Genomic DNA, 72089 nt, shown 5'->3' with positions numbered 1-72089 from the left:
CTGTAAAGAGACAAAATCAGAACAATGCCTTGGCTAAACACATTAATTGCAATAGTGAACGCAAGTTTAGCTTCATGGCTATAGATTCAGTACTTATACAGGATAACAAGCCATGGGGGCTACATTTAGAGATAAGAGAGCTCAGGTGGCAAATCCACTTACAGGCAGATAGTTGGCCAGGTCTGAATGAGTGCAGCTCATTAGCCTCTGTGTTGAAGTTAAATGCTCCTGAAAGGAAAAAAAGTGAGGGTAGTATCAACTAATTAAAACTTATTTAAATATATACGTTTCATTTTATACAAAGTTTTTTTATTTGATGGAAGTATATTTTACATATTTTCAAATATTTATTATATTTAACCTATTGTATTTGTATATATTTATAAAAGCTCACATGGCTTAGTGGTAACTTGCTGTGGCAATGGTGTGCAGGGCCCTGGGTTCAAGACTTGCAAAATAGGTGCAGTTAGTCATTTTTAAGCTATGCTCTCAAGAAATGTTAAGCTATTGGAATTACATGCAGTTTTTTTAACACCAAAACTCAGTTTATAAAAATGCTTATTAGAAAAAAGTTTTTAGCATTGGTTTTAGACTGTTTATATAAGATGTTAAATGAATTTTACTTTACAGTCACTCGTAGTTTGTTTATAAATTCAGTAATTATACGTAGTAGTAGGCAGATGCAGTTAGAATGAATAGGTGGTTGTGTTTCTATATATATGTAATGGATTTTTAAGTTCTATTAATATTAATGAGTTGTTTAACCAATCAACGCTAAAGGAAGTTTATAAAGGAAGTGAATGTGAAACTAACAGTTGACTGATGAAGTTTAACACTTTGTTTAAATGAAAGTGCTAACAGGATATCTCATTTTAAAGAATAAAGGATTTGTGTGATTTTCCAGCATTGTGGGCTTCTCTTTCATCTAAATTTGCTGCCAGTAGAATCCGTGAACTGCCATTTTTATTTTATTCAGTTTTCAGTGTTTTATCTGTTTCTTTTTAATAAATAGAGGTGCCTTACCTGCAACTTTTTTCAAATCATTATCTATTGTACCTCATTTCTTCTCTTTTAAAATTGAATGGCTCTTTCCTCTTTTTCCCTAGTAATAGTCAATACCTGTTCTCCCTCTTGTTCATAACATCTCTAATGGTCTCCACCACCATTTTTCAGGATATCCTCTGTCCTTAAACATCTCTTTCAATATATTAATTTCAACTTCTAAGTCCTGCATATTGGAGGTCATTCTGGCCACTCTTATGCATTGTCCCTTAAGTAAGTTATGTTTAAGTGTAAACAGATGTAAACTCTTAAAATGTAAATATGAATTACTAAAAGTCGGCATTCTATATATCTTAGATTTAAATCTGACCTCAGTATTCTCCACTTGAACATCCATATAATTAATTAATTTTTTATTAAAATTAAATGTGAATTTTAGAAAATGATTGGACTGATATAAAAAAATCAATAAATTCTTTGACTTTATATTCTGGTCCTGTTCATGGTATAAAAATAACATCTAAAATGTTAAATAAATCTTGATATATTTCATAAATTCTGAAGGTAATATCTTATTTTTTCCAAAGTTAGCAACACAATATTGGCATAAATGGGGCACAAGCTGCATGCATTGCTCACCTTTAATCTATTAAAAAATTTGGTTTACCATTGTTTATTTGAATGAAAAAAACATTTTCCACTCAAATAAATGAATGGTAATACTAAAAGTTAAAAAAAACTACCGTTCACAATGTCGAACCAAATGCTCAATGTATTTCACTTGACATTGTTGTCGAAACTACCACGTGATAGCCATATCGGAGCTGATGTAAATCAAACTCCTATACAGCTATCATGTTTTTTCAGGAGGGCAAGTCCCCCCTGCACCCCCCCACTTATATATTCTAACTCTAAGATCACACTACAGTAGGGATGTGGATGAATTTCCAATCCCCACTGTACCATGATCTCCGTGCAGATAGTTGATTTCCCCTTATGCGAATGCAGTTGTGCATTCACATAAGTGGAGTCAACTCTCTAGTGCAAAACTGCTTCTGTATTCGACATTCTGTTTTTCGGCACATTGCAGCCGATAGAACGTCGTTCGCACAAACAATAGTAAATTGAAAAATTTCTCTTCAAAGTATAAAAAGTTATTTCCTAAACAATGCTGACAAACTCTAAAAGCATTCTAATATCATCAGCAACTAAAATTTCACATTCTCTTAACATATCAAGAAACACAGTCATCCCTTGCTCCAAGGAAATAGAATTAAAAAGATCCACCAAGTCCACCGTTAAAAAAACCCACATGTTCCTTCCCAGACTTCTGAGGTAATTTTTTCCAAAATGTCCTATGAGTCTTTGAGTAAATGTCTTTCAAAATTATAAATATTTTAAATTTTTTATCAACAAATATTCCAAATGGCTGAGTTTTATCCCAAATATGGTGGGAACAATGGGCTTATTAATTTTCAAAAACAATATAATTTTAAGGAAATTATTTCATTTAACAATAATTCCCCTAAATAAAGATCTATCTCTCTATAAGCCACATTCACCTCATTTCTAGAACGTAAACAATAACATCCATCATTGTTTAAATTTTTTGTCATACTGGCCAAATAATCCATAGTATCACAAATCATTATACCCCCTACTTTGTCTGGTTTCATTAGGCTTGTTAGTTACTAAAATTTCCTTTTGTTACCAACCATTACATCATTATTAATATCAGCCAATAAAGGTAGATATTTCCCTTCTACTCTATTTTTAATAATAACTTCTTCCTTAATTTTTCCAAGCCAATTCTTTTGGGTATCCTCTTTGCCAAAACATTCCCTCTAAAGTATTACATTTATCAATAAAAGTATCCATTTCAAATACCATTCTGGCTAGTCTGACCAACTGACCTTTAACCACCATCTTCTTTTGATAAATAGGGTGCCAGCTGGAGAATTGCAAGTATGTATTTGCAAATGTTAATTTCCAATGAATATTAGATACATATTTTTCTTTACTGTAATCTTTCCTTAGTTCAACGTCTAAATAAACTATTTTCTCAAATGAGCAAGTATATACCAATTTCAAAAAAGTACTGTTTGATTAATGTATTCCATAAGTTTGAATCATCTTTCCATAGATGTATTCCATACAATAAATATGTCATCTAAAAATGAGTATAATATACCCAACAATTTTATAGGGACTACTGATGATACATTTATTTTCCCAGTTTGCTACAACTAGATTAGCAAAGGCAGGGGCACATGCTGACCATCCACCCCATAACCACTCCAGGATTTTGTTTGTAATACTGGCCTTCAAAATATATATAAGTATGTTTCAAAACAATTCCCATTAGGCTCAGCACCATATATAGTTGATCATTATCCAGTTCCTTTAACATATATAATTCATCTTCCAACCATAAGAGGCCAATGTCATGGGGGATAATGAATACAAATTTTGTACATCTATGGTAACAAAAATAAATCGTTCAACATACTTTAATCTCCCAATGCTCTGCAAAAATTTCCAATAATCTTTGCTAATATAAGTTAAATTTCTCATACTAATTTTTAATATTTCAACTAAAAATTTAGCTACAGAATAAGTTTTACTCCTCATCCCATCAACTATCAGTCTCATTGGGGGGTTGTTCATATTTTTATGTAGCTTGAGGATTCCAAAAATACTGTCGATTACTGGCTTATCATTGGATATATAATTAAATTCACCTTCACTAATCTGTCCATACAAGAATAAATAATTTATTTCAATATCTATTTTTCTATAATTAATATTAATCTTGTTTTTTGATATTTCAGCATATGTGTTATCGGAAAGTAAAATATTCATTCTATTACCAAAATCTATACTTACCCTTACTACCAATCCACCCCTTATCTGGTTTCATAATCTGCAATGATTTATTATACTTTAATTCCTCAAACATTTTTTTACTCTTTTAGTAATATTAGATATTTTGCACTTAGAATAATTATTTAAAATATACCTAAAATCAGTCTCACACAGTCTTTCATACAATAATACCAGCTAATTTAATGAGGGGTTAAAAATACTTGGTCTATGTAATGAATCACTAACATCATACGTATTGTTCTTGCGCAAAACACCAAGTTTAACTTGCATATATATATAATTTTAAGTCAATTAAACTGTCGGCAACATTAGTTCTTGCAATGGGCACAAACAAACCTTTAGAGAGAATATTTGCATGTTCAGCTTCTAATTCTTTAGATAAAAGTTATGAATTGTAAAATCATTGTCCTGATTGTTTACATATTTTACAGTACCTTGATTGGATAAAACGGCCAATTCAAAATTTTGACTTTCTTCTAATAATTCTGGTTCTTCTGTCTGTAGGAAAACTGTTTGGACTTGGCTCCCTTAGCCTGATAACTCCATTCATTCCCCTTGTCTGAGTTATTGAGTGTCTTCCCTTTGTTTAACAGTCTCTCGGACCTCTGAACCTTCTTATTCTCTAAAGGGGCTAATCCATGTCTAGAAGAATTTAAAGGTTCTGTTGATGTAATTGTCTTGGCTTCAGGAATTTGACTGTAATTTTGGACTCTGCCCCTATTACCATAGCCACTGGAAGTTTCCAGGTATACCTTGTGAGACCAAAAGTAAAGTAGACCACCCTGCAATTTCTATGATATCCTCTTAAATGGCCATCACATATTCGATCCACTTTTTTTAAAAATGTGATTCTAATCAACTATGTATTGGTCAAATACCAAATCACTGTGCAGGGACACATTCAACTCATCAAGTTCTCTAGACAGTCTCATTAAATCATATCTGGATATATTAAATAATGAAATACACTCTTTGTGGAATTCCAAACATCTTCTAACACTGGATATTTCCACATCCTTAGTCCCTTTGGTAGCACGTGACTGTTAAAGTTTTTAATCAAATATGAATTCTCCAACTGCAGTTTTTTTTTGATAACCAACATTTTTTTCCAAATTCTGTACTTGTTGAGGAACAGAACATTGTTCAATGTTAACATGGCATAAATTCAGTACTATATCATGATCAAAATCAAATTTATTGCTCTTCCATACCTGAAGCTTACATGGTGGATCAATTGTCCTTGGATTATTGCTCTGTGGAGTACACTGTGTTAGTGGTAAACACAAACTAGAACAGGATGATAAAATGTCCCCTCTCTGATATTCTTCCTCTCTAATTAATGTTAAATTACTCTCCAAACTACGATTAACTTGCTGTAACAGGAGATTGTGGTCCCCGATTGACTTACATGAATCTTGTTTTTGAATTGTCTGGTCCATTGCAGAAGTACAGGGAGATAAAGACATCATTTACAGGGAAAACAGCTGAAAAATGAAATAACCAAAAACACCTCTGTACTTCACAGACCTAATAGACTTGAAACTCATAGACTTAACACTCAAATTTAATAAAATAATCAAACAGTTAAGCACTTTCATTCCAACCACTGCAGAACTTATTCAGAACTGCACACCAAAATGATTACCATCTTTAAATACCTTATCAAATCAAATATGTGATGGTATCTTTAAGAGGAAATCAGAGAAATTTCAGAATGATCTACATAATTTTTGGTCCCACAAGGTATGTCTGGATCCTCCTAGTGGCTATGGCAATAGAGGTGGAGTCCAAAATAACAATCCAGTTCCAGAAGATGAGACAATTACATCAGCAGAACATTTAAAGTCTTCTAGAGATAGATCAGCCTGTTTAAAAAATGAAAACATTCAGAGGTCTGAAAGACTGTTAAACAAGGGGAAGACACTCAAGAACTTGGACAGCAGGAATCAACAGAGTTATCAGGCTGAGGGCGCCAGGCCCAAACAGTTTTCCTATTGACAGAAGAACCGGAATTATTAGAAGAAAGTCAAAGTTCTGAATTGGACATTTTATCCAATCAATGTACTGTAAAATATGTAAATAATCAGGACACTGATTTTACAATTCATAACTTTTCATCTAAAGAATTAGAAGTAGAAAATGCAAATGTTCTCTCTAAAGGTTTATCATTTGTGCTCATTAGAAGAGCTAATGTTGCTGACAGTTTGACTTAAAATTGTATACACACACATTAAGCTTGGCATTTTTCTTCGAGAACAATATGTACAATGTTAGCGGTTCTTTACATAGACTAAGTATTTTTAACCCCAATTAAATCAGCTGGTATCATTGTATGAAAGAATGTTTGAGACTGATTTTAGGTATATTTTAAATAATTATTTGATGTGCAAAATATCTAATATGACTGAAAGAGAAAAAAAGAGTGTTTGAGGAATTAATGTATGATAAATCGTTGCATACTATGAAACCAGATAAGGGGGTGAATTGGTAGTAATGTACAGTATAGATTATAGTAATAAAATTAATATTTTACTTTCAGATGACACATGCTGAAATATCTAAAACTGAAACTAACATTAATTACACAAAAATAGATATTGAAATAAATGACTTATTCTTGCATGGGTAGATTAGTGAAGTTGAACTCTAACAATAAGCCAGTAATAGCCAGTATTTTTTTGGAATCCCCAAGCTATATAAAAATTTGAACAACCCCCCCTCCCAATCAGAATGATAGTCAATGGGATGAGGAGTAAAACTTATTTTGAAGCTAAATTTTTAGATGAAATAATAAAAAGTGGTATGAGAAAGTTAACTTATATTTGCAAAGATTATTGGCAATTTTTGCAGAGTATTGGGAGATTGCCATATGTTGAAAAATTAATTTTTGTTACTGTAGATGTACAAAATTTGTATTCGGTAATCCCACATGAAATCAGCCTCTTTGGAAGAGGAATTATATATGTTAGGGGAACTGCATAATGACTGAATATATTTGGTAATGAGCCTAATGGAAATTGTTTTAAAACATAATTATTTATATTTTGAAGGCAAGTACTACAAACAAAATACTGGAGTGGTATGCAGGCAGCATGTGTCCCTGCCTTTGCTAATCTAGTTATGGCAAACTGGGAAAATAAATGTATCTTGAGTAGTGCCTATAAAAATTGTTGGGTATATTATACTCATATTTTGGATGACATATTTAGTGTATGGAATAAATCTACAAGGAAATCATTAGAATTTATGAAATACATTAATCAAACCATACCTTTTTGAAATTTACATATACTTGTTCATTTGAGAAAATAGTTTATTTAGATGTTGAATTAAGGAATGATTCCAGTAAAGAAAAATATGCATCTAATATTCATCGAAAATTAACATTTGCAAATACATAGTTACATTTCTCCAGCTGGCACCCTATTTACCAAAAAGAAGGTGGTGGTAAAAAGTTAGTTGGTTAGACTAGCCAGAATGGTATCTGAAATGAATACTTTTATTAATGAATGTGATACTTTAGAGGGAATGTTTTGGCAAAGGGGATACTCAAAAGGATTCCGTTGGAAAAGTAAGGAAGAAATTGTTAAGAAGAGAGTAGAAAGGAAGTTTCTTCGTTTATTGGTTATTATCAATAATGATGTAGTGGTTGGTAAAAGGAATTTATCATTCAAAACTAACAGAAGATTATTCATTACTATGTTTAATTTAGATAGTGAGGCATTCGTGCAAAGTATCCAAAAAAATTGAATATTTTTAAAATGGATAGGATGGATATAGAAATAGTGGGTATAAAACCACATATAGTGTTTAGGAAGAATAAATCATTCAAACAACTATTAGAACTAAATAAAACTAGTGGTTTAACATCCTATGGGAATATAGGTACATGTAGAAAGTTAGGTATGTTGAAATGTGAAAGATGTGCCCAATGTCCCTTTATAAACAAGGGAGACTATTGTAATATTAATAGGATCAGTTACCCTGTAACAGGGGATTTTTCCTGTGACTCAAAATCTGCAGTTTATGTGGCTATATGTAAAGTTTGTTCAGCATTTTATATAGGAAAACTTCACATAAATTGAAAGAGAGAATTTATGAACATAAGCAAGATATAAAGAAAATAAAAGCTACAAATGCTTTAAGTAACAAAATGCAGGGTAACCAGGATCACAAATTAGTTTTTTCAGTGGTTGAACAAATTAATCAGGATGTTTAAGGCTTGTTGATAATTGCATTTAAATGCTTTATGTCATGCTGGGCTTAATAAATCATGCTGAATAATGCCTATTTCAAAGATAAGACACTACTATGGATGAAATATATATATAAATATATATATATATATGTGTGTGTGTGTGTGTGTGTGTGTGTGTGTGTGTGTGTGTGTGTGTGTGTTGTATGTGTTTCAATATATATTATGGTTGAGATGTTTTATTTATGAATTATAGTGTGTTTTAAAACAATGTATAAGTTTTAATTGGTTTGTTTAATTAGATACATGATTTTAGGTTAAGGTATTTAAAGATGGCAATTATTTTGCTGTGTAGTTCTGAAGAAGTTCTACAGTGGTTGGAACTAAAGCACTTAACTTTTTTTTATTGTTTTAATAAACTTGAGTTTTAAGTTATATGAGTTTCAAGTCTATTGGGTCCATGAAGCACTGAGGTGTTTTTGGTTATCTGGTTTTGTTAGTGGTTACGTGTAGTCTATAAAAGAGCCTGCTGAAATCAGTTGTCAGTTGCAGCCAGTTAACAGCCAGTTATGAGTTGTTCACAGATGTACTGTGCAGTGGATACCCTAAAAGACTCACTAAGAACTGTAATCCTCCCTTTGCTCTGTTTTAGTAATTTAGTTGAGATCAGGATTTGGTCAGTTAGAAAAATTATTACTAATCAGTTAGATCAGTTAGAGTTTTTCTGAATATTATATTTCTGTCCTACAGTATTGATTTTATTTTCCTGGTGATTGACTTCTGTTTGTTGTAATTTACTGTTTTATATTTTTAATTATTTTCTCATTGCTAAATATTTTTATTAACTTGTATTGTGGCTGGTCAACCAGTGTTTTTCTGCAGTGATTTGAGAATGTTTATACTTGCCTTGATAACTTCCTGGGCCACTCTGAAAGTCTGGTTGCTCAGGGCATTTGCTACTTTTTGTTTTATTATCTAATTTTCATAATTGGACACTCCTTTAGAAGGGCATGAAGGCACTCCTATTGGTGGCAGCATTACTGTATTATTTTGGGTAAGGACACAGCTGGAAATCTGTGTCAGGCTTTCCCAAAAGTGTTTGGATGTGTGAGATTTAATTTATTTAAGTGTGAGCATATCAGAGGTCTTAAACTGAAACACATTGCTCTGAAGTGTGTAATAAGGAGTTATATTAGGGGTGGATAGAAGTATACAGTCCAATCCCAGGCTATAGATTTAGGGGGGAATTATGAAATATTACTCTTTTTTAAGTTACAGTCTCACACTGGAGTCAGTAGTGAGGATTAGAAGCTCCTTAGTTACTGACCCAGAATAGTAAGGGAAGCCAAATAATTGTTGACAGTCTGTTGGGGTGTTATCTAGATGAGTAATTTCTGTTCTACATGGGCATGATTCTCCTTGGACTGTAATTCCCTTCCTTGAAATAACTGATTCCTTCCCTGATTCTCTAACCTTTTCAAACTTCATAGAGAGAGAAAAATCCTCTTCCATATTAATATGGCCCATATAGTCTCCGACATTCATCTCATAACATTTCAGCTTGCTATATACTTCCATAATTATTATTATCCATTTTTTTGTTGTTCCGCACTTGTCACAAATTGCTTATCAAGTTCATAATTAATTCTACTATTATGGGTGCTTGTTCTCCCTTTTAATGACACAGATGCAGTATTCTTGGAATAGTGGTCTAGATCCCATACAAATTTGTTATACTTTCTTTAAAAACTTCATACTTAACAATTCACACTTTTCATCTACTCTGGCAAAAACATTTAAATACATTGTTCTATAATTTTCAAGCGATAGGTCTTTATTAACAAACAATATCACTCAACATGTGGTTGATGGATTTAACATTCTAATTAATAATTATCTCTATTAACTCTAAACCTTGTTTGTTAAACAAAGCAATAAAATCAAAGTACATAGACCCCCGGATTCACAAATCCTCCATGTAAGACTTAATAAGTCTTCCTCGTAGGCTGCAGTTGAATGGTATGACATCAGCGTGCCATGAATATTCATGAGGGCATGCTGACTCAACCGTAACTGTTACACGGACCGAGTATGAAAGCAGGGGGCGTGTCCGACTGCTGAGCAGTCTAAATGTCCACTCCCCTGCAAGTGTAGTAAAAGCAAAATGTCAACACACAAGAGCGAGTTTGCTCAAATGTACTTGCACCCAACACCACATTCCCTGACACTGTAACCCCCCATCACAGTTATAAAAAGTAAAATATATATATTTTTTAAATCCACGATATAGCTGCCCGTATTTGCGCGTGTGTGTGTGGGTGTGCCCATTGTTTAGCCATAGTTAGCAATTCCGACATGGAAGAGCATAAGAAAGAATGTTTATGCAAATCCCACCAAATTGCAATAGCATAATGGTACAGCGTATGCACAAAGAGGAGGCATTCATGGTTCGAGTCCCACCACTCCCCTTCTTATTTATGTTTTAAATCAGTATTTGAAATAGTACCAGACATATATGATTAAAATGTTATTAAAAGCAGTGACATGGCCAATGTATCAGTGAACAAAATATATAATTTTAAAGGACCCAGATATATAATAGCCTGCTGTTAAGCAATGCTTTACCCAGCAAAACACAGGTGACCATAGTTTAATAGCGCAGTACCCAGTGAAACACAGGTGCCCATAGATTAATAGTGCTTTACCCAGCTAAACAGAGGTGCCCATAGTTAAATAGCACTTTACCCAGCTAAATAGAGTTGCCCATAGTTTAATAGCACTTTACTCAGCGCAATGTGTTTGCGCGGACTTGTGTGCCGTGCCAACCTGGGCACCGTAGGGCACCAGGGAGCAACATAGAGCTAAGTTGCTTAAATGCAGCCACACCCCCTAGCCTGTCTAGACAGTATTAAAATAAAAGAATGACAAGGTTCGAACCCAGGACCCTGTGCATCTTAATCAAAGTACAGAGCCACTAAGCCATGACAGCTTAGAAGAAACAGCTACTATTAACATTCATATACTTATGAATGGTAGTTTAACCATTACTAAGCAGATCTGCAGTCAGCCGAGAATTTTACAAAATGGCCAATCACAAAAAAGTGCGGGAAATGCGGCATATTTAAGCCCCATAGGCGGAAATACTCTCCATAACTGATTGTAGCTCACATTTGCAGTAAGAATGGCAGGTGCAGGAGAGGGTTCACGCTTCCGAGCGCAACGTTGGGGCATTGAGGAGTCCAAATACATGGTTTGGCTCTTTGTCCACCATCACAAGTCAAGACTCCTACAGGGCCAGTTCCAAGGGATGGAGTACAAGGCAGAGGCTTGGAACCGGTTAGCTCGTGACCTCACCAGTGCCACAGGCGTTCCTCACACTGGTGAGCAGGTTCGTCACCACCATGCAGACCTGAAGAGACAAAAGCAGGACTGCCTGAACCAGTGGATACAGGAGGCCCTTGGGATGCCGAATGCCCCACAACTGAGTATGTAGCCATGGAATGCAGTATGTAAGAATTCATAATGGAGTATGTATAACGGATAGGTATGTCTCAATATCCCTTCATTTACTTTACAGCTGCAGCTGACCGTGCTACGAATCAGCAAGCCTATGCTGATAGGCTGCTAAGGCTGCACCACCAGGCAGGTTAGTGATTATTCTGAATGTATTGTTATATAAAATATGGGAGAGAGCATGAAAGAAAATGTTGTAGTCCAATAAAACAGCCATAGAATTGCCTGAATAAGTCCTCTGCATGTACTGCCAGATAAAAACATCAGAGAGGCAGAAAAAGAGTGTAGTAACCCATTAAGAAAGGTAACATATGTCTGGAATAATATCTCTGCAGGCACTGTCATATAACATAAGTGAGTGAGCCTGAAAAATGATTGTTCTAACCTATTAATAAAGGTACAATATGTCTTGAACATGTCTGCCATAAACACCATTAAAACAAATAAAGGAGTGAGCCTGTGGAAAAGTGTGCAATGTCATTAATAAAGGTCTAAAACCCAGAGTGTGTCTGTGTTACAGAGTCTGAAATGTTGTTGTACCCTTGCATTATACAAACAGTACTGTTTGAAAATGTGCTGGCAACCCAGAGTTATGCAGTCCCATATAAAGTGGGTGACGGAAGTGCTAGTAGCTGTGAAACATATATACAGTCCACAATAGTCAGTTACTGGCTGGCATGAATAAGTAAACCTGGCACACATGTAGCATGTAATTATTCACTAGAAATGTGAGTGTGTGTTAAGAAATGCAGGGTTTTGTACAAATCGAAGTGAAAATGTCATGTGAAAACATCCCAGATATGTAGATAAAGAAATATAAATGCAAACAAGAAATATGTAGCAGTAACATCTGCATCCTGGACAGTTAGTATGTCAGATCTAGGTCAGGCATATATTGAACTAGCCAAACCCATGACACAACCTAATGTATGGTGGCAAGTGTAATAATACAGGTACGGGATATACACTTGCAGTCACTGGGAATGTAGTGTAGACTAAAGGTCATTATAAGATGTTAACCAAGGTTTTTTCTACACCCTACCATATGTGCATAAACCATAAACCATGCAATTCCACACCTCAATGGGTATGTGTAACCTTAAATATTTGTTGGGACATATGTCCTATTGTTTTATAAATATTTGCATTGATGTTGATGCATGTGCCCTGTTCAAACACCACGTTCATGGTGGCCTATTGCTACTAAACATGCCTGCATGCTGTTGGAATATCCACTGTCGTTCAATATATGCATGTGTTATGCTTGCTGTTCAACTGTTGGAACCTTGGTGTGTTGGGTTAATGGGAATATTACTGCATGCTGTTACAACTAATCTGGGATGCTGTTGTTTATGTTGTAATTAAACACACCTAATCACAGAACGTATGGGAAGGCCGGTCCCAGCGGACCCACCTGTCCCTCCACAGTTGGCAAGTGCACCTGGCACCAGCAGCTCCAGTGCCCAGCCCAGGCTCCCCTCCTCCATTGGTCCTGTGCCACCTTCAGGTGGAAGCGCTGCAGGGGATGGGGCTCATCCCCCCGTGCAAGCATGGGCAGAGAAGGGCCACCTGTCACCCTTCGAAGGGTCCAGGCTGTGGTGCGTAGGGAGATCCAGCGTTCAGTCGCTGATCCCCTACGCCAGCTTGAGGCGAGAGTGGAGCATCTCTCGGGTGAGCCTGCCCATCCTACTCAGTCCCCAGCACAGCCACCCTCGGGGCTGTGAAGGTGCAGTGGTGACTGCCCATGGGTGGGGATCTCAGTTCCACTGTTACCATCTGTGGGCTCATGGGCTTGCGATTTCCAAACAACCTTCCCCGTCAATTGTGTTCACCCACCCAATGTGTCAAACTCCGCCCCTGTATGCGTCTTGTTTGTCTTGTCTGTTTACCTCCCCAACCTACCTCCCCAAATATACCTACATCCTCTACCTCACATTCCACTCTCACCTGAAAAAAAAAATAAAAAAATGGGCAATCTGTTCCCACAAAAAAATTTCGCCCCATACATAGCTGCCCAATTCGCACACATGTCCACTGGACATGTAAACTGATAATTCTAATTGGCAGTACAACATATTTTGTTGTCCTCACCCCTCTCTCGGGGTGGAAGTTTTCAAATTTCACACCAAATTTCATACATATGCACAGCTGTTGCTGGTAAAGAGTTGGGCAGCTATGGACCTTCCCTACACCCATCCTGCACATCCCGAGCTGGTTTCCCTACTGTCTTTCCCTCTTTGTGCCCCCTTTTTCACCACTCTCCTATCTCCCCATTTTCTTTTATTTAAAAGAAATTAGCGTGGGAGTTAGCGGGAGTAAGCACTTTTAAGCAGTAGTTAGCGGGGGTGCGCGAGTGTGAGCTTGTGTGCGCTTAGCTAAGCATTACCCACGCAAACCCACTTACAACTGCTTAAAAGTGCCTTAGTCACTCTGTATGACAAGGCCCTTGTACTGCTCAGCAGCAAAATAAAATACCCTTGTCAGTCTCGAACCCGGGACCTTGGACTCACCAGTCTGCATGAAGTACCACTACACCACAGCACATATACAGTAACTTAGTGCTGAAAGCAATATATCATACATTACCATGAGTGAATGTAAAGGGAAAATAGGAATGGCATAACACAAAAATTGTTCTGTGGGCCTTAACCAGCAGGTGTTGTGGAATTGCATGACATGACTGTGAAAAGAGAATGAGCCATGCTAGTAGGGAATAAGGTTACAGTAGCACCTTACAAACTCCACACAGTATCAGAGCAGGATAAACAATGGCATATTTGCATAGGTCACAGGCCAGACCTCCCAACAGTGACTGCTCTACAGTGATGACCCTGATTTGTAAACAAATGTTAGCTGTGCCCCTCTGACTCCCTGTGAAATGTACTAACAGTAGGCAGAAAGGTGTGGAATCTCACTTAATGACAAATGTCAATAAGTGAGAGTAGACACTGCTTGCACATCAGAAAAGGTGTAGCAATACATATGCTCTGAATGCCCCAAAGTCTGAACTGCAAAATGTCTGAAATATATCACAGGTGTATCCCAGTTATATGTACCTTTCCCTGAGGCTGTTCAAATATATACGTGAGAGTACCTGAGGCCTGGAAGAGTCGGAAACGCATAGGCATATCAGCTTGTCTGCTGTTACACACTCTGCAAATAGCTGTAGAATGAATCCCACAAGCATGCCCTTATGTAGAAGTACAACACAGAAATATCAAAGGATGTAGCCATGTACTGCTAGCAACCACCTGTGACAACGCCATTGTTCAGATGCTGAAAAGACTGCTATGGTGCACAATCAAAGAATACTAGGCTGACCTCTGTCTACCATCTGGATATGTCCACAGGTGGAAGCTACTCAGACAGACTACTAGCCTTCATAGACTTACAGGTACATAGCAACTCTGCATGTTCAGTAAGATAAACATCACATGATAATAAATAATGCACTCTGTACTTCTGCACCCCTACCCAAAGGTACAATATACCCGTGTAGTCAGGCACAACCAAGGGTGTAAGTAGGCATACACAGTAGTGAAATATGTCCAGTTGTCCTGAGCAGACTGTGTTAATGTCAACACAAACAAACCACAAACTGTTCAGAAGTGAGTAACATACTAATGACAGTGTAGCAGTTCACAAACAGTGCATGTGCCTGATATTCATAATTGGTAGTACAACACACTTAGTTGTCCTCACCCCTCTCTCAGGGGTGGAAGGTTTCAAATATTCCCCCTGATGTATTGCATATGCACAGCTGTTGCTGATAAAGAAATGGGCAGCTATGGACCCTCTCCACACCCATCCTGTACATCCCGAGCTGGTTTCCCTACTGTGTTCCCCTCTTTGTGCACCCTTTATCACCACATTCCTATCTCCCCATTTACTTTTCTGTCAAATAAATGAGCGCAGGGATTAGCAGCAGTGAGCACTTGTAAACAGCAGTAAGCGGGTTTGCACCAGTGTGCGCATGTGTGTGCTTAGCTTAGCATTGTTAAGATATGATAAGCTAAGCCAAGCTTGGCTTAGTATTGCTAAAATAAAATAAGCTAAGCTAAGCTTAGCTTAGCATTTCTAAGCGCCGCGCTAACCAGCGCAAACCCGCTTACAACTGCTTAAAAATGCCTTAGTCACTCTGTATGGCAAGGCCCTTGTACTGCGCAGCAGCAAAATAAAAAACCTTGTCAGTCTCGAACGCGGGACCTTGGACTCACCAGTCTGCATGAAAGACCACTACACCACAGCAGATATGCAATAACTTGATGCTGAAAGAAATATAACATGCATTACAATCAGTGAATTTAAAGGGAAAATAGGAAAACCATAGGAATACATTGCAATAACTACTGTTGTATGCCAGTTAATTCTCTAATTCAAAAAGAAATGACATACTCCCATGTATCCAGTGTTAGCATTAGGAGGTGTGAGTAAACCTACACACTGAGAAGAGTGTACTGGAAGAAGCAACAGTCAGGTTGCAGTACAACATGCATTTCACTGGCTACAACCCAGCTTCAGATATGAGACATATACCAACCTTCTGAATGAGACAACAGTGTCCACAGCAAACAAGCATGGTCCCCACCTTGCAAAACTGAAAGGGCTAAGCCTACCTAACCTATCATTTTATAGCAGTGTCCTGAAATCACAGTGAGAACTGCAATTGCCACACAGCAGGCTGCATGCAATTACTAAATGGTGGGCACCAATTGGTGCAGAGGCCATCACATGCACATGTGCAGATACCTAGAAAAGCAGCCTGTATCTGCTGTCCATACATGCAATAATATCATTGCAACAACTGGGAGAGAGAGAAAGAGCATGAGCGAGAGAGACAGACAGAGACAGACAGACACAAACAGGCAGAAGGAGACAGACGCTGAAAACAAACAGCAACACACAGAGGAAACAAAACCAAAAAATAAAAATAAAAAATAAAAAAAACAACACCTACAACAGACAGAGGTGAGGAATACAAAGGTAAGGTATGTAACAGATATGTATTTGGTGACATCCGAAAGATGTGTCTGAAGGGTACTCTACATACTGTGAATCATCCATATATGGCAGCAGTCCGTATCTATATGTACATGCACATTTGCATAGGGCAAGGGACATACTAGAACTGTTACTGAAGGCTGGACATAAGTATGTTGTTGAAGGCTGCTATGTGCACATATGTATGTAGGTTGTAGTGTGTGGCATTGCAGAAAGCAAGCAGTGCCAGTATATTTCATGTGGTGTTAAGCGCTGTGGGACTGAGCTACAGGCAGTGAGGCCTGCAACAGCTATATGGCCTGAGGACAGCAGAATGCATTCTGCATAACATTGTGCAATAGTATTACATAACCGTTTGTCTCACAACTGTTGCATAATTGACATCCCCACCATGAAAGGTGGGCAGTATATGTGCCTATATGTGCAGCTATATGTACAGCAATGGATGTTTACATGTATGTGTATATATACATGTATATATACATATATATGTGTGTATAGATATATAGATATATATATGGATATATTTAGATATATATGGATATATATGGATAAATATAGATATATAGCGATACATATGGATATATATAGATATATATAGATATATATGGATATATGTAGATATATATATATATATATATATATATATATATATATATATATAGATATGTATGGATATGTATAGATATGTATAGATATGGATAGATATGGATAGATATGGATAGATACAGATAGATATGGATAGATATGTATATATGTATGTATGTGTATATATATATTTATATATAAGAGAGAGTGAGGGAGACACAGGGTCATATGTACTGCAACAGGTGCCTGCTGTCCAAGGCATGGACTGAACAGCAGTGTTGATACCGCAGTGCCATACCCCATTCCAAAACACCTTATGCAGTAACTGCCACATAGGTGGTAGCCTGCCTAACACTGATGGTGTCAGAAGGGTACATGGGACACAGGTGGACAGTAGGCTCCCCTTTGATAATCACAGTGACAACAGTAGTAATGTAATCTGTCTATGTGGTACGTGTCATCACAAAAGGTGTGTCATCTAGGGAAATATAGGTCGGTGTTCCCCTCTACTCATCACAATGCCCCATGTGGTATGTACCTCACATGACAACTACAGCAAGTGGAAAGGCCACAAACATACCTAACAAAGAGTAATACTGCCCTCAAACACATGCCCTATGCAGACTGACTCACAAACCACAGCTAGAGTGCATTGCATACCGCCCACTCAGAGGTTACCACTGCCGGACATACAGAGGTATGTCACACCCACAGCAGTCGGACAACCACCATGACAACACTTCACAATCCCTCTGGGCTACATGACCTAGGGCCCTAATCCTTGTCACCTCACTAAACAGCACATGCTGGAGGTACAGGTTCCTATCCACAAATATGCCATACTATGGACTAAACCACCCAGCATGAACAAACAAGGCTCCTCATTAGCAGATGTCATACATACCCCTGATGATTGTTTTGGAGATAGGTAATATGCCCTGGGAGTCACCTCTGTGTATCCGATTGACAGGAGCAAGTGAAATCACATTACATGTGTGTCAAAGGCCAGGGTAGCATATAGCTAGGCTGCTCTAGGCCCTAGGGCCAATAGCGTATTACCTACCTATGACACAATGCACACACATATACTCAGTGCAATACCTGCTATGTGAGGCAGAATGAGTGTGACAGTGACTGTGTGCAAGGTTTGTAAAGGTGTGATAGCTTAGTGTGAGGTTGTGTCTGTCATGGTAGTTTGTGTCCTAGGAGTGAGGCCGGTGAAAGATGTGTCAGTTATTGGGATGCAGACATAGTAGGATTGCATATGTTGTGACGTAGTTCCTTGTGTATGACTGCAGTGTCCCAATGTAGGCTGAAGCAATAAATGTATGCTCAGTACATGGCACTGCTGGTGACTCCAGCTTACATATGAACTGTTGTACTACCTGAAGCTGTAGGTCTAAACAGCACAGTACGGTGTATGTTCACAGTCCCTGGTAACACTGTCTTGTGTGTTTCCTGTAGTCTGCACAGATTACATACCACAGGCATAGGTATCTGTAAGTAGGGGCACACAGTACTATAAGGTACACAGGTAATGCTCATCTGTGTCGGCATACATCTGTGTGTTTTATGTATATCTGATGTGTGTTTAATGATGCCTGTACCATGCCCGCAATGACATGTGTGTTACAAGGTATGTGTGTGTACTTAGCAACATGTATACTCTGTTACAGCAGTATGCCAGCTATATTAACAACCGTGCACATATGTTAGGTAGGGGTATGGCATCAAAGACTAGCGTGGTTTACCAGTAATACTGTAAATGTACATGACATTCATTGCATTGGACGACATATTTCTTCATGCATTAGCTTGATATATACCCCCGGGGTGAGGTTGTGCATTGTATTCCAAACAGTGTGCTGACTACTGGTGTATACTGGTGTGTTATATGGAGTGTTGCAGGCACTGTCAGCCAGTTGTGGGCTGAGCACTGATATGTGGTATTGAATGTGTGTATCCTCTGATATACAGATAGATGCTATATATGGCAGTTAAGTGATATCTGTACTTCATAATGTTAAGTGTGCCACATGACATGCTCACACAAATTATTTAATTGTCTTCCAGGGTTATGGCTCATCAACGTAACCCATCCTATTCAGCTGCGGAGGAGCAGGAAATACAGAACAGCCTGGTGCAGCACTATAACCTGCTTTTTTCCAGGGCCAGCCAGCACCAGCATGACCGTACTGCACTGTGGCAAGATCTTGTTCGCCGGGTAAATGACATAGGCATGCATAACTGGACATATGAGCTGGTACACCATCACTGCAGTGATTTAATTAGACATGTCCAGCGGTGTGCGTCAGATATCCATAGGCAACAGCTTGCCACAGGTGGTGGGGCAGCCATACATCCCCCCTCACCAGAGTGGAGGAGCTGCTCCTAAGTGTGGTGGCTCCTGGCCTACAGCAGCAACAGTGTCACACATGTGTCATCATGGAGGCTGGAGCCACCCAGCAGGATGACATGGAGCGTGCAGGTAATACGCCCTAGCTGTAGACTACCGTTACCTGTATTGTTAGAATATGCATATGTGAGATGTGTACTGTGTGTTTAGCAGTTGTGCTGCCTAATGTGTGCAATACTGATATTTGGAATAGTATCCGTGCACCTGTGACTGCTGTTCCACTGTCGTTTAGCACACTCACAGTAGCAATGCCAGAGTTGTGGCCACTGACAAACTGTGTCATATTCTTCTAGGTCCCTCTGGTGTGACAACAGGGCAGACAATACATGCTGGTGAGTGTGTTAACACTTTAATATTGGTAATGAAATGTGCATGTCATAGGTGAGGTGTAGGCCATGTACACGTAACACACCTACGCATAATGCATGCTGTGCATATTTGCTGTGAGACATCAATCATCTCAGTAAAGTCAGTAGCTGCCTCAATCACATGCAATGCACAGTGCAGCAGACACAATTGTGGCAACACTGTACTGCACATTGGATATGCATAGTTGCTACAGCTGTACACAACAGAACACGTTTATCATACGCAGTACACAAAAACATGCTACATTTGGCATTACCACACACCTGCTGTAAGGTCACACTTCAGTATCCCACATATCATGCACACACACATGATGTACCTCAGGGATAGAGGCCTATCATGGGCTGTGCAACACTCTGCAACACATAACACAGTCATGTTAGGCAATGCTCCCTATTGGGCACCTCACACACCCATGTACAAGGTGGCTGTGTAATTGGGAATGTAGCCACTGCACTACAGTTCAGGTACAGCATGCTAGGCAGTGGTCTTGCACACATTAGTAGCTGTGAGTGACCACAAGATGATGATGGCACAGGGTACTACACCCCATCCAGTTACAGTGATCACAGTACTACTCATAGCAGTCATTGCTTTGCACCTCAGTGTTGTGTGTGTGCAAACATATGCACCTATACACAATATGCATAGCATATTGTCTGTGTGCTTACATATGCCAGTATACACAATATGCACAGCAGTCACCATCCACACAAAGTGTCACATATATGTCCTGGAATGCTAGTGGGTGTATAGGTCACTTGACACATATTGGGTATGTGTGGTGTTTAATGTTGCAGTAGTGTAGCATGCCATGCCATGTCTGGCACCCACATATCTGCAATATGTCCCACACTCACCATAACCACTGTAGACTGGCCATGTCGAGCATTGGGATTCCTTCACGTCAACATGCACCGCACATCCCATGTGTGTACATAGCATGCATGTGCTACACCCGTGCCCACTATTATCTGCTATGGACACAGACACTGCACTCAGACATGGATATCTATGTGTCACACAGATAACACATGCAGCCATGGCATGTATACTTGTGAGTGATGGTGCACAGGCCATTGCAGTGCTGATAATACCTGCACAGCAATGTTGTATCCATGTACACATTGTGTTCCAGGATGCAGAACAATTACACAGGTGCATCAAAGCCATGTATACTGCCATTTAATAGGGGCATCTACACTTGCACTGCATGGTCTTGTGCAACACATATTCTGCATGCTGACACGTGTGTGGTGACTGTCTACTTTGTGATACTGACACCCACCTTCACCCACTATAGAGTATGTGTTGGATTGCTGGTATGTGTGTGTATGTGCTGTAGTGAGGTGTGTATGGTTGTTCATGTGTGCATGTGTTCATGTGTGCATGTGTTCATGTGTGCATGTGTGCATGTGTGCATGTGTTCATGTGTGCATGTGTGCATGTGTGCATACGTTCATGTGTGCATGTGTGCATGTGTTCATGTGTGCATGGTTCATGTGTGCATGTGTGCATGTGTGCATGTGCAGACCGTAACGTGTGTTTCCTGTCTTCCTCTCACAGGTGCTGAGTTAGGGGTTGGCCAAAGCAGCAGGCAACCTGAAGCCACTGCCATGAATAGTGGTGATGATGACACATGTATATTGGCACAGGAAGATTTGACAGGGTCTGTCATTGGTCCACCAATCGACAGTACACAGCGTTCAACCCCATCTATGCGCACACTCATACTGTCAATACATCCCTCACCACCAATGGCCATAGGCGAGGGACAGCATACAGTTGGCATTGACCAGGAGAGTGTGGTACCCATGGCACGTGCATCCCTTCACAGCAGCCATAGCCGTAGATGTGGAACAGTACCACATAGGCAGAGGTCCAGGGGTTCTCGGGGAGCACCACTGGTCATATTACCCCTGGCAGGTGTGCCCTCACAGGTCTTATGACACCCAGCATGTTCCGGGCTGTAATGCAGGCTCAGGCATGTATGGAACGGTACACCAGGCAGGGACTTAGGGCACAGAGGGCACATTACACTGCTATCAATGACAGCATCCGTGACCTTGCCGGTGCCATCTGGACTTACACAGAGGTCATTGATAGACGTTGGGGGGAAACATTAGATGCCCTCCACAACATGTCTTCCATGAGCTAGGACCATGCAGGTCGGTTGTGACATCGACGCAGATGCATGCCAGCAACAGCATCAGCTGGCAGTGGTCGCGGATGGCCCAGAGTTCACAGCCGCTCCTGTAGTGGCAGTACCAGCCCCAGCAATGCTGGGGCTGGCCTGTCCATTGACTGTCCCAGTAGACCACGTGCACATGGCTCTGGCCAGTCCCAGCAGGGACATGGGTCCAGTCATCATACCTCTGCCTCTGATGACAGTACCCAGTCAGGGTTGGTACCCGATACTGTCTGTAGCACCCCTGCCAGGCACAGGTACTGTGTCCATGGCCAGAGACAGTGATCTGTACAGCCTAGCAGGTACAGTCTGTGGCTGTCCCACAAACTACCGTATATGGCAGCCACATGGTGGACTTGTGTGCATGCAGACACACACACATTAACCAAACAACTAGGGCTCACACATACACACACATTACATCAACATTGGCCCATGCTGTACTGTTGTTCCTCACACACACACGCACACACACACACACACACACACACACACACACACACACACACACACACACACACACACAGACATGTCGATTGGATGGGTCAATGTCAGGCTCTGGCAAACAACATAACGCCCTGTGTCACCTCCTGTCATCTGTATCATTGACGGAGGGACAGGCTAACATGGTGCTGATGCACAGGGTGACACTATAGCAGTGTAGCAATAATAGCAAGTTGTCAACAAGGAAGTGTAACGACATCCTTGTAGGTATATCTGAGCGGACATTATGCATCAAAGCTCTGATTGTCAATGTAGCATTGTTTACACCACTGCTAGGTCTGAGTATGTATTGTCCACCCATGTGCCACTTGGCTGAAGTGTAATGTCTTGCCAGCATGTGCTAGTGAGTGTACAGTACGTGTGTGATGTGTGCAGTACAGATTAGCAAGTGTACATCTGTGAACATGGTGGGTGTGCACTGTCTGCATGTATGTGCATAGTGGACATATAGGATGTGTGGCATACCCTGTCGTACACATTGTTAACATCTCATAGTATCTTTCAATGGCCAGAATGCATTTTACAACAGTTATGTACTAACATGGGTAGACGTGTGTATGACATGGGTTGATACTATGCTGTGGGTGATACCGTTAATATCTGTCAATGATTTGCGGTCTGGTACTATACACAACCTCAACAGCATGACTATAAGCAATCATTGGATGATGTCCTGACAAATGACACACAGTAGTAGGGAACCCAGTAACAATTGGATCCTTCCGGTGCTACACTATAACACTAACCAGTGGTAATGACCACCACCCATTCCTGTGACCACACCTGTTTGGCATATAGCCCCCTTAGGTACATGCAGACACTAGGGATATGTCCATCCAAATCTGGAAATGCATGGATTGGCCTACAATGCATTCCCTGGATGGGATGCATATCCTACACAAGGGTATCATACAGACAGATACCTGTTGTCTGATACATGCTGTATAGCAGTAAGCCGAGTATGGCATAGTCATCCTTATGTACTATACATACTATCCCGTCAGTACCACAGAGGTGGTAGCCCTCAACATGTATGTTGGGTACCAGTGTGTACATACAGCCTCATGTTATGTCATGTGTCCCTTGGTATCCACATATCCATAGGTATTGTGGAGTCCCAAGGTGTATCACATAAGACATTAGAGGCCTGACTGCATATCCACAAGGCAGTTGTACACCTATAAAGACTGTCCATTCTTGGCAGTATTTGTTGTGTATGACCATGTCTGACATATACCCCAGGCATATACCCTCACTCACACTACTCTTAAGTAACTGTCATGGGTGTGTGTGCCACAGGTGACCTTGGCCACAGAACACAACAGTGGACGGCCTTGTCACATACATACAGATGTGACCTACGATCTGAGAAGCAGCGGCACAACCTGTCAATGGAAACAAATGTATACATGTAGTATGCAGGCTTCACACCTATGTACTGATTGAGGGGACATGTACACATATATATTTGCCATGCAGATACATGATGTGTGCTATGCACTTACTGTTGTAATCATACTATGTCATACCATAGTAAAAGTAAAACCCACACCACATTGACACACACACAGTCCACATTTGCAGGATTCAAACCCCTGCCTAGCTATGTTATGATACCAGAAAATGATGCATTAACACAGCACACTATCTGCTTTACTGGGTGGTTTCCCTTCTCCGGCTGTATTTGTAGGATGGTGACATCATAAGTCTTTCCAAAGCGGAATGTACCTCTTTTAGTGTGTTTTCCCAGTCTCCAAAAAGGGCACTCCTTTCAAAGACAATTGCATACATACACACCCCCACTACACACACACTCACTGTTTGCAGGATTCAAACCCCTACCTAACTATGTTATGATACTACAGGGAGATGCATTAACACAGTGTGCTATTTGCTTTACTGGCTGATATTCTTTCTCCTGCTGTATTTGTAGGACGGTGACATCATCAGACTTTCTAAAGAGGAATGTACCTCTTTTAATGAGTTTTCCCAGTCTCCAAAAGGGGACACCTCTTAAAGGAAACAGCACACATACACACACACACACTCTCACTGTTTGTAGGATTTAACCCCCTACCTAACTATGTTCTGATACTACAGGGAGACGCATTAACACGGCACGCTATTTGCTTTACTGGTGGGTATCCTTTCTCCTGCTGTATTTGTAGGATGATGACATCATCAGACTTTCCAAAGAGGAATGTACCTCTTTTAGTGAGTTTTCCCAGTCTCCAAAAAGGGGACACCTCTCAAAGGAAACTGCACACACACTCACTGCTGGCAGGATTCAACCCCCTACCTAACTATGTTATGATACTACAGAGAGATGCATTAACACAGCACACTATTTGCTTTACTGGCTGGTTTCTCTTCTCCTGTTGTATTTATAGGATGGTGACATCATCAGACTGGACATGGTGATGTGTGTACACTTTGTTTTCTCCCATTCCAGGAAAGGTCCATGTGGGTCAGCAGGTGTCAACAGCTTGAACAAGACCTCAGAATCCTTACCTTGTGTGATCTCTCTGTGGACACATTGACATTCCGTCATATGTCAACACATATTTATGCACAGCTTGTTGGTTTTGTGGATACTACATGTGTCTGGGATGTTGATAAAGGGCTATTCAAAGTCTATGTGACACATGTGTAGATGTGTTCATTGATGTATGTCCTGGGTGACTGCCTTGCAAACAGTTTAGCATGTTTGGGAACCATGATCCACACATGAGCATACCACAGTTGGTAGGGTTGTGTGTATGTCAGCTTCCAATAGCTCTGTTTATGACTGAACCATGATGGACTCCATGACCTTGCAGATCAGACTTCATAGGCGTACTGGACTTGACTTCGCATGGTGTGTTGTGCACCAACACTTGTGGGCAGTGCCATATGTAGCTGTGACACATTCAACGGTTCCACATCCTGTGTAGGGGGTGAGGCTCAGCTGACTGTTCAAGTGCATGATCTGTTTGTTCTGTAGTTTGTGCATGACACATATTGGGAATCAGTGTATTCCACTTGCTGCCATGCTTTTGGCAGTGGGGGTAGCTGCTCATCCATTCTACATGTGATATCTCCTGGTATGATGATATGGACTATTGTCAGTGGGAGGTGGGTATGTACATATGGGCCTGTCTGTCATGATGTCGGCATTGACACTCAGGTACAGTTGGCCCTAACTCAGGACATATATGGGTGTACATTGCTATTTATGACATAGCTGAAGGAGGTGTCATGATTCAGTCTGGACTCCTTCTCAGCTACTCTTTACCAAACACCAACCAACATGAGCACTAATCCCTGTTATACTCTTTTACATGCTTAACACCCTACTGATCCTTTGTAATCAGGCTACAGAGTATGTCATGATAATACCCTGGCATGTCCAGGGATCGGTTTCGTGTGTACTCTCCAGTCCAGCTGGTGGATATTGTGATATTGACACAATGTCACATCTGCCTCATGTACACAGACAACCCTCTCCTCCTTCCGACAAACTCAGATATATATGTGTGAGATGCACCTATATAGACATACAGGGTGCTGAACTCTCTCGACCCATGACTGGCGCTGTCTATCAGGTGGTGAAGGTAACCACACACACCACATATCAGTCTCACATATCCTCTAGCAACAGCACTCAATCCACATTATCACACATAGGCATATTCAGATGCTGTAAATGTACTCTACCTAAGCAGCAGAGACCTCCAAAGCAGACACACACACACCTGCTACCCCACTACAATACCCACATATCACATAGTTCACAATGTCAGTGTGCCACACAGTCACTGCCCTTCAGGCTAAACAACACACCTAATACACTTGTAATAGGCGACACTTATTGTCAGACACACTGATGTACCACTCACCAGCCCTAACAAGGGAATAGTCACTTTGGGCTGTCTGTTGGGTGCCAGGATCTGCCGCATAACACAGGCAGTCAGGTCACTCCAAAGCAAGTACAGGACTGGCACCATCATTGTCCATGCTGGTGTGTATAACCTCAGACATTACTCCCTGGACCACATGACATGGTACATGGAGGAACACTCTGATCATGTAGCCCAGGCCAATATGACCCTGACCTTGTCTAGCATCTTGCACCCACCAATTATGATGTCACAGTATATGGACACACATATCACATTTAACAGTTGCCTAACAAATTTGTTTAATTAATAGGGGATACAGTGTCTGTCAGCCTATGGTGACATGCTCAACATGCCACGTAGCGTCACTATGGACAGCTTGCACCTGTCACCCTTGGACTTTGGAATGTTGGCTAAGGCTCTTGCTACCACCATAGTGCCTTTTTTAAGCAGGGCTCAGAAGACAAACCCACCTCCATAGACATTACAGGTTAAATGAAACTAAGGGTAATGCTGCTCAACAACAGTTGTGTTAACCTCATATTGCGGCCACTCAGGACTCTCCTCAGTATGGAGGATAGTGATATCTGTGCACTGACAGATGCCTGGTTCAGGCTCGCTTATGCACACCAGCACTACCAGGTTATGTTTCATACCATGCTGTCTCACAACAAGCCTTGGAACAGACAACACAACTAGGGGGAGTATCCATATACATCACAGATACACACACCTCCGGGTTAGTAGCACTGCACAAAGCATCACAGACCATACATATACAACCACCATTGTATAATAATGTCTTTCAGTTTGTTGCCTGCTACAGAACACACTCTCAAACTCAGGAAGCACACTCGGCTTTTGTGGGAACTATGAAGAATATGAAGGTCTCCACAAACACCATTATATTGTGTGACTTCAAATACACAAATATTGACTGGGGATACTACTCAAGCCCTGACACCCTCACCCAACAGTCGCTATAATTTGTAGACTCATATGCTATGGCACAACCAGTCAGCACAGCCACAAGGGAGAATACATATTGGACCTGATCATCACCAACATGGGGACTCTATGTTCTACACCAGCGATATACCCCTCATTGGTAAGGTCAGAACATACATGTATCTCACTGGACATACATATACCCTCCACACACCCATCCTGGGTAATCTTGGTGAACTTCTCATGAGCCAACGTCTCACTTCACCGCAGCAAGGTGGTATCCTTCATAGACCCTGAGACAGTGGCAAATATGGCTCACACTGTTGCATCCTTTATATACACATTCTATGGACACCTAGTGGACTGCATGGATTGTGCTATCCCAAATAACAACAGGACTCACTACTCTAATGGCAGGGGACCTGTCTGGTAGACCCCAGCCATTAATAAGCTGTACAACATCAGGAGGAAGCTACTACATGATATAGCACAATCCCAGACTGGGAAGGCATCTGTGATCTGTATTAGCAGACAGCTACGATCACTCATGAACTTTCCTAAGGGCCACTTCTACCGGACAATTGCAACAGACATGTAGGACTATTACACGGCCTACTTCAGTTATGTCAGGAACCTGGGTGGACACTCACTGATATGCTGTGAGTTACTGCATACTGACTAAACCTACCCTGAACCTACTGGCATTGCCAACATCCTGGCAAACAGGTTCAGTGCAGATGTCTCCCACCCACCACCCCTAAGGAGCAACTATCCATCCCAACAGAGTATAACCTCCCTGACATCGCACAGTAGCAGGTGAGTGCTGCCCTCCCCAAAGTGTACATCGCAGTATCAATGTGACCAGACGGTGTCCCAGCCTGCATCTTACACGAGCATCATGACAGACGTAACCCTCACATTACATCACTGTTCAATATCAGAGTTACCACAGGATATGTACCCAAGGAATGGCGTACAGCGACAGTGGTCCCACTCCACAGAGTTGGTGCCACAATGGACCACAGACAATATTGCCCTATAAGCCTAAGTAGCCTGTTCTGCAAAGCTATGGAGTGTATTGTCATGGGACTCAGACACATAGACATCGGAAACCTACGGACACTGTGTCCTACACATTTCAGCGTTGTTGTGGGCAGATCTTGCCTCTTGAACCTATTTGTATTCTTTAAATGGCTAACAGGTCCATCAACATAGGGATGACTGTCCACACAGCCTACCTGAACCTTGCAAAACCCTTCAACACAATAACCCGCTGGGCCATTATGCATAGGCTCACCAGTGTCGATATGGACACATATCTCACACGATGGATTGATACCTGGATCAGGGATAGCACACACATGGTCAGAATTGCAGGTGCCATGTCTGACTATACACCAGTTACACGTGGCATCCCACATGGCTCGGTCCTGGGACCTCTCTTGTTCAGTATATATTTGTCTGACGTACAGGCTACCACAGGGGGAATATGGCTGAACATGTTTGCACTTGACTGCAAACTGGTTGCCATGATCAACTCTCCAGCTGCCACATGCATACTCAAACAGGGTCTCACAGAGATGGATGACTGGTGCCTGAGCCATGGCCTACAGCTAAATGCCATTAGTTGCATAGTCATCCCCTTTGGGAATAACAACATGCCCACACATTACCACATAGGTAGTACTCCATTACATACGGTAGGAGTTGTTAGGGGTTTGGGGACATGACACGTTTGTACTGTCGCCTTTGACATTCACGTTGCCAAAGTGGTCGGACACACCTTCTATGTGGGCCACCTTATCCCATATGGTTTCACATCTAGATTGAGTGAGGTAATTGTGCCCCATACTCATCACATCCATGCTTGGTTACAATGCCACATTTGGGGTGTACCTTACCCGACACCTGCAGCAACTGTACTGGCCATGGAAGTTCCTCAGCAAGCAGATCTAGGGACTCACACAAATGCCCTGCACAGTTCAGATGCAGTAACTCCAGCTCTACGCAGTCGCTTACCACCTACTCAGATATGATGTGTGCCTGTTGTTTACAGATATACCCAACCCAGAATTACTGGACATGCTCCTCCTCAGGATATCCGACTCCCTTGGAGCTACACACTCCAGGGACGTATACCTCAGCACAGATGTTAATAGGACATTGTGGAGGGACAGATTCTTATCCCAGAGGATCCACTCACCCCAGAATGTAATCCCACTTTCACATATGCAGAGCCACCCACTGACCACCTACTGGAGACATCTTGATGACTGTATGGGTGATCGTATGTTTACCCCTGGGATATCTTCTGTGTCCCTGCTAGACAGAGGCACACTAGCCTAAATGTACATGGGCTACCTTGTGTGACCTACTATTCACACACACAGTGTAGTTATCTGACAGGGTTGCGAATGCCAAACACACATCTGGCTAGGCTTGTACATGCCCTAGGGCAGATAGCCTAGTATTGACCTCTGAACCTATGCTAATGTTCAAGATGCACAATGTTTATTGCTGATACTGTTTGCAGGTATTTATCATCTTTGCTTTACCAGTTTCTATGAACAACTTCGGTATCTGCAGAACATATTTGATTATGACAGGATTCCACTAAATTATAGATGTGTCTGTTGTCATATAACTGTGTGCACAGGGTGGATTGCTGTATAGTGACAGGTTCCTGGGTTAACACATGCAACTGCCAGATATGTGTGGCCCACTGCTGTACTCAGACATGGCTTAAGTGTGTGAGCATGCCCAGTTCTGCCATTCCGTGTTTTGTTGCCTGAGATTTGTCTCATTTATTCAAGTGTGTGAGCATGCCCAGTGTGACCTTTCAGTATGTTGCTATCTGAGGTCCACTACATTTGTTGATGTGTGGGAACATGACTGATATTAACATTTATACTGTGTGTGTTGGACGTCAGGTTCTGTTCTCACTGCAGGACTCACCTTTGTGTCATAACTCATCAAGGATTATGCTGTGCCTGCAGGGTTTCCATGAAATACTTTGCATAGACTTATCAACATTCCTTCATACAGGCTGACCACTGCAATGCTGTCATGGTTTAGTGGTTCAGTACTTTGGCTATAGTGCACAGTATCCTGGGTTCGAGGCCCATCACTGCTTTATATTTTCATACTGAGCAGACCAGACTTCCAATTAAACAAATATGAGCATGTTGGCTTTTGTTCCGCTATGCCCTACTTAGACCAGTCTTGTCCGACATTGCTCAATATTCACCAACATTGCTGGACGTTGCCCAATATTACTGAACATTGACCACAGTTGTGCTAGTTGGTGTGTGCGATTTTGTTTGCATATACTACATGGTGGTAAATGCTGTTTAGCAGTGCTTTATATTGCTTAACACATGGCAATCATGCCTTAGGTGGTGCTGCAGGGCTGCCTATGTCGGATGCACATACTACACTCCCTGTACATGTTTGAAAGCAGGTAGTGTCAACTTAGGCATCCCTTTTACTATATGTGCGAGTCAGAGAGAGGTATAATTTCCAGAGTTCCTACTGAGCCAGTGTATGTGCTATGCATTGCCTCTTTGCCAAGGCCAAAGCATACTGGACACGCCTCCTTCTGCCTACTGGGGCAGGCTCAGGTTGTTCCTCCTCCGAGTCACTCTCTGTCTGTGATCGCCTTGGCAATGGTGGGGGGCTGTTTGGCCCAGGCCTATGCTGGTCCTGCTGCAGTTGTTTTCGCAGGATCATATTATGTAGCATAGCACATACCATGACAATTTGGGTACATGTAGTTGGTGAGTACTGCAAGGCTCCACCAGATGTGTCCAGGCACCGGAACCATGACTTGAGCAGCCCAAACACATGCTCTATTACATTACGTGTTCATGCATGTGCCTCATTATGGCGTTCCTGTTCAGGTGTGTGTGCGTTTCTGATGGGTGTCATCAGCCACGGCTCCAGTGCATAGCCAGCATCCCCCACTAGGTTACCATGTGGGATGTCCCCATTGGCAAATGTCTGGTACAGCTGCGCCAGATGCCAGATATGGGAATCATGGTAGCTTCCAGGGCAGCCTGGACACACATTTAGTATTATGCCCTGGGCATCACACATGACCTGGCAGCTGATGGAGGGGAAGCCCTTACGGTTGAAGTAGACCCTACCCCACTCGCCGGCTGGTGCTTTGATGCGTATGTGCATGCAGTCTATTGCACCCACTACCTCAGGTTATTCCGCTATTTAGTGGAAGAGACACATATTGCTGGCCAATACCTCATGGGAATTGGGGAAATATACATGATCACCGACATGTGCTAACATGGCATCCAGGAACTGGTGTAGTACCCTGGATGCTGATGCCTGTGATATCCCCACCATATCACCAGTTGGTCTCTGGAAGGTACCTATTGCTAATATTCTTAGGCCAACACATACCTTGGTTTCCACTGGGATGGGTTCCCCTCTGTTGGTTCTGTGTGTGAGGCGTGGCCTGCACAGCTCAACAATTTGCTGCAGGAGGTCTCTGTCCACTCTATAGTGCTCCACTATCTCCAGCTCATGTAGCCCCTGGTAGGTTACCCTGGGCCTGTACACTCTTTTCCGTCTCCTCACTGTGGGTTGTCCAGCAGCATTTCCATTGTCACCACCCTCAGCATGTTGCATATGTCGCCTTATAACAGCAATGGCAGCCCCTAACATTTCTTTGTCTCAGTAAAGCTTTTTCAGTTTTCACTTCTATTAGCTTACTGCAGTGTCTGTTGTGAGAAACATAATGGACTGTTGTTTGCAGAGTTTTAAGTGCTAGGCTGGGCTGGTCTAGTGTACTGCCTGTGTAATTGCCTGATTCTGATTGTTTTCACCTGCTAGCTCTGCTAGTGCTCCCTGGTAGCTTCCTACTATTTGTTGCGCTTCCTTTTTCCTTTCTGTTTCCTCAGGGGGGGTAGTGCTGCGCACACAAGCACAAACACGCACACAGCAGCTAACACACGCACACACATGCTACACGGAGTAAAACTTGCTTATTCGGGTTAAAACGCACGCACACCAGGCATACACCTTCCATTTCTTGCCTTTCCCTAGCCTACCTGCTGACACACCTCTTTTCATGATGTGTAAATGACAGCTGACACATGCCACTCTGCTCCAATGACCTTCACTTCTTTCATACATACCCCCCTCGTGATGTCACCTATCTTCTACTCTGTTACTCCCCATATTCTACTCCTACACACCACAGACTGTGCTCATTTGCCATGTAAACTTGCAATTCACTATCCTAATGCTCATTTACATAGGATTGCCTACTAATGCTTGGTTACATGTCTTAGACTGAACTTCCCCCCTTGGCAACCTCTACTCGGTGGCCATGTTGTCTTCAGCCTGCCATTCCCTTGCATTGTACATTGACAATTTCAATAAAATCCACATTTGTGGGTTTTAATTTTTAGTATTTTAGTTTTTAGTGTGCAGCCCGTTTGCGCGGCGCTGCCCTACACTTAAACATCGGAAATCGGCAAAAAAAAATATTATTATTTTCATATTGCATCAGGAAACATTTCACATGGCCGTATATTTGGCCATTGGCATGCTTCCTGCACTGGATGCAACCTTTATTTGGAGCTGTCACGGCTCCGTTTTGCTATTTGCAGAACGGTACTCAGTTGTCAACTGAGTACATTTCCGCAAATAACACTGCTCTTACTCGGACAGGTTCAGGTTTCCAGAATCACAAATCTATCTCATTTGCTTGCCTTTTGCCTGCAATTGAGGTAATTTGCATATTCCAGCCCTGTCCGTGTAAGAGCCGTTTTAGGAGCTCTCTTACACACCCCTACAGGCTGTTCCTGGATTGCTCGTCGGACATGATGGCTGTATGGAGTCTTACTCTACTCTTAGACTCCGTGCAAGCCATCATGAATCTGGCCCAGAATCTTCAACATTTAGACTGTTAGGAAATTTTTACATTCAAAGCCCTAAAGGCACTATCTTTTTATTAATACATTCTCTCAAATAATCATTGGCCATTAGCAGTCCTTTAACCTTTAATAATTTCTTTTCAAACTCATACACACAGTCTTTTAAGCTGTAAAAATAATTCATATTTCATTGTTCACAATTGGTTTTCTCACTTATGGGTCCACCTGTATCAGAAAAATTGTAAGTCCTGTCCATCCAAGATTTAAAATCAAATTCTTCTTTTCTGTCAACATGAACTCAAACGTTCCTGTCATCGCAAATAATGTGGCTACTCAAATTGTCCATAAAATTACTTTCTTCCTTTCTACTTACAGCAATAACTTAATTTTTAACATTATATTTGTTACAAAAACTTTGCAAATTCAAACCATTAAAAGTTTGCTTAGAGCCTTTGCTAAAACAATTGTAGTCATTATGCCAGTTGTGTTCCAGACAAGAACCTGCCACCGAACCATTGTCTTTCTTTTTATTAATATCAGTACTTGTTTTTTTCTTTGTAGCAACAATAGAAGGCCCATGAGCAAGAATCGCAGCAACACTTTGTTCAATTCCTTCTAAAGAATCTTGAAAACATCCCCTCACCTCATTGCTAATTGTTGCTGATTTGCCATGATTGTTTTCCTTTTCAGAACCATTATTCCAGTCTCTGTGCAGGGTTCCTCTACAGATGCTGAGGTGACCAAGACATCTAGCATCCTCCTGAAGAAGAACACAGTTCATAACTCAGATGAACAATTCACCATTTCTCTCATCAATTTGGTTAGTCTAGTTATCTCCCCTCTCATGCCCATTATCTCAGTCAATACCAGCATGACATTGTTTGAGGAAAATAAATCTTGTGAGCCTTGCATCTGATTTTAAATCCAACACCATCACAAACCAAGAGTAAGCCTGCCCCAAGTAAGAATGGCCAATAACCTTTAAAAATCTGGGCATGTACTGCCAAACCATCCAGGAACCCCATACAACACAGTGCGTACAATGCTGACACCAGCAACTGGGTGAAAATAATTATATTAAAATGAAATAAAGCCCTACGCTATAACATACACACTTTTGCTTAAGCTCTTTCATCTCTTATGGGAGACTTATTCAGAAACAATATGTGTAGTCACCTAACATTCTTTTAAACTCTTTTCAATTATACTAATGCATTATTTAAAGAGACAACACTTAAAGAAATGTAATAAAAACAACTGTAAAGTTCTAAACAAATATTAAAACACATATGATCTTTTAAAATTTAAAAAAAAAATGTCATAAAAATGTTCACTATATAAAAGAAGAAGAAATGCTCTCAATCTCTTAAGCAGGTTCCTAGATAAATGCTATTCACAACCTAACCTAAACCTAATAAGCACTGCAAATTGACCAACAATAAAGTTAATATTGCTAGATGGCATACATATTTCAATATAATACATAAGTAATTCCAACAATTAAAAAATGGGAATAATTAATAGTTTTACCATTTCATAATTTTGCTGCCCAAAGTTTTAAAACTGGTTGTAAAACAATATTGTCAATTAACTCAGGGGCACTTTTCAGCATTTAGTCTTAACTGCCAAAGCAGTTCTCTAAATTCTATCAGTTGTTCCCATTCACCTCCCCTAAAGAGTTTTTCCAAAATATCAACAATGACAAAAGTACATTTTGTAAAAGTATTATAGCTATTGACATATTTTGCCAAGACATTGTTGACATTTTTCTTTTTAGTCTCATAATTATGTTCATAAATATATGTTCTTTCTGCCTTTCGCATGTAAAATCCATCACATCCTAAACATCTTGTCAGAAAAACTATCCCTGATGTTCCACAGATTCCAGACTTAAAAAAACACTTTCAGACTCAACCTATTTTTCAAAATAGCATATCTATCTTCACTAGCAAGCTGACATTGCTTACAAAAAACATATCTAGTGGTCTGTTACTTTCTAAAATGTGTTTAAAATTCTCCAAGGTTTTATTAATAAACAGTGGTGCTTTACCTATAACTTCTACCAAATCATCATTTCCTTCTAAAAACTTCCAATTCCTCCTTATAGCATTTTTTATATCTTTGGAAGTTTCATTATACATAACAACACAGGGTCTATCATACCTCATTTCTTCTGTTGTAATGTTGAATGATTCTTCCCTTTTTTCCCTATTAATAGTCTATACTTGCTCTCCCTTTTGTTTGCAACTTCTCTAAAGATCATCAGCACCATTTTTTCAGGATATCCTCTGTCCTTAAGCATCTCTTTCAATATATTAACTTCTACTTCTAAGTCCTGCATGTTGGAGGTCATTCTGCCACTCTTATGCATGGTCCCTTAACTAAGTTACGTTTAAGTGTAAACAGATGTAAACTCTTAAAATGTAACAATGAATTACTAAAAGTCAACTTTCTATATATCTTAGATTTAGATCTGACCTCAGTATTCTCCACTTTAACATCTAAATAATTAGCTGAGTCTTTATTAAAATTAAAAGTGAAGTTTAGAAAATTATTGGATTTATGTAAAAAAATCAATAAATTCTTTGACTATATATTCTGATCCTGTCCACAAGATAAACAATATTATCTAAAAACCTTAAATAAATCTTGATATATTTCATAAATATTGAAGGGAACATCTTACTTTTTTTCCTAAGCCAGTAACACAATATTGGCATAAATGGACATTCTATCAACATATCAAAAAACAAATGAATCCATTGCTCCTTGGGAATAGAATTAAAAGGATCCACTATGTCCACTGTTAAAAAAAAAAAAAAAAAAAAAAACATGTTTTCTTTCCCAGACCTCTGGGGTCAATTTTTCCAAAAGTTCAAATAAGTCTCTTAGTAAATGCCTTTCAAAATTATAAATATGTTTCAATTTCTTATCAACACAAATTCCAAATGGCTGAGTTTTATCCCAAATATAGTGGGAATAATGAGTGTATTAACCTTCAAAATGATATACTGCTGAGAAGATTTTTTTAATTTAAAAATAATTCTTCTAAGTAAAGATCTATTCCTCTATAAGCAACATTGACTTCATTTCAAAAACTTTAACAATAACATTCATCTTTGTGTAAACATTCTGTCATAATAGCCTTATAACCCATAGTATCACAAATCAGTATACCCCAACTCTGTCTGGTTTCATTACTCTTATAGACTTGTTATTAACTAAGTTTTCAGTAGTTCATTTTCATCCTTATTCAATTCATACATTTTATTTTTGTTCTTCCCTGCAAATGTCTTGGAAATCGCTTTAGAATAAATTCTTTCAAAGGAGGATAACGCTGGATGAAGTGTTGGATTAAAAATAATTTTCCTTTTCAAAAGATTTTCTGTTAATTTCCTCCCTTCTTCTCTGTTGTCTTTGTAAAATAATGTCAACATCAAATTTCTTATATACAATTTAAATGGTATTAAAACTTCACCAATACCCGACTGTCTACTGGGTACAAATTTCAACCTTTTTTTAAAAAGTGAGAAAAAATTATTATCTATTATTAAACTGCTATAATTAAAAATATTAAAATCATTTTTGGTTAGTAAAATTCCCAATAATTTGTTTCTACTTCCCCACATAAACTGTCCTTGAAGTTTGCACTGAACCTGTCGACTTCTTTGAAACAGTCACCAAGGCCATAGATGAAGGGAAGGTAGTCCACACAGCCTACCTGAACCTCGCAAAAGCCTTCGACACAATACCCACTCAGGCATCATAAATAAGCTCACCAGCTTAAATATCAAACCCTATGTCACAAGATGGGTTGCAAACTGGCTCAGGGATAGAACCCACATGGTCAGAATTGCAGGTGCCATGTCAGACTCTAAACCAGTTACAAGTGGCATCCCACAAGGCTCAGTCCTGGGACCTCTCTTGTTCGGTATATATTTCTCTGAGGTACAGGCTAACACGGGAGGACTATGGCTGACCAAATTTGCAGATGACTGCAAACTGGGTGCCATAATCGACTCACCGGCTGACATAAGCATCCTCCAGAAGGGCCTTACGGAGACGGATACCTGGTACCACCGACTGACACAAGCATCCTCCAAAAGGGTCTCACAGAGACGGATAACTGGTGCCAGAGCCATGGCCTAAAGCTAAATGCCAAAAAGTGCATAGTCATCCCCTTTGGGAAAAACAAAGTGCCCACAAATTACCGCATAGGTGGTAATCCATTAAGTATGGAAGAAGTAATTAGGGATTTGGGGACCCAAGTAGATAGCAATCTCTCCTTTGACAATCACGTTGCCAAAGTGGTTAGAAAGACCTGCTTTATAGCCCACCTTATCATGAAAGGGTTCACATCTAGATCAAAAGAGGTCATTGTGCCCCTCTACTCATCACTCATCAGGTCCATAATTGAATACAATGCCCCATTTGGGATGTACCTTACCCGACACCTGCAACAACTGGAAAGACCCCAAAAGTACCTCACCAAGAGGATCAAGGGACTCAAACAGATGCCCTATGCAGTTAGGCTAAAGAAACTCCAGCTCTACTCAGTTGCTTGCCACCTACTCAGAGTCGATCTGTGCCTGACGTATAAAGCCATGTCCAAACCAAAATTAATGGACATGCTCCACCTCAGGAAATCCAAATCCCTTAGAGCTACATGCTCCAGGGACTTGAACCTCAGCACAGAAATAAATCGGACATGCTGGAGGGACAGATTCATATCCCAGTGGCTCCCCTCACTCTGGAACAAAATCCCAATCCATGTTAGGCAGAGCCCCTCAATGACCCTCTTCAAGAGAAATCTTGATGAGTGGATGGGAAATCGTAGGTTTACCCCTGGGATCTCTTCTGTGACCTACTATACAGAGGCACAGTCAACTAATCTAAAAGGGTGGCGAAAGCCAAACACACTCTGGCTAGGCTTATAAATGCCCTAGGGCAGATAGCCTAGTATCAACCTATGAACCTATGAACCTTCCCCAATCTCTGGATGTAATTCCTGTTTCACTTGGATGTAATTTTCCTGGGACTGTATTGCTCTTCCTTGAAGTAATTTGTTGGCTGTGAATCCATATGATTCCTTCCTGAAATTTGCTAATGTCTCCAACCTTCATAGAGATGGAAAATCCTCTTCCATATTAATATGGTCCATAGAGGCCCCAGGATTCATCTCATAACATTCAGCCTGCTCTATACATCCATAATTATTATTAACCGTTTTTATTGCTCTACACATGTCACAAATTGCCTATAATGTTCATAATTAATTCTACTGTTATGTGTGTTTGTTCTGCCTTTAATGGCAAGTATGCAATATTCTTGAAATACTGGTCTACATCCCATACTAATTTCTTATGATTTCTTTCAACAATTGATTCACAACTTTTATCCGCTATTGCAAGAACATTTAAATACATTGTTCTATAGTTTTCAAACAATAGGTCTTAATGAATAAACAATATCACTCAATATGTCATTGATAGATTTAACATTTCAATTAATGATTAGTTCTATTAACTCTAAACCTTGTTTGTTAAACAAAGCAATAAAATCAGAGTACATAGACTCTTCCACATCAAACCATTAGGAAATTTATACATGGAAAACAATGACTGCACTATCTTTTTATTAATACATTATTTCAAATAATCATTGTCAGTTTACAGTCCTTTAACCTTTAATAATTTCATTTCAGACTTATACATACAGTCTTTTAAGCTGTGGAAATAATTCATATGTCATTGCTCACAACTGGGTTTGCCACTTCTGGGTCCACCTGGATCAAAAAAATTGTAAGTCCTGTCCATCAAAGATTTAAAATAAAATTCATCCCTTCTGTCAACATGAACTTGACCCTGCCTGTCATCACACTTAATGTGGTTACTCAAATTGTCCATAAAATGATTTTCACCCTGACTACTAACAACAGTACCTTAATTTCAACATTATGCATGGTAGTAAAATTTTCCAAACTCAAACCATTAAAAGTTTACTTTGAGCTTTTGCTAAATAAATTGTAGTCATTATGCCCAGTGTGTTGTACACCTGCCACCAAAGCATTGTATTTCTTGTTATTAATAGCAGTACCTGTATTTTTCTTTGTAGCAACATTAGAAGGCTCACAAACAACAACCACAGAAAAAGACAGTTCAATTCCTTCTAAGGAATCATAAAAACATCCCTTCAGTTTATTGCTAATGCCTGCTGATTTGCCATCAATTTTACTTTTCAGAACCATTATTCCAGTCCTGCATGCAGGGTTCTGCTCCAGACACTAAACTGATGAGCCATCTAGCATCCTCCTGAAGAGGCACACAGTTCATAACTCAGATGAACTATTCACCATTTCCATTATCAATTAATCATGTAATTAAACTTTGTATTGTGGAGCTTTTCTCCCCGGGCCTCCACTGAAAACGGACTCCCCAAGACCAGTGGACCTCCCCGGTCATCAAACTGGAATAAATAAATAAAGACATAAATAAGTCTGGTAAGTGCCCCACTCAAGTCCGTTATCTCAGTCAACACCAACATGACATTGTTTGAGGAAAATAAATAAATCTTCTGAGCCTTGCATAAGATTTAAAATCAAGCACCATCACAAACCAAGATTACGCTTGCCCCAAACAAGAACGACCAATAACCTTTGAAAATCAGGGATTGTACTGCCAAAGCAACCAGGAACCACATACAACATAGTATGTACAATGCTGACAGTGGCAAGTGGGTGAAAATACTTTTATTAAAATGAAATAAAGTCCAAGGCTATAATGTACACACTTTTGTTTAAGTGCTTTCATCTCTCATGGGAGATTTCTTCAGAAACAATATGTGCATTCACTTAACATCCTTTTAAATCCTTTCCAGTTAGACTAATTAATTATTTAAAGAGACAGCACTTAAAGAAATGTAATAAAAACACATGTAAACTTCTAAACAAATATTAAAACACATATGATCTTTTAAAATTCAAAAGAAAAAGTCATAAAAATGTTCACTGTACAAGAAGAAATTCACAGCCTAGCCTAAACCTAATAAGTTGCAAATTTATCAATAATCAAGTTAATTTCAGCAGATGGCATGCATATTTCACTAACATACATAAATATTTCTAACAATTAAAAAATGGGAATACCTAATGCTTTTACCATTTCATAATTATGCTGCTCAAAGTCTTAAAACTGGCTGTAAAGAAATATTTAGCCCAAAGGTGCTTCAGTGTTCATTCTTAACTGCTAAAGCACTTCTCTATATTCTATCAACAGTTTCCATTTACCTCCCTTAGGGCTTTTTCCACAATATCAACAATGCCAAAAGTAAATTTTGTAAAATCAGTACAACTGTCAGCTTGTTTTGCCAAGACACTGTTGAATTTTTCTTTTTAATCCATAATTATACTCAAAATTAATTTATTGTTGGACAATTTGTAGTACATATTAAATTTAAGTTAGGTTGTGAATAGCATTTAGCTATGAACCTGCTTGTGAGATTGTGAGAATGTCTTCTTGTTTTATATAGTGAACATTTTTTCATGACATTTATTTTTTCAAATTTTAAAATATCATGTATTTTAGGATTTGTTTAGAAGTTTGCATTTGTTTTATTGCATTTGTTTAAGTGTTGTCTCTTTAAATAATTAATCAGTCTAATTGGAAAAGGTTTAAAGGGATGTTAAAGGAATGAATGCATGTATTGTTTCTGAAGAAGTCTCTCATGAGAGATGAAAGCACTTAAACAAAAGTGTGTGTGCTATAGCCTTGGACTTCATTTCATTTTAATAAAAGTATTTTCACCCAGTTGCCTGTGTCAGCAATGGACAAATTATTGCATTTGTTATGTTCATATAATCTTTATTGTCTGGACAGCAGAATGCATTTAATGTCAAAATGTTCTGGGGAAAAATCACCTCACTTAAGTGATTCATGTAGGTTGGTTATATGCTAAATAGAACAATCAATTTAACTTCCAGGGTGCTGCGCAGATAGATTTATGAATTTAACCTAGGGGCTGTGTATTACCTGATAATTCAAGTGATTGTGTTTCTACCAGTTTATGTATCTCTTTGACAAGCTAGGTGGGGTCTTTGTTACCATATATGTGAAATATGCGGCATCCTATGTTTCAGGATAGTGAGGAATGTTATAGATGCTCCCCGGAATTCATGAAGCTCGATGCAAGGCCGGCGGTAGGCTTGCACCGACAGTGCAGTGTGAAGATGGCGCAGTAGCGCCAGATGCATATTAATAAAGGTGCGCTGCCGCCACAGCCACGTGCACAGGAAAGGAGCGCGAGTGCATAGGGCATGTCGAAGTGCTGCACAGAGGCATGGAAATGTCAGCTGTCAACGTGCAACCTAAAATGCTTGTATATAACAAGTTGCAAGATAGTAATCAAATCTGTCAGTGTCCATGGATACTGAAACGTATGCAAAGCATGCAAGAAAGTTCCTGCGAACACAAAATGAAGAAGAAAACACAAATGCACGGTAGGGAATAACGGGTCCCTATCCCGCGAACAAATGAAATGGAAAACCATGTGCCTGTAGTCCAATGCAGTGTAGATAGCTATACCAAGTGGAAGTGAAATGCATCATAAGTTAGCAAGCCGTCAGTAGGTACGTCCAGCCCAATGGTTAGGGTCACCAGCTGACCCATAATGTGAGGGAGGGTACACAGCTGGGCAGATGTGTCCATAACAAAATACACGATAAATGTACATATCTAGCGACCGTATGTCCGAATCATATCCCACAAGGCATGTAACAGTCATATACAAAAGGTATGTCCATATTTCACATACCAAATGTGACAGGAAATAGAATAAGCATGTAAACAAAACAGAAGGAGCATATAAACAGCTACAACTATAAGGAAACATGTAGGCTGAAAGGAACAGTATTATCCATGCTGTCGACTGTGGGGACATGCTGTCCAGTACAGTCAGATATGTGTACGAAATATATCCCATCCTGGACATAGGAAAAGGTGGCATCCTACCAATGATTAGAACAGTCAGCCAAAATCCGCAAATCAGCAGTACAAGCCGGACTTGTCAGGATGTGTCACAGTTGAATGGGTAGTACCCGGGTATACCAACCATGTAATGAAAGTTAAGTATGGGCGTGAACCTATGTGCATGAGGTATAGCATGTGGAAAGCAAACATGGCAGGGTAGTCCACACATCCATACAGGTACCTGACAAATGTAGGGTATTCAATGTGTTACTCTGACCGTGTCATGAGCCAACAACCAAAGCAGTGATGTATGGGTGTGAGGAATATGTGTGTGTGTGGTGATGGGTAATGGTACAATCCTCCAAGGTGATACTGTGTCATATGCAGAATAGGTGAACCGGAGGTGTATGAGGGAGCAGCGGGTGAAGCTGAAAGAAACACAAAAACATGTATAAACAGCTGCAATACAACCAGACGGGCCATACTGTAGAACACAATCCCACAAACATATGAATATTGAAATGTGTGAAACAAATGTATAGACATGTCACTGGCACATACCCACAGATTGGTCCTGATGGAACTGGCCATAACAAATGCAACACACCTGGATGCATAATGGACTACCCAGCATCCCCTCCACATCACACAACCCGCTCCCTTACCTGGACGTCCACCAAATCCAGCCATACTTGGCCTACTGGTTTGGTGCAGCCACATCTACACATAGTGACCACTATGCATATGTAGTAGGTAGTGTCACCCTAGGCAGTTGCAGGATTGCACACAATGTATCCCTTGCATGTAAAACCCCCAGCATATTTTCATAACGCCAGAAGAATGTTCGGTATATCTCTTGTTTTGGTCTTGTTCAATTTTTGGGATATCCCTCATGGGATAAGTAACCCGTGTACACTTTAGAATGGAAGACACGAAGTCCAGTCCTGTAGATATCTGGACACAAGTTGGAATGTGCATTAGTCATGCACGACACTGTCCAGCCCTAAATGGTCATGCATAACCTACTACCCAGGATCAAACACCTGCCCATGTGACGCATGTGTCCCGACACGAATAAGCGAGAGAATATATTGCACACATTCTCATAGTGGCACATGGTATAATGGTGATGAAGGCACTGATGTAAATAGGATACCCCTGATCCACTGTGTGAGGGACAAGTAATGTGTGTGTAGTTGTGACCTGACCAACAATGGTACAATGCCAAATATCTTGTGACCGTAGGAAATAACTATGCACCATACTGCATGTAACAGTTGCCTAAAGCGGTCACATCAGGATAGAATAAATGTAACTCGTACAAGAAACAGGCAAACAACAAAAGTGCCAAAGGTATAAGGCTCACAGCTAGGAAACAAATGAATGTTCTAAACCTGCACTGACCGTGGCTATGTGTTGGCCCAAACAATCTGGTGTCCGCAGTAGGGTTATTATTTGTCCCGCTTTGCGAGGGACAGTCCATCATTGGACAGTTGTGTCCTGACAAAAGACATTTCAAATGGCAAATGTCCTGGGATTGTAGGACATAATTATGTCCCATATGTTATGTAATAGTAGCAGAAAATAATTATTGCAGTATCTACAATGCCTAAATGTTACAAGAAACAGAATAAGCAGCCAAACCGCTACAACAATATAGGCTTTTATGTAGGCAAATAAGTAAAGTTCTATCTGTTGTACTGACCGTGGGTATGTGTCGGCTTGTAAAATCTGATGTGTGTTCTGAAAATGTCCCATCTTGGCCATTTGAAAAGGTGCCAACCCTAGTCACCAGAATACAGCACAACCTGTACATATGACAATGTCAACGATACCAATGGTCAGAGCATTAGCACAATAACTGGCCAGACCCTTAAAAACTCACAAAGCCAGTGACCTTTGGGGTAAAGGTGTTGAATGAGAATGACTACTTACAACAATGAAGAGTAATAGACGCATTTAACTGCAGAAAATTAGTAGTATTACGAATCTGTCAACACGTTCCAAGTTAATAGTACTAATATGGTAGAAGTGTCCGTGATTGTCCCAGAGTTGTCATAGCCTTGTCCCTGTCACTGTAGACACGAGTCCCCGAGTATCAGAGAGGTCCATAGACAGAAGTACACCAACCAACTGTCCCATCTGTTGACAGGACTATTGCATACCTGTAGTGAATTCAGAATATTATTCTGGACATCTGAATTCATAACAGATGTCCAGAATAATATTCATTGCATGTATAAATGAATGAAATAGTCAAATGGGAAGGGAAACCACCCCCCCAACATGCATTATGCAGTGGAACCACTCCCTGCCCTAAATTATGTAGCGCCGACCCAATAATGTGGTCAGAGGTGCCCAAACACCTGTATCTGTAAACACAGGTAGAATGTTAAACTCTGGAGTAACTCTGTCCATGAGCTACGTCAGATCTTTGAACAGTGCCAGGGCAGTGCTAGTCACCAGTCGGCTGAGTCTAAGCCCAGACCAGCACTTGAAAACCCTGACAATCAAACACACGTATGTGCAAGGACTATAAGCGTAGGAGTTATGAATATCCTTGGAGTGAGTAGTCTTGCAGCACGGGTCCAGAGCAGTAGGAAACAGGGAATGTCCTAATTGTAGTACTGCGGTTTTCCCAGAAGGAGAATGGATGTCTGCTGTGTAAGGGAAGTGGTGAGGTATATGTCAGAGTAGCTATGAACCATGGGTATACATATAAATGAGCCAGAACACCAATAGTGTAGTGGTTACAGCATCTGCCCAACGTAAAGGCATTCCCGGTCCAAGTACGACTATAGCACATATTAATTGTGTAATGAATGCCTCTGTGCTGTAAAGCCAACATTTATAGATGCAAAGGTGACGGCGTTCGCATGGCTCCATTAACCGGATCCCATCAAAGTGGTACTGTCATAAGGAATAAGGCACATGTAATCCTAAAGACGTGCTTGTAAACATATGTAACTCAGAATAAGTAGATGCAAGTGAGCCTGCGCGGGTGTACGCAGCTATTAGCATAGCAAATGTATGTTGTCTTCTACAGCTGTGACTTTCATATATATATATATATATATATATATATATATATATATATATATAGTTAGATAGATGTGTGTATAGATAAATATCCACAGACATAACAGAAATATGCAATTATATATCTACATATTTATCAATATATACACATATATATAAGTATATATATATATATATATATATATATATACACACACACCCACATATATATATATATATATATATATATATATATATATATATATATATATATATATATATATATATATATATATATATAGTTATATATATATATCTATAGTTAGATATGTTAGGAATGCTGACAGATGAAAGCAAACCTAAGGGTTGTGAAGGGAATCCAGAGCAAGTTAGGAATTATGAAGTGCTTGCAACGTATGTCACATAAAGCTGCACAAGTGTGAGTAGAGCACCGCTCTCCACACCAGAGGCAGGGCTATACCAGTGGCCATAACATTGTTGAAGTGGTACATCAACATTGTAAACAGACAGAATGTAGGACATGTTGCGGCCACCTACACTTGCAACCCGCAAATCGTTCGTACTCCATAACACCAGGAAAGGCACGTATGTGCAAATATGAATGGATGGTGAGCCTGTGAATACACGAAGCGGTACAAAATGTGTGTAGGGCCCCAATGCTCATGAGAGGGCAATGTGTAAAGGTGTGTCATGGCTGCGATATCAGGTGTATAATGGCTGTTATGCGGGGAAACTCAACACGGGTGTGCAGGAGAAACTATGGATATGCGAGTATGGACACAGGAGTGATAGGTTATGTTGCACCGGGTGCAATGGAGCAGCCCGTGGAGGTCAGCTAGTACGTAGGTGCAATTCCCAGATAGAGCGTCATTTGCGTGGAGACATGCATGAATGTGCGTATCATTGTCGGACGTTGTGCATCAGGTCTGGCAGCCTGGCACGTAAAACCTATATGCCACCCATGAGTGAAACGGAGTTCTGCTGTGACAACCCCAAACCAGGAAAAGCAGAAAGACACAACTACATGAAGACAACAATTTCTTGACGCACAGTCACAGTAACACAAACACACATCCTATCAACAGTAATAATATGAATGTGTACAGAAACAAACAGGAAAAATAGGCTGTGCATACGAGGAATATGTCGAATGACACTATCACAACCCAGTTAGCAGTGGCACCCCAGTCATGAAAAACGAGCGACATCTGTCTGCTGCATAATGTGCAATATACTGAGCACAAGTTCACCGGAGTGAAGTGTCGGTGTCAGAATGACTTAGGCAATAGTATGCTGTTGAAGCAGGGATAAAACCAATACGCATGTGTAAGTGTCCATGTCCGGGAAATGTATAGGTTAACGGACACACAGATGTATATATAGATAAAAACGTATATATACACATAACTATATTAATTTACATATACATATATATCCATACGGATATATATATATATATATATATATATATATATATATATATATATATATATATATATATATATATATATATATATATATATATATATATATATATACACACACACACACAAGGATATACTATGGTTATATATAGATAGATATACATATATATATATATATATATATATACACAAACAACAGGTAGTGATATATACACATACACACAAAACAAACTATATGTCAGTGTAGATATACACATTCACATAAATAGGTTACTTCACAGCAATTAGGGGTAACATATTTACAGCCCAGGCATTTGTGACTGGGAGGTCCAATAAAAAAACGTTGTACCCCCCACATCACCCAGTTAGGCTGGACAGACATACAGACAGGCAATACAGAACAATACACTGCCGCTGTCCAAAACACCGGTAGGAAAGGACCAGTGGGAGAGTTCTGCAAGGTCTACACTTTAAACATGGATAATGGTGTCCCTTGCGGGACCCCAAAATTTCAGGGTATAAAAGAATCTGCTGACATTATTACGAGCAGGATGTAGGTGCACGTGGAACAGTAGGTTGTGCAAGTGTGATAATACATGGGTTGACAAAACGTACAACATGTGTCCCGAGATGGGGAGAGTGGGCAATGTGTAGGGGTGTGCTCATACCCCAGCTGTGCTCGCAGTAAGTATTTGTCATGACTGCTGTAGAGGGGTGCCAGGTAGGTGGACCATGGGTATGCATTAATGGGCTTAAGTGTGCAGGTGCTGGTTGGCAGAGATGTAGTAGGCCCACCCAGTGGAAGTCATTAATATTCCTATGTGGGCATAGCATACGCCTACACCTCCCAAACCTGAAGAGCACATCGGGGAATACATAGAGACCTACACAGTGCCATGTACCTGATTAGCATGGACGTCCATAGTTATGTATCAGAATGTAACAAAGTCCAACTAAACACTGCCAGAACTACTATTAGGTGAACAGGTGGCGGAATACAGGTAATGACAGATGACAACATGTAAGAGTCATAAGCGGCATGTACCTCGACAAATGTGAATGAATACATATGTTCTGTGACTGTGAATGTGTCTGGTTAATAAAACCAATCATCTAAATGTGTCCTGCAGAGTGTTATGCATTGTTCCTGATACAGTGTTCATTCACACCCATTGGTATGTGAGTTCTGCTACTGACGGAAAGTGCATAAGTTGCTGACCACCTCAGGTAGATGATAGCATAATAGAAGAGGTTAAACACCCATACACCACGAGGGACACACCCATCTGGGCAGTTGTGTCTTGCAAATCGACAGTTATGGCACATGGCCTGTGCATACCTCTCAGCTGTCCCTGATTTTCAGGGACGTCCCTGATTTTGACTCAAATGTTAACTCTGTCCCTCTTAATCCCTCCTAAAACTAGTGACATTTGGAGGAAAGGTGGTGAATTACACTTAATGAATAATGACAATAATTAAGAGTTATAAACTTCTTTTACTTCAGAAAATGTGTATTAATTCATTTGCTCTGATTCTGTCAATGTTTCAAGTTAATAGCACTAATATTTTAAAAGTGTCCCTGATTGTCTCAGATTTTTTCTTGACTTGTCCTTGATTCTGTTGAAATTTGTCCCCAATTGGTTGAGAGGTCTGGGCCTGTGAGTTTGGGAATGGAGGCTATATAGTGTGTGTAGTGGTGTCAGACATCAATTTGTTGTATCAGTAACAGCTATATGTAATATGAAACAGTATTATCAATTATAATGCTACATGAATAACCTTAACGTATGCAAACCGTGGAGGTCGTCCATGTACTACTGGCTGTGGGTCAGACCTCTCAACCATTTGGGGACAAATTTCAACAGAATCACGGACAAGTCAAGAAAACACAAGGACAATCAGGGACACATTTAAAATATTAGAGCTATTAACTGGAAACACTGACAGAATCAGAACATATGAATTGATACACATTTTCTGAAGTAAAATAAGTTTGTAACTCTTAATTATTGTCATTATTCATGAAGTGTAATTCACCACCTTTCCTCCAAACGTCACTAGTTTTAGGAGGAATTAAGAGGGACAGAGTTAAAATTTGAGTCAAAATCAGGGACAGCCCTGAAAATCAGGGACAGTTGAGAGGTATGCTGTGGGTATGTGTTGCCTCGACACGTGATAGCTCTACATATAGGGTCTATAGGGCCACCACCAGTCTGAACGGCCAAAGTGGAACCTGCTCTGTAGAACTGTCAGATGTACCAGGGCAGAACATACTTACAGCCATTCATAGTACAGAAATATACATTTCGGAGCAAATCAAAGCATAGTCTAGCAGCAGTATAGTTGCTTATGCTACTACATATGACATATCGACGTGTCAGGTATACAAGACCTGTAACAAGCAACCAGTACAGACACCTACAACATGAGAAGGTCCCCTAATCAGGACAGTTGCAATGGCTAGAGTATTGTCCATACCACTCAACTGTCCCTGAATGTCAGGTATGTCCCTGAGTTTGACTGAAAGTCTAACTGTGTCCATCTTAATCCCTCCTAAATGTAGTGGCTGTTGAAGGAACGGTGGTGAATTACACTTATTGACTAATGACAATAAATAAGAGTTATAAACAACTGTTAGTTCAGAATATGTGTATTATGTCATATGCTCTGATTCTGTCAATGTGTCAAGTTAATAGCACTACTTTTGTAAAAGTGTCCCTGTTTTTTATGACCTGTCCCTGAGTCTGCAGAAATGTGTCCCCGATTGGTGGAGAGTTCTGGTATTGTCACATGTGATGTGTGATGAGGGACTGTCCCATGCAAAGTGGGAAAGGTGTCACTCCTACAGTCTCCAGTCGTGCAATCTGAAAGGTGGTCAACGTGCAGTTGGTATGCGGTAGCATGACTCGGCAGACAACTACATTAACAAACTCAAGTCACATGTCAGCATTGCAGAGTATCGGTTCCCATGTATCAGGCAGATGGGAGCAGATCGTATGAGGAACATGCATATAATATGAGTACGTCACTGGACAGGCCGCCGAGTCTGTACAGTCGAACGGCTGCCATCGCAAAATGGTTACACATACCCGATACTGTAGTCATGTAGTCCGATGTAATACACATCACAAGGGATCGCACACACCCAGTGTGAGTGACAAATGTAAACGGAAATGTCGGAGAGCGAGCGGCTGTAAGCGTGTTTGTCTACCAGTATGCCAGTAGTGCCCTGTCAAAGAAATGTGGAGTGTAAACGTGTATAAGGTGCTGTGACCAGAGGTCAGCAGTGCTTAACACTGTGCAAACCCACGCACAACAGCTCCCACCTGCTGGACTGTGCCTTACCCGGTTTGTATCAAAAGGCGTCGGCCTGTCCGCAAACAAAGAACTGCCCTATACACATGATGGTAGAAGTACCCTGCACACATAGCTCATGTGAATTAACAATAGACCATGGCATATGTACAGACAATAGACCGCAAACACCATACAGCGCAGACATCCAACAGTATAGCAATGTACTGGCAGATATGTCCGGACCACTGGTGTGTGCATGTCTGGCCGTCCTGTGGTTCAGTGTGTGAGCATGCCCAGTATGACTGTTACGCATGTTGTAGACTGACAATACCATCATGTATGTGAGCATGCAAAGTATGGTCAACTGTATTGCATGTGTCACATGTCTAGATAGTTAGTACTGTGTTGCTGACCCCTCCGTTCTACACCAATAGGTGACATGCTATGTCTGCAGGGTAGCTAATGATCATGTGGCATTGACAGTTGCTACATGTCTGTATAGCATGGATGGACGTGCAACCACAACCACAGTCCTACACAGCACCGTGGGTGGTGCACATGACTCTCACATGTGTAGGTGTGACAGGGGGCACAGCCAACAGTTGTACACATCTGCCACTACTGTACTGGTCTGCCGGGTACTCCATGTCAATGTGTGGACCTACCTAAATTGCTGGCTGGAGGGATACCAGGGTATGTCAGTTCCCAGCATTAATTACCAGCACAGTGGTGTTGGATGTCCTATTACACATCCTACATCAAACAGCCTAGCCTGCTGTTGTCTGTGTGTGTCATAGGGGGTTGGGGTCAGTCATTGGGCATATCGGTAGGCCATCGTATATCATTTGTCTGTATTGGTCCACATCTGTCCAGCTGCATGGAACATGCGTGGGCTGAATGGACACACATGATGGTTAGCCCTTAATCTGCAGTGGGTTAGGACAACCTGTGTACTACAGCCTACCATTGTGACTCCCATATGTGCTACAGTGGTCATGGTGCCACTATGGATGTGTACTGTCTGATGCCCTAACATGTGGCCACCACAGTCACTTGTATACTCACATACATACCAGAGCAATGGGTAAGTACACATTCTAATACAACTTCCACTTGTTAGGTCAATAGACATACCCTGGTTGTGTTACGGACTGGAGGACGGTGCTGAAGTGCTGCCTATGTTGGATGCACACAGTGCACCTCCCATACATGGCCGAGCACAGGTACTGTCATGTTTGGCATCCATTGTACTGTGTGCTGGTCAGAGAGGGGAAATCCGTGGGTACCTACTGTGTCAGTACATATGCCTTGTGTTGCCTCTTTGCCAAGGGCAGGTCATACTGTGCACGGGCTGTCGCTGACTTTGCTCTACTCAGGTAGTTCCTTCACCAAGTCACACTGTGCATGTACAGGCCTTGGCAGTGGTGTTGGGCTGTGTGGCCCTGCCCCATGCTGTTCCTACTGCAACTGTTACTGCAGGATAACATTGTGTAGAATAGCAAATAACATAACAACATGTATGCATGTAGCTTGTGAATACTGCAGAGCCCCAACAGATGTGTCCGGATACCAGAACTGTGAACCGAGCATCCCAAACACATGCACATGTATATGTCTTGCCTGTGCATCCGCCTCAGTATGGTGTGACTGTTCAGATGTATGTGCATTGCTGATGGGTGTTATAAGCCACTATACCAGTGTTTACCTAGCATCCCCCACGAGGAGACTGTAGGGGATGTCCACATAGGCATTGGGTGTGCTACAGCTGTGTCAGACGCCATATGTTGGACACACCACAGCTTCCAGGGCAGACAGCACACAAATTCAATCTCATGCCGTGGCCATTGCATAGGGCCTAGCTGTTGGAGGGTATGCCCCTGCACTGACTGTAGGGCCTACCCTGCTCCCTGGATGGACGTGTGCAGGCTATAGCACCCAGTACCCCAGGGTACTCATCCATGTGGTTGAACATATTCATATTGCTGGTCCACTAATCACGTGTGTGGAGGACCTGTATGTGCTCAATAACATGTGTTGACATGGCATCTGTGAACTGGTGCAATATTCTGGATGCAGATGCCTGTGAGATACCCATGATATCCCCAGTTGTGCTGTGTGAGGTACCTGTGGCTAGTACACCTAGGCCAACACATCCCATGGTATCCACTGTGATGCGTTCCCTTTGGCCTGTTTGATGTGTTAGGCACAGGTCAACAAGCTGCTGTAGGAGGTCTCTGTCCACCCATAGGGCTCCAAAATCCCCAGCCCATGTAGACCCTGGTAAGTCACCCCCAGTCTATAAAGTGTTATGTCACCCCAGTAAGGGTTTTTCGGCAGCATACACATCCGCACTGCCCCAGCCTCCTGCACATGTTGGTATATGTTGCCAGCTGCAGCCCGTGTCATTTGGTTGGACTGTGTCGTGAAATGTCCCTGCAGGTATACACCGGTGGTGTAGAATGTGGACGAAACATGTGTGTATGCTGCTTGCTCGCATTAATGTACTGTTCATGTGCAGGCTGGCCATGTCATCAGCTGATTGGGCTGATCAACACCAGTTTGTGCAGCCTGTACACCCTGACTACTCCACCACTGCTGTCATCCCTCCCAACATCACCAGGCAGGTATAGACACACCCCTAGCTTAGGTTTGCTAAGGCAGGAGCAGTCCCAAGGCACAGTTCTGCAATGTACGTACAGTATGCCTGACCCCCCTCCCATGCTGTCAACTATATGCGAGACCTGCACCTGGCTGACTACACACATACACTCCAAGGACCAGCACCACACCCTGGTGATAAATGTGATACACCATAGTCAACCTCATCTGCAAAGAATAGTCTTCTAATGAATAGTTATATGACCCATACCGAACCTCCAACATATTAACCACTGCTCAGTGTCGCTCAGATCCACACACAACCGGCAACAGGTGCCTTACCAACACCATATTCAATGTCCCATGGTCTGCCCAGCAACAAAATAACCGGTGTCTACACAACTAAAACCCGTGGCCCTGCACACCACAGATGATGTGCATTAACACCACGCCATGGCAGATATACATAGATCCCAGGTTATCACGTACAGATCATCTGGCAAAAATAGTCAATAGTGCTGATGTCCCCAGTCATATGTTCACATCTATGGCCACCTCTACATCTACACATATCACAGATATTATTTGTAGACATATATACATGGACATACATATTTGTATACATACATACACACGTATACATGTACACACATATGTAGATATGGCATTTATATCACAACAGCAAACCACATGACAGCAATGCATTAGACAAGAATGGAAAGGAAACTACATGTGCCACCTGCATCATGTAGTGTTGTTAATATCAAGGCACGTGTGTTATGTTGCGTCACACGGGTCAGACCGTAGCAAGGGTAAGAGTAGGGCTGCTGACAGTTACTCACCAGACCTATTGGTGACTGTGTGTGTTGACAACCCAGTGTCTTGGCAGAATATGTGGGCTGTGGACACTAAATAGGTCAGCAACAAAACAAACTGGACATATCCTACAGCTAGCCACCCACAGATACCAACACATATGCTATAACTGCCAAACACACACCCGCCATGCCCTGGAATCGAGCATCTACCTGTCTAGTCTACCACACCACAGCATTATGCAGTAACAGAACGCGCTACCGAGTTCCAGCATCACTGCACTCCCTCAGGCATACTTCTAGGCGGATGACATCATCCGCAAAGGCAAAGATGCCGATAGGGACTGTATGTGGTGTGAGCCATCTAAAAGCATTACTCTGTCCCCAGGCAGCTGGAAACACACACACACACACACACAGGCAGACACGTGGCAGGGCTGGGAGTCAAACATACACCTAACTACCTTATCACACTACAGCATTATGCAGTTACAGAATGTGCTAGCAGGATTACTGAACACAGCACTCCCAGAGGCATACTTCTAGGTGGGTGACATCATCCGCAAAGGCAAAGTCGCCGATAGGGAATGCATGTGGTGTGAGCCGTCTAAAAGCATTACTGTGTCCCCAGGCAGCTGGAAACACACACATACACTTGGCAGGGCTGGGAGTCGAACATACACCTAACTACCTTATCACACTACAGCATTACACAGTTACAGAACGCGCTACCAAGATTACTGAACACAGCACTCCCAGAGGCATACTTCTAGGTGGATGACATCATCCGCAAAGGCAAAGACGCTGATAGGGAATGTATGTGGTGTGAGGCATCTAAAAGCATTACTGTATCCCCAGGCAGCTGGAAACACACACACACACACACACACACACACACACACACACACACACACACACACACACACACACACACACACACACTGAGGCACACACTTGGCAGGGCTGGCAGTTGAACATACACCTACCTACCTTATCACACTACAGCATTACGCAGTTACAGAACGCGCTACCGAGATTACTGAACACAGCACTCCCAGAGGCATACTTCTAGGTGGATGACATCATCCGCAAAGGCAAAGACGCCGATAGGGAATGTATGTGGTGTGAGGCGTCTAAAACCATTACTGTGTCCCCCGGCAGCTGGAAACACACACACACACACACACACACACACACACACACACACACACACACACACACACACACACACAGACACACACACACACACACACACAGACACACACACACACAGACACTTGGCAGGGCTGGCAGTTGAACATACACCTACCTACCTTATCACACTACAGCATTACGCAGTTACAGAACGCGCTACCGAGATTACTGAACACAGCACTCCCAGCGGCATACTTCTAGGTGGATGACATCATCCACAAAGGCAAAGACGCCGATAGGGAATGTATGTGGTGTGAGGCATCTAAAAGCATTACTGTGTCCCCAGGCAGCTGGAAACACACACACAGATACACACTTGGCAGGGCTGGGAGTTGAACATACCTAACTACCTTATCACACTACAGCATTACGCAGTTACAGAACGCGCTACCGATATTACTTAACACAGCACTCCCAGAGGCATACTTCTAGGTGGATGACATAATCCGCAAAGGCAAAGACACCGATAGGGAATGTATGTGGTGTGAGGCATCTAAAAGCATTACTGTGCCCCCAGGCAGCTGGAAACACACACACAGAGGCACACACTTGGCAGGGCTGGGAGTCAAACATACACCTAACTACCTTATCACACTATAGCATTACGCAGTTACAGAACACGCTACCGAGATTACTGAACACAGCACTCCCAGAGGCATACTTCTAGGTGGATGACATCATCCGCAAAGGCAAGGACGCTGATAGGGACTATATAGAGAGTGAGCAGTCTGAAAGCATATTACTGTCCCAAGGCAGACATAGACAAACACACGGCAGTGGTGTGATTGGGGGAACTAAATATCTATGGAGCACTACAACAACACTACATAGATACGGGATGCGCCACAGACAGTACACCCTTCAAGACAGTCAACCAGTGTGTTCAATGTAGGCATCCATCGTGCTGTTGAAAAGGGACATCTGTTGCCTGGATGACCACCATCGCTATACAGGATGTCAATGGCCATGCCCATACACAGAGGCACATCACTGACACAAGGTGTCACTGGGCATGCCCACACGCATAGTATCACACGTCCATTTGGAATGTACTGTGTGTCCATCTACACAACGGCGTGCTGGGCATGCTCACACACTTAGCACTTGCAAAGGGCCATCTTGCATGCACACGGATTCTAAACAAGGAAGGGGGCAGTTTGGAATGTACTGTGTGTCCATCTACACAATGGCGTACTGAGCATGCTCACACACTTAGCAGGTGCAAAGGGCCGTCTTGCATGCACACAGATTCTAAACATGGAAGGGCGCAGTTTGGAATGTACTGTGTGTCCATCTACACAACGGTGTACTGGGCATGCTCACACAGCAATTGCAAAGGGCCGTCTTGCATGCACGCAGATTCTAAACACAGAAGGGCACGGTATGGTGTTACTGTCCCCATGTACATGAAGGCCACTCACATGTACTGACCAGTACACACTCAGGAGTCATCACAGATGTCTCAGGTGCAGATCACAGAGGTACACACCGTAGTCTACAATGTAGCCCTCAGACATCACCATGTCATTGGACCAGCAATACACAGCCATACATTACCACACCACCATGTGACTCATGACCAGTGGACTGTACATAGGTCTACAGCAACTGTGCAGACTACACATGTACCGACAGGGTTCCATCATGTGTTATGCATTGCAATGATACCACTGTACATAACCAGGTCAGCTCTACACATACCAGGGGCCCTGGGTCTTACACAGCTGTGACAGATGACTGTCGCTGTACACCAAAGAACACACATGTTTGGATATGACATACATGCAATCACAGTGGATATGTGCATGGAACACACACACAACACATATGTAAATAGTATAGCTTTTGCTGTCCTTCGTGCAGACAAGTGGCTACAGCAATCACATGCATGCAAATGGAAGGTGGGTCCATGGCTGTTGAATGCTAACAGTACATGAGGTAGCAATGTTGACCGAGGACACATTCCCTCTGCACTAGTTGCCCATGGCACCCATCATATCATACAACAGTCCATGTGTTATGTATGTCATCACACATGTCCACCAATTGCAATGCATACAAACATGGCTACATGACAGGCATGTAGGACCAACACACATGTACAATTTGTAGTGTGCATGCACCTACCATGCATGTGCAGTAGCTGATGTATGTAACTCATCTGTGCCCAACTACAACATGCAGTTGCAACGCAGCCCCATCATTGACACCTGTATATGGTGACATACTGATAGTATGGTAGGATGTACATCAGGTATGGATGGATGTGTGTACATAAAGCGGTGATCCACCTGTGCAGATGGATGTTTGCCGGGGACAGCTCACAGGTGTGTCACACACCATCCTACCATTACATGTGCAAACAGTACGCTATGTTACTGTTACTTGGCGGTGAAGACATAAAACCTACACAGCGGTCAGGTGTTACTGACTGTAAGTCACTTGACACCTGTAACACTTACATCCTCCCGTGTGCATATAGCAGCACAATTGCCGGATGTAGCGTTGGTACACATAATGCAGCCAATACTGCCGCATGCCTGTCAGACGTCTCATCATTTAGCAGGTGTGTCATTCACAGTACTGCCATGGGTGTTTGCTTGTGTGACCATATATGCCACGTATGGTGGGGAATACTTCCCAATTGTTACACACCCCTGTACACTGTTGTAGAGATCTGTACATACTGCAGTGTGGAAAGCATGACGTAGGCAGGGGTGGTGTGTGTATCACACACATATCAGCTATCCGTATGTGAATGACATTTGTGGTCTCCACAGTGTGTGTGTGTGTATGTATGTATGGCTGTCTGGTGCATGGAGTGAGGGTGTATGCTACCATACAGAACACACAGGATCCCTAATCCCTCATGGTGATGCAGTCTACTACCCTGTTGATGCCATCAGTCTTAGCTGTACCGGCTACCTGTACATGTTCTTTCTCTGTGTCACGTCATGTGGGTGCACAGTACTGTGAGGGTGATGACCACATAGGCAGGGATCCTCACCTCAACACTATGGGGTGTGCGTTATAGTGGTGTTGACCCCGTGAGTGTGGGCATGTTCCTGTAATGTGACAGGGTATTACTGCTACACAGTAAGGCCTCATACTATCAAGTGGCCTCTAACGTTATCATCGGCCAGACCGCTGTGTACATTCCCTGCACCATGTCAACATACCTGTGATGTGACCTGGTATGGATGTCACGTCTCTAGCCACTGTAGCCCATTAAACTGCCCACATGCTTCTGGATCAGTACATGTGTCAACATCTGTGGTATTTTAGCCTTTCCAACAGTCAGGTTGAGGCTACGTATAGCATCCTGATATTGCCATACGTGCCTGTGAGCACTCCACAGTTACACATGGGAGACTGAAAACACTGCTACCTGTAGGCACATGCAAGTAGACCATAAGGAGGGAACCAGGGCATCATTACCAACATGCTGTTTCTGTTGTTACCGAGACACATACTGTGAACATATAACAATGCATGCTAAACCTGTACTACATGGTATGTTTGGTGCGTGTCAACAGTACACAACTAATGTAATATACACTTCTCTCACTATTCTTACCCCAAGTAATGTAATATACACTTCTCTCACTATTCTTACACAACTAATGTAATATACACTTCTCTCACTATTCTGTTCACCCTGTGCATCAGACCATTTGAGCATGTCCTTGTACCGATGGTGTGGATGACAGGGATGTGGCACAGGCTTCATCATATGCACAGGGTAATAATGTTTGCCAGGGGCATAGGCTGCACCAATGGATGACATCATGTGTGCGGGTAAGGGCCGGTGACATGATTGGACATGTCTGTTCAGTATGCATGTGGGTGTTGTGGTGCCCTACAGATGTGTTTGCTGTATGCGTGTATGTGTGTACACAGTTCTGCCTTTTGTGAGGCCTATACAGGGGTATTACTGACAGTTCCAGATTGTACAGACCAGGTTGTACAGCTCCCTGTGTCCGGCCATGGCCACGTGACCTGTGCCTGCCAGGGGTTGCACGGGCACTACCAGGCGGAGGAACAGATTGGCTACTGTCCGACGACATATGTCCGCTGGAACCATGTCCCTGCTGGGAATGTCCAAGGCCACATACACGTGGCCTGCTGTGTCCTGGTGTGGACAGTGCAGCCCCAGCTGCACTGCTACTGCTACCTGCACTATGGGAGTGGGCATGTGAGGTGGCACGCTCACGTTGACCTGCACTAGGTGGTGTAGCTGGCCTACGTCCACGTGGCCTATGCCTTACTCCTATCAGATGTTCCAGCACAGACAGCTCATGCTCGCAGATTGCCATGCCACGGTCAAGGATTCCAACCATGTCACCCAATTGCCTGTGCAGAACATCAGCAATATGCTGTTGAGCATTTTCCAATGCCTGGATGTTGTCGTTTAGGGTACGGATAGCAGCCCTCTGCAGCCTCTGCCCTTCCCTGTTCTGCCATTCAGCATGTGTCTGTGCCGCCATTACAGTCTGGAACATGCGTCTGGTGATACCAGCTGCTGCTCTCCGTCCTGCAGGTGCATGTCTGCCAGAGGTCCTCCTACGAGCAGCATCGGGCACATGCCAGTGTGGCACATCTGCAGTCATTACACTGACACCATGGTGTGGAGACACACCTTCTGTAGCCACCACACTTTCCTGTTCCACGCTGACAGACACTGACTGTCCTTCCTTTATGGCCACTGATGAAGCGGTATGTGTTGGCAGAAGAACTGTGTGCGGGGAAAGGGGGAGGCATAGCTGGGATGGCAACCACTGGCACAGATTCAGCCCCTGACAACCCTGCCTGTACCTCATGCATATGTTCATCACTGCTAGTATCTGTGGGGACACTAACATCAGATGGGCCGCAGGAGGGTAACGCACCTACATCACCTGTGAATGCAAAGAAAGACTCTAAATTACAATAGACACACACACACAGTGACAGACACACACACTCAGTGACACACACACAGTAACACACACAGACACACACACACACACAGTGACAGACACACACACACACACAGTGACACACACACACACACAGTGACACACACACACACAGTGACAGACACACACAGTGACAGACACACACACACACACAGTGACAGACACACACAGTGACAGACACACACAGACACACACAGACACACACACAGACACACCATGCATGTGATTTGACAGACGGCATGCAGTATGCATGTGATACAGCAGACGGCATGCAGCTCAGACATTAATAGTGTTAGTTAGCATACCTCCCTGGGGTGCACACTACAGCAAGCAGGTGTCATATCAGTAGCCATGCAGTTCACACAATCATGGTAGCATGCATGCATCCCTGTGATTCACCATGTGGACCAGAACAGGATAACAGTACACATGGCTGACATGACCTTGACATGTAATCTGCTGACGTGTGCATTAACATGCATACATGTCTGACATAATGGTGTCCTGTCACATGTACAGCATTGTAATGGGCATCACATTGCAATGTTGTCTGTATGCCCTACAGATAGAATGCATGTTTAGCAAATGTGCATGAGCATGGAAGGGTAGTGTGAGCCATCTACATTGCTATACAGTGTGAAGTTCAGACACTGTGCCATTGCGTGGCATCATGAGGCGTCTATATTGCTATACAGTGCATACTATGTACACATTGCATAGTCATAACTGCATGCATACCCATGAAATAACTGTGGATTGTGACTCACAATGCTGAGGTGTACACACACCAAACTATGCTGTGTCATGTGACAGGTCACTGGAGGACCTACAGATGACACCCCTGCACAACTACTACAGAGTCTTAGCGGCCTGCGAACCATGTCCACACATAGCAGACTTGTCAATTCACCATGTCCCACATGACATTGATGTACCACACACACGAGGTGCACAGCTAATGGTGATGTCCTACAGCAGCAAGGGAAATGTACAGTATCTGTGGCCTGATGTGGTGTCAATGTCTGTGGAAGCTGTACAGGTGACTACTGTCATGCTATGACACAGTCGTGATGTACAACACATCTTATATGGTAGACTTCAGTGACACCTCCACTAGCTGTGCACAGGCTTTTAGGATGTCCAGTGTACCACATCAACTGTATAATCAGTCAACTAAGGCTATAATTGGACCATGTGTGGACAGTGTGCAACAGGGTGTATACACATCACATCTACTGTGTGGCTACGTGTCCCTGGCCATCCCCCATGGCCATGTGTGCACATGTGTTGGCCAAATGTGTGTGATGGCTGTCTATCTCACATGTCTGTGTTGTCACATATGACATACACCCATAGATGTCAGATATGTCACCATCCACAGGGCTATGCAGACAACGGGTTGTATGTTTGGTATGTGGGGTATGGGTTATGGGATAGTGTGACAATATTGCAGCCAGAACACTATGTGTCTGGGACATGTCAGATGGCACATCAGAATGTGTGCACCCATTGCAGGGACATATAACACAATGGTGACTCCTGTGGGCTGCCCATATCACAGCTCACTGTGTGGTACTGTTTCCGTATCACATGTGTTGTTCCATTGTATAGTACATATGTCCACACATGTAGCAATGACAAATACTGTGGTTTCATGTCGGTGTATCATTTCATTTGTATATATTGCACATGGGTAGCCAGTGTGAATGATGGGTGATGCGACCTGTATATCATGACTGGACTGAACATCAAGTGTACAAGTGTTAACTGGCCACATGGTGACTAGATCTATGCTTTAACATGCCTGATACTGATGACAGTCTCATCTGCAACAAACTGATGTCTGTGCGGCACGCCAGAGGTACCTGTATAGGGGTGACACAGCAGTTTGAACATTATCCATGACTGTATGACAGCCACAGGGTGCACTGTGCATGTTAACACATTTGCCTGTACAATAGCATATAGTATGCACATAGGTTCATAGGTTCATAGGTTCATAGGTTCATACTAGGCCATCTGCCCAAGGGCATTTATAAGCCTAGCCCATAGTTATGTGGCTTTCGCCACCCCTTTAGTTTGAATAAAAACTATGCCTATCATTTTGCTGTGCCTCTGTCAAGCAGTGACGCTGAAGTAATCCCTGGGGTATATCTGCAATCTCCCATCCATTGGTCAAGATTCCTCTTGAACAAGACCAGAGAGGTGCTCTGCCTCACATGTACCGGGATTTTGTTCCACAGCATAGGGAGTCTCACATGTGTGCATACACAGGGTAGCATACTGTAGTATGCAGCATGTGTGTCAACATACCTTGCATATGATGTTACATTACATAATGTACAGTGACACATGCAACTAAATGGGATATAATAGTCATATGTGCAGTTCTGACTTACCAGGCAACTCCAAGCTCATTGGTTGGGAAACACCCACCTCCACGATGGCAGCTAGTGTTTGTGGATGCTGTTCTGAGGGTGTCCCCAAACTGGCCAGTACCTCCTCGGTGTGTGTGAGTGGGGGCTGGGTTGGTGAGCCACCACCTGTTCCACCTTGTTCCCTGGCAATTGCAGTGGCATGCTGTTTTGCATGTCGTATCAAGTCCGTGCAGTGTCTGCACACCTGCTGGTAGGAGCGGTTATGGCCACCCACATCATTCACCCTCCTGCGAAGATCCTGCCACAGGTTGTCACGCTGCTGGGCATGCTGTGGCACATGGCTGAACAACACCTCGTAGTTCTCATGGAGGTACGGGATGAGGACATCATCCTCCTGATGGCTGTACGCTGGCAGGCGTGTACAAGGCATTATCTGTAAGACATAATGATGGTGACAGGTCACAGTATCAGAGATGTACAGAGATACTGCTGCACATACATTTCTAGTAAATCTAGTACATCTGCACAGTTATCTTTTCAGATCATCATGACACTGACACGACTGACATGTTTGTGTCACACGTGTAACACCCATTATGCATTGGCTATCATCACCATATATGTGTGTCATCTCATTACATTGTTCATAGTCCATGTGAATGCTGTCTTGATGTGGGCATGTCTGTTTGCCTGCACTGGTGTTCTTACCTATCAGCACATGCCTGGATGTGTCCACGGTAATGCTGTTGACCTTGATGCTGTGTATATGTCACATATCAACACATACACTGCCTCAATGGACTTGAGCAGTGACAATGCACGCATACGCATGGAAACCTTTACATGCATGTGTTTTGCCATATACATCTACACGGCACTGTACAGTTGTTCAATGTCCTGCCACGGATCGCCTGTGTTGCACATGTGATAGACATGGGACAATGGCTAGTCGGACATCATTCGTAGGGATGGTTATCAACTATAGCATGTATGGGCAAGGTTTCCTAGCTGTATCCGACAGCCATTTTCCTACCGCAAGGTGCATCAATGCCACATTACTGATCCAGACAGTTGATACTACATCTACCATGCGGTCATCACACCATGTATGACAGAGATGACATGTGCAGCTTTGATGGACAGGGTTGCATGGTATGGCGGGAGTATGTCACATGTATGGCACAGGGATCTGTCCAGCATGTGGCAATCCTAGTAGTAGGACGGTGACTGTCCATGACGTATGTCTTTCAGATCAGGATATGGACATGTAACATGTCCAACATCATAGTGTAGCACATGTCTTTATGCATGGTAGACAGCATGCTGCATAGTGGAGGTGAGGATTGTGAAGGCTGGTATCGCCCATCCACGCATGGCCAATATCCCTTAAAGGTGATATGTGCTCCAATATTGGTCACCCGAGTGCTGTGTATGCCTGTCCAATGATCTCCATGCTCATGGATGGCACCCTGTCATGACATGGGTACCTTGTATGACTACCCAAGGGGCCTGGAGATGTCACCAACTCAGGGAGGTGAACTGCACAGCACCATCCCTTACACAGTGTCCATAATGTTGACCGCAGCCTAGGTGGTAGTTAATGGGTACAGGGATATTCACCTAGCGGTGACAATGCTGATATCATCTGTCAGAATCTGCACATATGTCACACACCTCACCCACAAAGCCCATTCTGTATGTTGTTCGCAACACTGAGACAGCTATTGCTCATAGGTCATGGCCATTCATATCCTTACATACACAGATGCCTCACATTTGTCTGTGTGGTATGGGCTACAATGAGGGTGGAGTACAACACATTAACCCTGTTTTACTGTAGCTGGCACTGGTGTGATATGCACATGTCACTCTGGCACCTTTTGTAGTGTTGATTCTGTCAACAGGCCACTGGCAGAACACTCCTGTGACATACGAAGGTATATGTAGTCAAACATCCATACTGTCATGTACATCTGTACTGCTAACATCTACAGTGATAATGGTTCATGGACTTGCATACCATACTCAGCAGGGTAATAGTGCAGTGCCACCAATTATGACTGTCATCACCACTTGTGGGTTGATATTATCCAACACCCTATCTGTATTGTATTTTCATGGTCAGCACTTGTTCAGAACTTGTGAGCACTTCATGAGCTACCAATTAATATAGCACGCATTCCACACCATTTCTCACAAGTACACTGTCTGTCCATACATTTCCAGCTTGCTTACAGTACAACAGCTGTTGTACACACGTAACTCACATATCTTGTGAGACATGGTTGTATATACAGGCATGTCCAACTGTCACGTACCAGTGCTATTGCCTGTCTATATGATGAATATGTCATACATGTGGCAATAGAGCAATTGTCTCATGTACACAGTCAATGCTCACCTTCCAACCTACGACACTACAGCCTGTGGGAGATCCACATATGCAACCATGCTGGGGGTAATGCTGTCACCAACCCTGACTGAACCTGACAATCATGTGGGGATGTGTAACATTCGCAACACACCTCACTCATCACATAGTCTCACAAGATCTCCACCACCACAGGCCACACATACGAGTACAACTTGTGCAGTACCTCTCCATACTCTGTGTAGGCACCAAAGACAGCCATCACCAAACACAACAACAATAACTTATAGCCCACAGACTCATGTGTGCCCATAACATACAGCCAATAGGGTGTTATAACATACACAACACACCTGTCATATGTGACTCTATAGGCAGTCACACTGATGTTCCACTCAGCAGGCTACACAAGGCGATAGTCGCTTACATCTTGCTGTCAGGTAACTGGTTCTGCAACATAATCTATGCACCCATGCCACACCTCACCAGGTACAATTTGACTGTCATTCTCCATGTTAGTGTGACTGCCCTGAGATGCAACTTCACAGACTACTTGTGCAGGGACATGCAATAGCTCACCGGTCTTGTAGCCCTGAAGGTATGGGCCAAGCCCTGGGGAGCATTATGCATTCATCTGGACCTGTTACCACTGCACAATGACTGACTGTGTCACTTCAACAGGTGCCTATGCTTCTGCTGTCATTCCACAGGCATCTGGTATCTGTCCACTTTGACTGACATGGTCAACAAAACATGATGCTTTGGCACAGATGACCTGCACCTGTCAGCCCTGGGAGTACAGATAACATGTAAGGCTCTTGCTGCTTCTATACTGCCTGTCTTGCACAGTTTCCCAAAACATTCACCACCAGAATGGGAACAGACAAGCAAAACATCATGTGACGCAAAGCTTGATATCTTCATCTCTGACGCACGCAGGCAAGGCACTCCTTATAATGGACCACTTCAGTATCTCTGCTGTGACTGGGACCTGCCTCTAGGCTCTGCAGAGCACACCTGCAATGACAGGTTATACACAGACCATACCTTTCAGTCATGTAACCTAGACAGGCACACCCACGGCTGGGGTGTTCCCATATTCCACTATGTTGTACACACATCCTGGCTAGTTACTTAGCACAATGCATCAGAGGTGCTCCACGTGCAACTAACTGTGGCCAGAACTGCTATACACATTGTAATAAGCTATGGATTCAACAACATACCCCATGGTTACCAGACCTCATTTCTTGGTGTACTGGACAGTAGGGCTCAGACAGGTACTACTGATGTGAGACTGACACTACCCCACACTTAACTGGGATAGCCACTCATGTACCGACACATTAGGGCAATGCTGGCCGGGATTCATAACCTCCACTTGGCTGGATCAACCCATACACACCACCTCCAAGCCCAACAATATCCTTGACATGGACACTGCCAACATGTGACTGGTGTTCCACACCTGGGGTTATCCCCTTGTTGGTGTATTCTGAACATATGCTAATCGCCCTTGTTATCCACATCCCGGCACCGCACCCTTCATGGCATACACAGTACAAGAGTACTACAACGCCTACTACAGATGTCTTATGACAGCAGTAGTTAACATCATGACACCTGTGCAGATGGACAATGCACATACAAATGCTGGAACATACCCCAGTGCACTTCATTAGCACTTACACAACTGCATGGATCATGCTATTCCACACAGAGCCATGATGGTACCCACCAGATAATGGATGCTACTCTGGGCGTCCAGTTCCATGGACATAATTTACAACAACAGGTGGAGGCTGTTGCAAAGTGGAGTACAATCCCATGGGTGGGGTAGCTCACTGGTCAGCCTCAGTAGGGCTACAGGATCCCTCATCACATACTCCGAAACTAGCTACGTAAACATTACTGCAACACATTCCAGGGTGTACCACAAGGCATTATGGAGATATGTCAGTAGTCAATGGCAATACCCACAGCTGCTCTGACATACAACAGTTATTCAGGAACATTACAGAACCAGGTGATGTTGGCAACATGCTGGCGGATGGGTTCAATGCTAACATTACACCCTCTCATTCCTTACAGGGCCACAATCCATGCAGGAACATTGCGGTGTCCCTGCAGTCACACCTACACAGTACTAACCTGCACTCTATATGGCCTGGAACACTGGCCCCATGTGACCGTCCAACATCCCAGGCTGTGATTTACACAAACCTCTGAATGACATGTCTCCCCACTTGGCCACCAGATTCAGTAATAGCCTTGTATCAGACATTGTGGCCCCTGAATGGCACACAGCAACAGTTATCACACTCCACACAGGTGGTGCCACAATGCACGAGGGGGACTATTGCCCTGTACATCTGACTGGACTGTTCTGCAAGGCTATGGGGCACATCATCATGAAAGTCATTCACAGAGACATTGGTGGGCTCCGGTCCTTTGATGGCACCCAGGTTGGAATTGTTAGGGCCACAGCATGGCTCCTACACCTGGTGGACTCCTTTGATACAGTTACCAGGGTAGTTGATGATGGTAAGGGGGTCCACACAGCCTACATTGTCTTCTCATTGCCCTTCAGCACCATTCTCCATTCTGGTATTGAGAACATACACATCCACCTGCACATCGACCCCTATGTCTCAGGATGTTATGCAAAGTGGCTCACGGACAGGACACACACAGTGAGGGTAGCATACCGTAGTATCTACTGTATTTCAATTACACTTGGCGTACCACAGTCCTCAGTCATAGGGCCCCTCATGTTCGGTATATGCTTCCCTGAGGTACAGGCTAGCATAGAGGGACTTTCCCTGCCTGGCTTTACAGACAACTGCATACAAAGCACCATGATTGATCCACCAGCTGATACTGACTCCCTCCATAAGGGTGTCACTGTGACGGATACCTGATATCAATATCATGGCCTCAAGCTGCATGACACAAGGTGCATGAACATCCCCTTTGCATTACACCATTCACCCACTGACTATCACATAGGTGGTAGTCCCTACATACATGTCACATTGTATGTGATTGTAGTACACACGTATGTCGCACCCACTCCTTTGATAACCATATTGCCACTGTGGCGTGGATATCCTTCTACGTGGCCACACTTATCTGTACTGGGTTTGTAACATAGGCACCGATTGTACCTCTGAACTCCAGGCGATACACACATTCAAGGGTACAACACCCGTTTAGGGTGTACCTTACACAACAGCTACGCTTTACATACCACAACATTAACACGCCATGACATTTATTGAGCTCCGACGGTTGGCGTGCGCGGCAGAATGATGGACACCACGTCTGTACACATTTGCATACTACATACTCAGGGTGACCTCCGCTGAACAGACAGGGCCCATGTCCACAACAATATTCATGGATATACTCCACATAAGCGACATAAGCAAAAGCCACTGTCAGCAACATGCTCATGGATATGTGCACACGCAGCGATGAGTGGGATGTGCTTGAGGTTACATACGCAAACCAGGCACTCAGCATGCTTAGGAAGATGATTCCTATGTACATCATGCAGGGACAGTCAGTAGCACTGTTCATGTGATACCTCACTTGGTGGATGGGAGACACATGTACACCAGGGATCACTGCAGTGGCTGTACTGTGCAGAGGTGCAGGTAACACATGGCTCTGCTGTTCACAGACAGGACACTACCCAAGAGAGGTGCCGCTGGTGTGAACACTGTAGTTGAGCTTACACATAGACTTGCCAGACTGCATAGTACCCCACTATGAACCTGTGAAGCTATTACATGTCCTTTGTGCATGGTTAATTGAGTAGCTCTTCCATTTAGATTAGCTATCATGCTATTACAGTGTCCCGTGAATACCAGCCATATGTATCCTGTTATTGTATATTGTACATGCCACTAGACAATACCTTTGGTATGCATGATATGCCTGTTATGCTGTGTAGAATATCTGACATATCTACCTACAATACTGTACTTTACACATATTTTACATAGTATCCCATAATGCAAAGCATACTTGCACAGCGGGACCACCTTAGACATGTCATTGTCATTATATGCCCATACACATGCCTACTGTGACAGTATATCGACATATACTATCCCCTGCTATGGCACGTACTTGTTGGACATACCCTACCACTGACGGCAGGTGGTATGGAATTGTTCTGTTTAAAGCCCTCATGTAGCATCCCTTGTGGTGTCTGTGATGTTTACCTTGTGGCCCACTGCAGGACACACAATTTCTACAAGCGTTATTATGCTCAGAAAAACATCAGTACATAATACCTTTTCCCACTTTATGCATTGCGGACACTTTTAATTAATACAACACAGGCTATACATACACTAACATAATTAATACAAAACAGGCTATACATAAACTTACATACTGAGTGTTCTACATACCTTGTTATCATTCCAGACTTTTGTAACTATCTCTCTTACACTGTTTAAACAGTTCTATGGTATGAGCATACGGTTTGAATGTCTGGCAGGTCATCCTTATATACGTCGACCACAGGGCTCAGTCCTGGGTCCACTCTTGTTCGGCATCTACTTTTCTGAAGTACAAGCAAACACAGGAGGGTTATGGCTGACAAAGTTTGCAGATGACTGCAAACTGGCGCCATAGTCGAAACACATCTGACACAGATATCCTCCAGAAGGGCCTCACAGAAATGGATAACTGGTGCCAGAGCCATGGCCTGAAGTTAAACGCCAAAAATGCATAGTCATACCCTTTGGGAAAAACAAGGCTACCCCTAGCTACCATATAGGTGGCAATCCACTGAGCACAGAAAAAGTCATCAGAGATCTGGGGACCCAGGTTGACAGTAGCCTTTCGTTTGACACTCATGTTGCTAAAGTAGTTAGGAAAACCTTCTATATCACCCACCTGATCATGAAGGATTCACATCTAGATCAAGGGAGGTCATCCCCTGTACTCATCACTTATTAGACCTATGATTGAGTACAATGCCCGTTCGAATGTATCTGACCAGACACCTGCTGCAGCTTGAAAGGCCCCAAAGTTCCTCACCAAAAGGATAAAGGGTCTCAAAAATATGTCTTATGCTGCCCGACTGAAAGAACTCCAGCTCTATTCAGTCTCATACCGCTTGCTCAGAGGTGACCTGTGCCTGACATATAAGGCCATGTCAAACCCAGATTTGATGAATATGCTTCACCTCAAAAATCTAGATCCCTCAGAACCACAAGGGCGGAGACTTAAACCTTGACACGGTTATAAATAGAACGTGCTGGAGGGACAGATTCATCACCCAGAGACTCCCTATGCTGTGGAACAAAATCCCGGTACATGTGAGGCAGAGCACCTCTCTGGTCTTGTTCAAGAGGAATCTTGACCAATGGATGGGAGATTGCAGATATACCCAGGGATTACTTAATCACTGCTTGACAGAGGCACAGCAAAATGATAGGCATAGTTTTTATTCAAACTAAAGGGGTGGCGAAAGCCACATAACTATGGGCTAGGCTTATAAATGCCCTTGGGCAGATAGCCTAGTATGAACCTATGAACCTATGAACCTATGATACCTGTAACATGTGGTTTCCTGCTGCCAATTGGTGTTCCTGAGTGACTTATTACTTGCACATCAGCTGTGCAGCTATTCCATTCTCCAATTACATGGCAACAGTGGGGTATAATTGAATTCTCCACTTGGCGTTGCCCATTTGCCCTACCTTCGGAGGCGGCCTGTATTGTTGTTGTGAGTAATTGCAACTGCTATGTGTATAGAGACAAGGATAGTTTGGATTCATGTCCCCTTGATTGTGTGTGATGACTAGAGTATGTGGTTCTACATGTGAGTGTACCTGTCATCCCAACCATCTGATAAGGGACTATTGCAAACAAAACCTGTAACATTGCCATTTGTTCCATTATACAATGGCTATGATTTCACATGGTGCCTTTAAATGTGCCTCTCACAAGGTATGTTAGCACTTCTGCAGATGTAATTGACTGACTGGATGTTTGTGCTGTAATTACAGTCTGTATTGACACTACCCCACACTTAACTGGGATAGCCACTCATGTACCGACACATTAGGGCAATGCTGGCCGGGATTCATAACCTCCACTTGGCTGGATCAACCCATACACACCACCTCCAAGCCCAACAATATCCTTGACATGGACACTGCCAACATGTGACTGGTGTTCCACACCTGGGGTTATCCCCTTGTTGGTGTATTCTGAACATATGCTAATCGCCCTTGTTATCCACATCCCGGCACCGCACCCTTCATGGCATACACAGTACAAGAGTACTACAACGCCTACTACAGATGTCTTATGACAGCAGTAGTTAACATCATGACACCTGTGCAGATGGACAATGCACATACAAATGCTGGAACATACCCCAGTGCACTTCATTAGCACTTACACAACTGCATGGATCATGCTATTCCACACAGAGCCATGATGGTACCCACCAGATAATGGATGCTACTCTGGGCCCAGTTCCATGGACATAATTTACAACAACAGGTGGAGGCTGTTGCAAAGTGGAGTACAATCCCATGGGTGGGGTAGCTCACTGGTCAGCCTCAGTAGGGCTACAGGATCCCTCATCACATACTCGAAACTAGCTACGTAAACATTACTGCAACACATTCCAGGGTGTACCACAAGGCATTATGGAGATATGTCAGTAGTCAATGGCAATACCCACAGCTGCTCTGACATACAACAGTTATTCAGGAACATTACAGAACCAGGTGATGTTGGCAACATGCTGGCGGATGGGTTCAATGCTAACATTACACCCTCTCATTCCTTACAGGGCCACAATCCATGCAGGAACATTGCGGTGTCCCTGCAGTCACACCTACACAGTACTAACCTGCACTCTATATGGCCTGGAACACTGGCCCCATGTGACCGTCCAACATCCCAGGCTGTGATTTACACAAACCTCTGAATGACATGTCTCCCCACTTGGCCACCAGATTCAGTAATAGCCTTGTATCAGACATTGTGGCCCCTGAATGGCACACAGCAACAGTTATCACACTCCACACAGGTGGTGCCACAATGCACGAGGGGGACTATTGCCCTGTACATCTGACTGGACTGTTCTGCAAGGCTATGGGGCACATCATCATGAAAGTCATTCACAGAGACATTGGTGGGCTCCGGTCCTTTGATGGCACCCAGGTTGGAATTGTTAGGGCCACAGCATGGCTCCTACACCTGGTGGACTCCTTTGATACAGTTACCAGGGTAGTTGATGATGGTAAGGGGGTCCACACAGCCTACATTGTCTTCTCATTGCCCTTCAGCACCATTCTCCATTCTGGTATTGAGAACATACACATCCACCTGCACATCGACCCCTATGTCTCAGGATGTTATGCAAAGTGGCTCACGGACAGGACACACACAGTGAGGGTAGCATACCGTAGTATCTACTGTATTTCAATTACACTTGGCGTACCACAGTCCTCAGTCATAGGGCCCCTCATGTTCGGTATATGCTTCCCTGAGGTACAGGCTAGCATAGAGGGACTTTCCCTGCCTGGCTTTACAGACAACTGCATACAAAGCACCATGATTGATCCACCAGCTGATACTGACTCCCTCCATAAGGGTGTCACTGTGACGGATACCTGATATCAATA

Source organism: Protopterus annectens, chromosome 1.part0 (genome assembly GCF_019279795.1).
Source record: "Protopterus annectens isolate FY-2018-M chromosome 1.part0, PAN1.0, whole genome shotgun sequence".
Taxonomy (NCBI): Eukaryota; Metazoa; Chordata; order Ceratodontiformes; family Protopteridae; genus Protopterus; species Protopterus annectens.
The sequence above is the reverse complement of the archived record's forward strand: the minus strand, read 5'-3'. Positions refer to the sequence as shown.